At 41.7% G+C, this 72,089-nt stretch overlaps 2 protein-coding genes across 4 annotated transcripts; both read right to left on the bottom strand.

Annotated features, from left to right (window-relative positions):
- Positions 42,642–48,669, bottom strand: LOC102185579 (retinol dehydrogenase 14). Its single transcript, XM_018055607.1, has 2 exons — positions 48,152–48,669; positions 42,642–44,766 (listed from the first exon to the last, which is right to left on the bottom strand). The coding sequence occupies exons 1-2, from the start codon at positions 48,542–48,544 to the stop codon at positions 44,149–44,151; spliced, it is 1,011 nt and encodes a 336-aa protein (XP_017911096.1). The 5' UTR covers positions 48,545–48,669; the 3' UTR covers positions 42,642–44,148.
- On the bottom strand, positions 51,475–66,327 carry LOC102177447 (cytosolic 5'-nucleotidase 1B). 3 transcript variants are annotated; one of them, XM_005686981.2, is made up of 9 exons: positions 66,259–66,327; positions 64,135–64,224; positions 62,864–63,001; positions 60,668–61,147; positions 60,210–60,377; positions 58,997–59,126; positions 57,445–57,567; positions 56,854–57,038; positions 51,475–51,798 (listed from the first exon to the last, which is right to left on the bottom strand). In XM_005686981.2, exons 1-9 carry the CDS (start codon positions 66,289–66,291, stop codon positions 51,475–51,477), a joined length of 1,671 nt encoding a protein of 556 aa, XP_005687038.2. In that variant the 5' UTR covers positions 66,292–66,327. The 3 variants fall into 3 exon arrangements, with proteins under 3 accessions (XP_005687038.2, XP_013823328.2, XP_013823329.2); XM_013967874.2 differs by having other exon boundaries at positions 60,668–61,149; positions 62,860–63,001; positions 66,259–66,291; XM_013967875.2 differs by having other exon boundaries at positions 60,716–61,147; positions 66,259–66,291.

The raw sequence follows: 72,089 nt of genomic DNA, 5'->3' as shown, positions 1-72,089 counted from the left end.
TTAAGAAGGTCAACTATTAATTATAGTTGTAGCAGGGTTTTTATTAATATAAACCCTCTTTATAGAAGGAGAAGGCAATGGCACCCCACTCCAGTACTCCTGCCTAGAAAATCCCATGGACGGAGGAGCCTGGAAGGCTGCAGTCCATGGGGTCACTGAGGGTCAGACACGACTGAGCAACTTCACTTTCACTTTTCACTTTCATGCATTGGAGAAGGAAATGGCAACCCACTCCAGTGTTCTTGCCTGGAGAATCCCAGGGACGGGGGAGCCTGGTGGGCTGCAGTCTATGGGGTCGCACAGAGTCAGACACGACTGAAGTGACTTAGTAGTAGCAGGGTTTTTATTAATATAAAGCCTCTTTAAAATGAATGTTACCTTCTCCAATTTCTATTGATAATGAAAGTGAAAGTGAAGTTGCTCAGTCATGTCCGACTCTTCGCAACCCTGTGGACTATAGCCTAGCATGCTCCTCCATCCATGGAATTTTCCAGGCAAGAGTACTGGAGTGGGTTGCCATTTCCTTCTGCAGAGGATCTTCCTGACCCAGGGATAGAACCTGGGTATTTTAAAATAATTAATTGTTCTTGTTAAATTATATCCAATGTTTGCTTTGTTTGTGTGTGTGCTTGTTTTTTCTTTTTTTTTTTTTTTGATGTGGCAAAGGGTTTATCAAGGTATATTATTGAAAACTTACAAATTTAGAATTGTTACGTTTTCTTAGCAAGTGAAAAATTTTTCATTATGAAGTGACCCTATTTATATTCTATATATACAGTTTTTATAGTTTGCTTTGTCAAATATGAACATAGACACACCAGCTTCTTCGATCAGTATTTCTTTTCCATCTTTTTTCTTTAAGTCATTTGTATCCTTATGGTTTAGATATGTTTCATAAATACTTTCACCTTGATACTTCAATACTGTCCAATAAGCTTTATTTGTAAAATTAGAATATTAAAAATAGTAGAGCATTTATTCATTCATATCTATTATGTATTTGGATTTATATATTTTATCTATTTTTGACCTTTTTATTTGTCCTTCTGTCTTAATCACTATAGGCAGATATGAGTATTTTTAGAATAATTTTTTTAACTTCTATAAATATACATTCCATTTCTACAATTTTAGTAATTATCAACAACATTAATGCATAAATACTGAACTTATAAAAGTCTAAAATTTATCAACATTTTAACCCTTCTGCACAATTCATGGACCTTAAATCACACTCACTCCAGTATCTCCTTCATAAGTTGTTTATTTATGTTTTGTGAATTCCACAGACATTATTATAATTTTATACAGGCAGTATTTGTTTAAATATTTCCACACATTTCTAGTTTTTCTGTCTTCATTCCATCTTAAAGTCAGATCTTCCACCTGGCATCAGTTTCTTCCCAAAACAACATTTTTTTGTTTTTCAAAATTTCCTTTAAGTGACAGTCACCGGATTTGAAGTCTGTTTTAATTTGTCTGAAAATATCCTTATTTTTCCCTCATTCCAGAGAGGTGTGCTACACACCCAATGCCCAACGAAAATACCATTCTTGGTTCCTAGTGTTGCTGTTCTGAGGTCAGCTGGTTTGCTATTGTTTAAACATAATGCTTTCCCCCTCTAGGTTTTTATTTCTTTGATTGTGGAGTTTGGCAGTTTTTCTATGTGTCAGTGTCTTTCGTCAGCTCTGGAAAGCTCTAAGCTGTTATACCTTCTGATATTTCCTTTCATAAAGTCTACGCATCCTCTCTTTCTGGGAATCTGATTGGAAATAGGTAAGAAGGTTTCACTTAAGCCTCATGTCTCATAACTCCTCCATCACACTTTCTCTTTGTCAGTCTATGTTACATCTGAATATATTCTTCTGACCCCATCTTATAGCTTCCTAAACTTTCCAGCAGTTTCAAGTCTGGAGTTAAACATAAGCACTGAGTTTTAACTTCAAACACTGTCTTTTATTTCCAGAAGTTTTACTTTTTGTTGTTATTTCTGCCATGTCTTAACTTCCTATTCTGTAGATATTTTTTAAGATTTTCTTTTAATTTATTTAAACAAAGTAGAGGTAACTATTTTGACATCCTAGGTCTTTGTGAAACTCTTTCTATTACTTTTTTTTTTTTTTCCTGATTTTTACTTATGGGTCATCATCTCTTTGTTTTTAATTTATTTTTTTAAATTTACGTATAATTGATTTACAGTGTTTTAAGCGTACAGCAAAATACATATGTATGTATATAATCTTTTCCGTTTCTTTTCCGTTGTAGTTTATTATCAGTTATTGGATGTAGTTCCCTGTGCTGTGCAGTGGGTCCTTGTGGTTTCCTGATTATTTTTGACCATGAGCTGCTCTGTTAACTTGGGAAATTATCTGTGGGCCTTCTCTGAGGTTAGGATGAAGATGTATTTCTCCAGAAAGTATTTACATGGGTTTCTACTGCTTTAACCTACATGGTTTGAAGATTTTCTTACCAGAGTAAATGTGAATTTGGATTGCCAGTATGTTTTAGATATCATGTGTGGTTACAACTTCTTGGAGACTTTCCTTCTGCAGTACCAAGGCAGCTTTCTCTACAGCCTCTTCAGGGAAGGAAGGACCCAGGTTTATATGGGGGGTTAGGCAAAGCAGTTTTATCTCTGGTTGGACTCCAGGCTTATGGGCATGAATTGCTTATTAGAGTCCCCTCTTGTAAAGCTTAGGCTATGTTTTCTGTCCTTGGCAAACTTTTAATCTGGTTTTCCCAACACTCTCAGGCAAAAAGCAGCTGTGGGAGTCCCCTCGCCTCTCTTGGTGCCTGTATTTAAATTTTGGCCAGATAATGGACACACATTATCAGTTCTTTAGTTCTGTATTTTTATAATACAAAAGTGTATTTCCTATAGCATTTTAGATATTTGCAGAATGAGAATTATATTTCAATAACCTACACAGTAATCTGAAATTTTATTTCTTGAAATCTTAGATGTGTTGGAGTAATTTCAGCATTGGGCTCTAGTGATACATGAGGGCCTGGGAGGAAAAGATGGTTATTTTACGTGAATTCCATAGTTTCCAACAATTATCACCAGAAAATGATTCATTCTCTTGATTTGCAAGATGATTTTATAGGGCTTTTTTTTTCTGATAATGAAAACAATATGAATTATTTCTGATAAAAATAAAGGAAACAAAATGAGAAAATTGTTACTCCCAGAGAGATACTGTTTCACTTTTACTATTTTGATATTACATATACACATATATGCATGTGCATATATGTAAATTGTATGCTTATATGTAAATTGTATACATATGTGCTTACACATATATGTGTGTGATTATATTTATACTTATAGTATTAGATAACATTAACCATGTTCTCACATCTATATAATGTGTCATGAATATACCATGACTTGTTTAACTTTTTTCCTATTTCTATTTTTCTTAAATTTCTCACTAAAAGAAATCAATATTTGGTATATCAATCTTTACTCCCACTTATTATCATTTCTCCAGAAAAAAATTTAGAAGGGAGATTGTTGACAAATTGCCTTTAGATATCTTGGAGGTTCTCAATATATTCTTGCATGTTAATATTTATTCCAAAGCTAGATGGTAATCTTTTCTAATATGGGAATAAGAATACCTCCATCTCACTTATGAGAGGCTGTAAGAATTAAATGTGACAACCTCATAAAAACTGGACACTTCCTAGATACCAACTACTGCCCCCATAACATTGCTATTACTCCAATTTCTGCTAACATAATTGTGGAACTGCAATCAAATAAGCCCAGAGGGATGAGATTTCCAAAAGTCTAAATAGTCCCTTTTCCTTCCTCACCATTTCCCTCTCCCCTCCACTCATTCATTCCTCACCCTCACTAATCTTTTACAGGACTAGTACAAATTTTTTTTCAATCATGATTTTGCAAATTGTTCTTCCTTTCTGGGGCTCAGAGTCCTATCTTTAGCTTGAAATTAGACAGCATTATTTGATTTGTTTAGGATCATCTTAGGTGAAAAACTGCACAGCAGATTCCAACGAATGGTGAAGTAGTCAGGCCACCTAGCTTCTTAGAGGCAGCCGCACTCTAACCTGCTGCACGCCTCTGGACACATCATTCTGTCGCATCATCTATTCTGTGAGAGGATACTAACACCTGTCCTTGTGGCTCCTTGGGGCTGTTATGAGAAGCAGACTTGATCTGGCTGAGAACATGCTCTGAGTGTACACAGACAAGGTGGGCACATGGAGGCGCCCTCCATGGGAGCCAGAGTCTAAACTTCTGGGAATAAGTTTCTGGGCTGTGTTCCCAGCTGCATTCCCCTTGGTCTGGTGATTGTGAGCAGAGCCCATGAGGTTTGAGATGCTGTGTTAGCACATGAGTACAAGAAGATGAGAGAGAAATGATAATATTTCTTTCTCTGTAGGGGACTTCCAGCATCTCTGAGGAAACAGAATTTCTTTTGATCATAGAAGAGCAGAAAAGGATATTTAACCATGGAGTGTCCACTGATGAGAGGGTTTCTGTGTATCCGAAACCCTCACAGATGACGAGGAGCCACGATTAAAGAAAACAAGCTGAAAGTAAGGCTGTGCTTTGCACAGGTCACTGGCTGCACTGGTTTGGGATCCAGCAGCAGACCTTCGGTCTCCGTGGACTGCACCATGCCTCCAAACTTCTACCATTCCCCCCAACATCTCCACAGAGGTAAAGGAGAAGAAACAAGTCTTAAAGTTATGAAACAAAGTAGATAGGGACTTCCCTGGTGGTCCAGTGGTTCAGACTTTGCCTTCCAACACAGTAGGCTGTGGGTTCTCTTCCTAGTTGGAGAGCAAAGATCCCATATACCTCATGACCAAAAACCCCAAATATAAGACAGAACTAATGTTGTAACGAATTCAATAAAGACTTTAAAAATGGTCTCTATCAAAAAATCTTAAAAGATAATCAGGACCATTGACAAAGTCCAGTGCCTTCAGGACCATGGCAAATAGGAGAACACATATTATTCAATGAAGACTGCCTACCATTCAGCTGCAACCTCTTGCTGCCATAGTGGATGGTGAGAATGTGTGCGCGTGTGTGTTTGTGTATGTGGATGTGATGGAGCTTGGCAGTCGGGATGCATGCTAGGTTGCTTCAGTTGTGTCTGACTCTTTGGGACCCCATGGATTGTAGCCCCCTCCGTTCCTCTGTCCATAGGATTCTCCAGGCAAGAATACTGGAGTGGGTTGCCATTCCCTTCTCCAGGGGATCTTCCCAACCCAGGGATTGAACCCACATCTCCAGCATTGGCAGGCAGGCTCTTTACCACCCGGGATACCTGAGAATCTGGGAAGGGCTTGGACCATCAGTGCATCTACGGCAGTAGGCAAGCAGGAGCAGAAATAGCGACGATGAATAATCTCACACTCAAGTGACTCTGCACTGGATCCCTCCAGGAGATGCCATGGTTTAAGCAGGGGCACTGCAGAGCCACTGAGAGTTAATATCTTCCCCAGGCCTAACCGTGTCTCCCTCTGGGTGTTCAAGGGCAAATCTGTAGAAATAGTAAGTTTCTCAGAGCCAAAGGTATGCCTCTGTTTCAAAGGACCTCCCCAGGCCAATCCTGATGGGGCCAAGCAAAACACTCCCAAGAGTGGGATGCAACTGTGGCTGCCAGTTTGAGTCTTTTTTTAAGGGAAGGGAATCTGTTCCAAATTAGCTCCTAGGACAGTGTTTTACCCTTATTTCAAACAGTCTCTTTTCTTCCTTCTTTGCTCTCTGTTGTCATCCTCTTCTGCTTCTCTGTTATTTTATTTTTGATTGTTTTGTTTTTTAGTAAACAAGAGCCTGATTTCCTTTCTCATGTCTCTCCTAATCCTGAATGCATAATCACAGACTCAGGGGGAGACAGAAGCTGTCACTCTTTGAGGGGCTGGAGTGGGAAGAAAAGATGAAGCTGGAAATGATTTGCTTCGGGTGACTCTAAGTGTCAACATCTCTTGCATATTTTGATGCTTCGGAAACGATAACCAACCTCTTCTTGAATTTACTTTTGGACCTTCCACTTTGAAGAGATAGCTGCTGACAACAGGGTCTGGAATTCTGGGACCTCAGAGAACTCCTCAGACCCTGGACTTTTATCATTTCCTGGAAGAAGGAGAAAGAATCTTTCCCGTGACTTCCCCTACAGAGGTGGCCAAAGATAAACACTAACCCAACGCAACTGCACCCAACTGTGTAGATGGCAGGTCAGAACGTCATCTGAGACTTCACACCCCGACCATGGAGAAAATGACTCTGGTTCGTGCCAAAGGCAGACCCATCTCGCTCTGTGGAAGTAGCACTAGTGAAGCATAAACACACCTCCTTCTCCCAGATGCTCAGGGCTCTGTTTACAGATTAAATCTCAGGATGTATATATTTGATGTTCTTATTCCAGGATATTAATGGCAAAATGAACTTGTCAGGTGATGGCTCCGTCACATTAATGTCTGATGGACGGTTCAGATGTGAAAGGTGCGTGGGGCGTGCTGAGGGCTCTGCGTGTGCTGGTCGGAGGCTGCAAGGCTGGAATGTGATTTTGTTTAGAGTGAACCCAAATGGAGTCGATTTAACCCTGCAGGAGTGGAGTCATCTGAAATACCACAGTCCCAAAAGGCAGGGTCTTGGTAAATAGAATAAAATGTGCAAAATATTTACCTTGTGATTAGCAATCTGCCTAATGCAGTCTGGCAGCATTTTTAGGAAGCTTTGTGGGTTTTAACCATTAATTCTAAATTTATGGCCGGTTCAGAGTCCAACTAGTGATGGGGCTCTGCAGGTTTCTAAAGCCAGTTTAAATCTTCCAGAGGTACCTGGGTCATCTCCTGCCTGGAGAGATCTGAAGAGCGTTCTCTCAGATGACAAGGGACATGCCCAGGCTAATGGGCACTCTCTTGGGTTTATGCCGCATTAGTGAACAGAGGTTCAGGTTCTGGGGGTTGGGTATAGTCTGGTTGGGAGGCGAGTCTAACCCACCAGGAAACAAATGCAGAACCAGATGGACCTGTTAGACCTAATGTCCAGGAATATGGTAGAGGATCTAGCCAGACTTTGAGGGATCCACTAAGATTTGCCAACATGCTTCTCCAACATAGGGTGAATTGGCAGCTGCAAGATATGAATGAGGGGCTTCCCTGAGGGTCCAGTGATGAAGACTTGGTCTTTTAATGCACTGGGGTGGGTTTAATCCCTGGTTGGGAAGCTAAGATCACATATTCCTTGTAGCCAAAAAACAAAAACGAAAGGCCCATAAAACAGAAGCAATATTGCAACAAATTCAATAAAGACTTTAAAAATGTCATCGAAAAGATCTTAAAAAGAAAGAGGTATGAGTTAGAAGTGACCCAAATTGAGAGCAGAGCAAGCGCCATCTTACAGCATGTAAAAGCATTTGGTGTCTCTTCACATTATCTCGAGTTAGTGTGGTGACGGGAGTGACAGGAGAAGGAGGGTGAGAGGTACTGGATTCTCATTTCCCTCCCCACCTGTATCTGCCAGGAAGTGTCCTCTTTTCCCCTCAGCCTCGTCCTGCGTTCTACCCACAGCCCTTCAGAGATGAAGGGAAGCTGCCCGCTAAGAAAAGAATACCAGCCCTGGGGTTGCTATTGCAACCTCTTGCTCCCTGATTCATATTTGTCATTGTCCTTGTCGATTAGTCACTAAGTTGTGTCCAACTCTTTTGAGACCCCATGGACTCTAGCCTACCAGGTTTCTCTGTCCATGGAATTGCCTTAGCTACCTGGTTCACAGTTACCCACCAAGAAACCTCATTTTCTGCTACCTTTGTGAGGTCATGGGGAAACCCTCGTGTCTCACAGAGGACCCCTACAGGTCTAAAAGTCAACCAAGCCGGAGCCCTAAAATTGATGGTAAAGAACAATTCTTATTGAAAGGCTTATTTTAAGTTAAAACAATTATTATAAAAACCAAGTTTAATTTTTCCTGGATCTTGCTTTGTAATAACTAGTTGAAAGCCAACATCAGAGGCAGGTGAACATTTTAGTTATTTCCAGAATATTTAACTAACTACAGAATTGATTTAAAAGGCAGGCACACCTTTTTCTTTTTTTTTCCTGAGAGTAAGTCCCTTTGTCTCATGGACATAAAAGAAAATAACAGAAAAATATTTCAGCTCTTTAAAAACCCAGTAAAAGCCAGTCAGAACAGAGGCACTTGTTTCCCACACTTTTTCAAGGCAATCAATCCAGTGGCCCCATGTGCCAAACTCCCTGTCAGGTACGGAGGACACAGAGGTGACTCAGATGTGGCTGTTGCCCTCTGTAACCACCTTGCTCTTCAAGAGGCTGTGGCTGAGGAGTGCTCTCTGTGGGAATCTCCTTTGTAGGATGAAGGGTCTCCCAAGAAACACGATCTGGCATCTTCCACCCTTGCTCGCTCATGACTCATGTTAAAAACGTCTAGGCTGAAGTGAGTTTGTGAGAAAAAAAAAAAAAGAAGAAGAAGAAAAATGAGAAGTAAATACATTTGACAATAAATTTGAGATCATAAACCTTGGGATTCTTTTTATAATACCACGTACTTCAAAATCAGGCAGTATTTTTCATTCGACATGGATTTAAAGGTAGCTCAAAGAAAACACAGGATTAACTGTAAGTAGTGGGATAGTGAGTGTGAGCCAAGCCTCCAAATAAACACATCAGAGGCTCGGTCTAAAAAAAGGCAGAACACAAATAACCTCCTCTTGATGTGCCTACAGTTTCGTTTAACTGTTCCCAGGTCAAGGACTAATTTGCCTAAAAAAAAAAAAAAAAAAAGGTTAACTCCAGTGCAGCAAGGCAGCGAGTGCTTCAGGAAGCAAGCTTTGTGCATGTGGCTTGTCGACGCTGGGCTACTCGAGGCCCTGCTGGTGGAATGGCTCTCAGACGAGCGTGTCTGAAAAGCCTTTGGTGAAAGTGAATGAACGTCACTGCCGGCAGAAGTTGGAGAGCACGGGCCTTTGCAAACATGGCATTGGCGTATACCCACATCTTGATGTCTCCTTAGCCTACACACATTTGTTTGGAGAGGATGTGGGACCTTGGGCAGCCTACTTCCCTTCCTGGGCTTGGTGTCCTCCCTGTGAAACAAGGAGCTTGAATGAGCCTCCCTTTCAAAGCCCTCTCTCCCCAGGGGCTCCACGGAGGAAGGCTGGCCTCTCACCCCAGGAGCTTCCAACTGAAGGAGAACGGTCAAGTAGCCAAAGTCCTGGGAGCTCAGCTGCAGGGCAGTTTCCACTAGTACTCATCTTTCAGAGCCCTGGGACCAAAGGATGTGCAGAGCATGATAACATTTGCAGGCAGAGACTGAAGGGCTCCCTTCAGGTCACGTGACTTCTCAATTTTTACACTTCATCATCTGCTGTCCCACCTGTCTTCACTCAGTGAGTCTCCGTGTTGTCGTGCATGTTGAAGTTACATGGGGACGCTGTTAAATGTGTAGCTCTTTGAGCCTTCCTTGCTCCCAAGGATTCTCATTCAACAGGTCTAGGCTGTGGCCAGGAAATGGCATGCTTAACAATTACGCCCCTGGATCCGCCTTGTGCTTTGAGCACCACTGTTCTGATTGCTCTGAATTTGGGGTTCACCTTCTGTTCAGGCCAGGACCCCATCTGGCCTTGCAGCATAACAAGGAGCAAAGCAAAAGGAACATGCCAGGTATTCAACCAAAATTCAAGGAGGAACTGAATCAATGTGTAAGGAAAGCACGCATCAGAGGAAACGTCATCATCACCCTGAACTACCAAACAAAGCCATGCAGAGCTTTCCAGGTGATGCTTGAGGAGCCAGCATGAGTGGGAGAGGAGTGCAGGGCAGACTCCAAAGGTGGGTCCCCATCGGGCCACCAGAAACAGTAGGCTGCTGGCAAACGAGGCTGCTTCTTAGGCAAACACTTCTGTCCAGAGGGAGTCCCTAAGCCCTTGCTGTATTTTAAGCTGCGACCCTCAAAATGTCAAAAGTGAGATTAAAGTGTAAATGATTGTCAATTCATTTCTGTCCTCCTGGTCCTGGGCTGAGTGTTACAGGCCTTCTGGGGACGCAGGGCAGCAGGGGAGGGGAAGGGCTGGGGACGGTCTTAAAATGTAACCGAATAGAATGAGCTCCACTCTGTCTTGGGGGGATAAAGCAGTTCACAGGCTGCTACTTTTTGTGACATAGCTTTTATGGGGGGAGAGCCAGAATATTAAGCTCATTGCTTCCAGATGGGAAGGTTGGACAAGACAGAGGAGCCTTGGCTCTGAAAGCCTGGACGCCGGGGTGCGATAGGGATGTGACATATTGAAGTAATCGAGATACAAGATCTGGCTTTAGCCAAGGCTGTCAGATAGATACTTTTTAAAACATTACATTGTTTGTAACAAGGTATTGTGTATCCTCCCAGAAACCCTGCCGCCTGGGTCTCTGGGAAGGCAGTGAGGGGAAAAGTGTGCTTATTTTGCTTGAGTTACTAAAGTTCCTTTTATATATGAGGAATTTGGCATCTCCTGGCTGGGAGCGGCTGAGCCAACAGTCCGATGCACTTGTAATGTAGATCATGCTAGTGACTTGCTAAGTAAGTCCAGGTGCTTGCATAAGAGGCAGGGTCCTAAGCACTCCCTTCTTTGAGCCCTGAAGCAATCATGGCCCAGCGCCTCAAATGAGCCTCAAATCTGTTTAATAAATCATCTGTCTATTTATAGAGTTAATTCCAGGGAGGAATGATTCAGGCTGTCTAGTGGAATCTCTTCCACCAGAGGGCGCCAATGCCCACCTCATTCATTCTGGGCTGCTCTTTTACCAGAAATTTCAGCTCCCATGGAAGCCCATTGTCTGGGTTTTTCTGCTCATGTAACCTCCGGGACCCTGGATTCTTGCATATGGACCAACGCTCGGTGGGGATGGGGAATAAAAATCTAGACTTCTTTGGAGGGTCATGTCCAGTGTCCACAGCAAAGAGTTTTTGTTAAGGGGGCTTCCCTAGTGACTCAGGTGGTAAAGAATCTGCCTGCAATGAGGGAGACCTGTGTTCGATCCCTGGGTTGGGAAGATCCTCTGGAGGAGGGCATGACAGCTCACTCCAGTATTCTTGCCTGGAGAAACCCCCATGGACAGAGTTGCCTGGTGGGCTGCAGGCCATGGGGTTGCAAAGAGTCAGACACAGCTGAGCGACTACCCACACACACACAGGGGCAAGGGAGAGAAGGTCCAGCTGTATTTGGGAATCTCCAGTTTGCAGCGCGCTGCTGGTTTGCTTGTAATTCTGTCAGGGACAGCTCCTTTCCTGGTGAACTTCACACCTGAAAACAGGTTGGGACATCCCTATGGACCCCCTGTATCTGCTTCGCTTTTCAAAGGCTGGTAACTGTTAGGCTCGTATTTTGATTAAAATTTTGTGTTAACGTCTCCCCCTTTTCAATGTAATTCCAGGATATTTAATTTCAACCAATCGTCTGAGGGGAGGAGGGGGGAGGTCCTTGATGGGAAACAGCACACTGGGAAAGCCAGCCAAGAAAGACAGGAGAGCAGTTTGGGGCTGCAGAGATGTGACAACTGAAATCTCTTTTGTTCTCCCAGGCAGGCTCTGAAACCAAAGCCCCGCAAAGACAGGCGATCTACCTCTGAGCTTGGGATCACGATGACTGATTGTCCAGGCCAGTCTTCCTGCCGCCTGGTGGGAAGCTCCTTGAAAGTGTCTTGGCCTCAATCACCTGGTTGGACTCTGGGAAGAGGAACCCCCTACCTTTCGACACTGGCCATGGGAATATGGAGAGAAAAATAGGAGGTCTTCAGAAAAACCAGTCTCTGGAGACTGTGGTGGACAATGGTTTTAATGTCCCAGCCTCGAAATAACTCAAACTTCAGATGACTGAGATGGATAAAGGGACTGTAGTCTAACATTATCTGGGCTTTCCAGGTGGCTTATTGGTGAAGAATCTGCCTGCCAGCACAGGAGATATGGGTTCAAACCGAGGGTGAGGGAGATCCCCTAGAGGAGGAAATGGCAACTCACTCCAGTATTCTTTCCTGAAAAATCCCATAGACGGGAGAGCATAGTGGGCTATAGTCCATGTGGTCTCAAAGAGTAGGACCTCAACCGAGTGACTAAGTGTGCACGCACACATGCACACACACAGGCAAACTTTAGTCCCCCTCACTCTAGCTATAGGGTGGTAGTCACCTGTTCAAAGGTCTGCAGGGTCGAGGCAGGTAATGTAAATATACTCATGAAGGCATTCCTGCCACAGAGCAAGTGCCCGATAAATATATGTTGACTCAATGACTGAACGAAGGTGGGTCTGGTAGGAGTCATTAGGGAAAGGTGTGTGTGTGTGTGTGTGTTAGTTGCTCAGTCATGTCTGACTTTTTGTGACCCATGGACTGTAGCACACCAGGCTTCTCTGTCCATGGAATTCTTCAGGAAAAAATACTGGATTGGGTTGCCATTCCCTTCTCCAGAGGATCTTCCCAACCCAGGGATGGAACCTGGGTCTCCTACATTGCAGGCAGATTCTTTACCATCTGAGCCACCAGTGAATGGTGGGGATCACGTTAAACTGGAAGGCACATGCCCTGTATTTGGGATTTAAATTGCATTTTTTAAACATGATTTTAAACATCTTGTGACCCAAGGGCTATGATTTGTAACTCGACATTCACTTTTATATAGGTAAGTCCTACTTACCCACTTTGGATTAGGTAAACTCAGTCACTTTGGAGATGTTATGTGTGGATAGCATCATGTAGAATTAAGGATCCTAGCAGCTTTCTCTACTGCAGATCTCCATATGGAGGGCGGTCCAATGAGCTTATGATCAATCCCTGTGTCATCTTCCTCCATCACCAGAACCACAAGATTCTGATGGAGCCAAAGGGAAGCAAGGCCTGATTCTAGGCCCAGCTCTCCTCAGTTCACAGGACTGTTTGTGAGGATCCATGAGTTAATATCACGAGAAAGGGCTTTGCAAACTGCAGTGTGCTGAGTGAATATATGTCATCACCAACTCAATGGTTGTGAGTTTGAGTAAACTCTAGGAGTTGGTGATGGACAGGGAGGCCTGGTGTGCTGCAGTCCATGGGGTCGCAGAGTCAGACACGACTGAGCAGCTGAACTGAACTGAACTGAGTGAATATAGAGGATTTACGCTCTCCATTTTGGGGAGAAACTGGAGCAACGGTTCTCACACCAGCTTGTTGCACTGAATTATTGACATGGTTCTCTACATCTGAATAACATGTCTCTATTTATGGAGTCAACCTTTGTATTTTTCCCGGACGCTCTCTCTGATTTGAGTCAATGAGTCCGTAGTTCAGTTTACCTGTTTCCTCCCATCCTTCCACCCTGAGCTCAGCCCCATCCTTAGAGTGGACCTGGGGTGATGAACCACGGGGCTGATACTCCACAAGCTGTTCTCTGTGCCCTGCCTCCTCCAAACCCCTGAAGTGGGCCCCACTGTCAGCCACTCGTTCGCATGTCTTTTGTTTCCGTATCTAACTCAACAACACTTAGTTGCGTGTTTCCTACTTTATATTTTAGGTAAAAGTGCAGCATGATTTCATCCTGGAGGTGAGGGGCACACCTAGTATTGCGCATAAGCAGGTAAAGTGGACAGGGTGGCCGAGGCCAGCTCTTCCTGCCAGAGCCCAGCCCTGCTCCCTGCTCCGGTGAAGGCAGATGCATGGAGTTATGTTTCTAATAAGAGGCATGGATTTGCACTGCCTAGTGATCAAAGTCAACCTCTAAGCCTGGAATTCGAGGCTCTCCAAATCTGGCAATATCTCTCTTGCCTTATCCTCCCCACTTCCTTATAAGCTCCTGGGCTTCAGGCACCGCAAAGCACACCCCTTCCATGAGCATGTCCCACGTTTCTCACATTAAGCTTTTATCCGCACGATTTTTTCTGCCTGAATTTTTTTCCCCTGCAATGTCTGCCTGCTACAATAATGAACATTTTTTGGACAGAAATGTTTATATGCCCCTCCTATTTTCATAAAGAGAGGCAAGTTGCTGAGTTTCACCATCCTCTCCAGGAGAGGAAAGGCTAGAGAAACTTAGTTGCATATTTTCTTACCTTATATTTTAGGTAAATGTGCACCAAGAGGGTTGCACTTCCAGCACTTCTCTCCATTTCTCACCCCTTCTCCTTAGAGAAGAGGAGTGACTGGGACCAGGGCCTCAGCACACTGGGCTTGGCCCCAACCTCCTCCTTGTTTTGTAGAGCTTCTACTTGATGCTTTTGAACTGTGGTGTTGGAGAAGACTCTTGAGAGTCCCTTGGACTGCAAGGAGATCCAACCAGTTCATCGTAAAGGAAATCAGTCCTGAATGTTCATTAGAAGGACTGATGCTGAAGCTGAAGCTCCAATAATTTGGCCACCTGGTGCAAAGACCTGACTCTTTTGAAAAGACCCTGATGCTGGGAAAGACTGAAGGCAAGAGGAGAAGGTGACGACAGAGAATGAGATGGTTGGATGGTATCACCAACTCGATGGACATGAGTTTGAGTAAACTCCGGGAGTTGGTGATGGACAGGGAGGCCTGGCGTGCTGTAGTTCATGGAGTCACAAATAGTTGGACACGACTGAGTGACTGAACTGAACGACTTGCCCACCCCCCCAGGCCAGGGCTCAGAGGCCAGGTCAGCTGGCCCCTTCTCTGTGCTTATTCCCCAACTGGGGCAGGACTGGGCTGAACCAGCAAAGTCCCAGTGGGAGAAAGGTAAATACATGACCCTGCAGACTCAGGCCCGCCCTCAGCAGGCTTCCCAGGCTTTAGGCTGCAAGGTATAATCTCCTTCATTCTGATTTCTACTTTTTCTTGCTTTAATTGGCTCTGAATGGTGGGAGTGGGGTGAGAGAAGACAAGACATTATTTATTCCCTCCAACCTCCACATCCAAATATCGCATCTCTACCGAAGTCTCCTCCAGCTCCCCTTTTCTGATGCGCTCAGGCCTTCTTCCTCTCTGCGTCACTCCTCAGAACTTCACAATTATACTCCATCTGCTCATCTTTTTGTTCAACTCAATCTACTGGCGTTTGAAGAGCTAGGATTCTCCTGATTTTTGATGTGATAAGTCACATTTCAAGTTGCAGTTTCCTCAGAAAAAAACAGTTTTTGGAATCTGTGTGGTATAATGAGAATGAAATTGGACAGAAGGCCTGGATTAAGGTCTTGGTTTGCGGCCTGTAAAATATTGAAAGCCCTTCAGGGGCCAACAGTGGTGCTAGGTGTTTTCTGAGGCATAATCTTGGGAGAGTTGAGCAACTAATCTTTTTTATGACGGTGATAGCTGTAGCTCAAAGACAAAGCCAACAACAGTGCCAGAGGCAACAGTAAGGAAACAAACCATGCTCTGCTGAAGTAATCCGTAGTTGGTAGACCCGGAGCAGAGACCCGAGATCCTTGACCTTGAACGCTCTGCTCCTAGGTCTCATCACATGTTTCCTCTGTGCTTCTTGCAATCCCTTTGTAGCCACAGAATAACCTATAAAAAGTATCTGTAGCAACACAAAGCCATCAATGATAAATGCCAAAATAAATGCTTCAGGCTGCAAATATGCTAAAGACTCCACACAGGACTTATCCCCCATGGCCTTATGTATTCATGGCAGGGTTAACAGAAGGAGCAGGATTGACTGAAGACCTGGAAGGAGAATTCTCAAGAAGGGAGAAAGGATCTGGGATGTGGGGGTGTGCGGGGGGGGGGGGGGGGGAGGGACCTTCTAAGCAGAGGGTCCCACAGTAACGCAGGAGTAGAAGCCAGACAGATTGAGGGAAATTCAGAACACAGTGAATTGACCAGCCTCGCCTGACCCAAGTTGGATATCAGGAAGAGATGTGAAGTAGAGCTAGCTAGGCGAGACAACTGGGACGATCTTTGCATGATGGAACAGTGGCTTTCATCTTGGGATGAACCATGGTATCACCATCTGAAAACACATATCCCCAGTTGCAAAGAGTTGAACATGACTTAGTGACTGAGCACGCACACATGCATCCCCAGTCCCTGGACCTGCAGAATCAGAATCTCCAGGGATGGGCTGGGATTAGTACTATTACTATCTTTTTTATCTTTCACAGATAACTCTGATACTGAGTAAGGCCTGAAAAACACTGAGAGAGGAAGGCCATGATGCAGACACAGAGCCTTGGCTTTAGATTCATGAGTCTGGGATCTGAGTTCTGGTCTTGGCATCAATACTGCTCTGAGTTAGGGCAAACCACTGTTTGGACCTCAATTTTATAATTTTCAAGGTAGGAGTGATCATAGGGGTATCTATCTTGCTCAAAAGGTCATTATGGTGGAAAAGCAGAATGTTGCATTTGAAAGCCTCGGTGCAGCAAAAGCGAGAGGAAAACAGGAGAGCTGACTCTCTGAATTGAGGGGTAAATGGCAACCCACTCCAGTGTTCTTGCCTGGAGAATCCCAGGGACAGGGGTAACCCCAGTGGGCTGCTGTCTATGGGGTCGCACAGAGTTGGACACGACTGAAGCGACTTAGCAGCACAGGGTGCTTGGTGTTTGGAGCTGGCAGGGCACACAGGGAAGAGTAAGTATTGAGGATCAGAGGGTCCTGAGAGGGGTTAATGCAATGATTCAGGTGTGAGTGGATATAGTACAGAGATGGTGAGGCCCTAAGGACATCTGTGTGGCCACAAGCCAAAAGGATTCCAGTTCTCCATGGGTGAAAGGCAAGGCAGTATCCGCATCTAAAAATAAAACCAACTTCTCCCAACATTGGTCTGGGTGCCCCGAAATGACTGGAGGGCAGTGAGATGCAATTCTGGCTTATAAAAGTTGGCTCTTTTAATGCAAACTCACCAGCAGCTTTACTGGGGGGAAATATCCGTATATTGTGTCTTCCAAACTATCGCCATTGAGAAGACTGTCCAGGCAGGAGGCCCTGGGGGTCTCTGATTCTAGGATCTTCCATCAGGTGTGGGGAAAGACAGGGGACCAACCCCCTGGAGGTTTAACAAAAACTGAGCTGCCATTCCACACTTTTGATGCTCCCAACTTGATCCCCAGAGCAGTTCACTCTGACCCTGAAAGAGTTACTATACCTCAGGGTGGGGGTGCCTGCTCCCTTTCCACCTCTCCTGGCAGCTTCAGGACCCATTATCTCATGAACTTTCCCCATATCCCTTGGAGATAAGTATTTCCTTATGGTAATGATTGTTATTCTCATTTTACATCTGAGCACGTGGAGACAGAGAGATGGTCCTGAAAAGAGGGAGACATTTTCTTCCTTTTCTCTGGACTCTGTCAAGTTCAAATCATAAAATGGGAAGCATGGGGAAGATCTCCGAGTGTTTCCAAGCTTGAGGTAGCAGGGAGCAGTGCTAGAAGGAATGCTTATTGTGGATTTTGGTGTGCTGTAAAATTTATGTTCAATTTTTTGGGGGCGGTGGATAGCTCCTTTTTATTTTCCTGTGACCGTAAAGGAAAGTGGGGTTTCAGAAATAATCCCACGGGGCCTGCATTTTGCATGTGAGGAAATCAAGGCCAAAAGAGGGAAACTGTTCTGCAGGCTCTGAGGGGAAGGGCCGAGCCCCCAGCTCCTAGTTGCATTTATGTCTCCCTGCCTCTCAGCCTGAACCATTTCACATGAGCTGTGGGCTGACTCTCCAAGCAAAGTCACGTCCAAGCGTAATGCTGCCTTTTCTCAAGGTCATTGTGAGCGCCTGGCTAGAGGCGGAATTCTCTGCAAAGTTTGAGAAACATATTGGAATTATCAGGGTTTGGAACACTGCCGTCCGTTGCACTGAGCTTTCACCACCTCACAGAGCAAATCCTAGACTTGAACTGCTCAAGGTTTCTCCAGTTTTATTTGCCTCATCAGCAGCCCTGCAATCTTAGGCTGGTCCCCCAGGCTTGGGAGGTATGGGAATCATGCTGGCCTCACAGTCCCCCATGGACTGACCAGACTTGGAAGGATTTTGGAAATCTACCCAGCCTGAGAACAGGCTGGGCCCTGGACCTGGGTGCAGGGAAGGGCACAAATAGGGAAGCTGGGATGACTGCTTTCCAGGTGTCTTCCCAGGTGGAAGACAGGCCATCAACATAGAGCTGTGGGCCTGAGTTATAAAAACCAATATGGCGGTCAGTAGATGGCACCCCTTTCTATGCAAGTGATCTGTTACTGGAAAGTGAAAATCCCTCAGTTGTGTCCCGAAGCTTTGCGACCCCATGGACTATAGAGTCCACAAAATTCTCTAGGCCAGAATACTGGAGTGGATAGCCTATCCCTTCTCCAGTGGATCTTCCCAACCCAGGAATCAAACCGGGGTCTCTTGCAGGTGGATTCTTAACCAGCTGAACTATCAGGGAGACTTCCCATGATTACAAATGTGAATAACCCAAACTGATTTTCATATAGCATTTTCCAGGTGGTGCAGTGGTAAAGAATCTGTCTGCAATGTAGGAGACCCAGGTTCGATCCCTGGATTGGGAAGATCCCCTGGAGAAGGAAATGGCAGCCTGCACCAGTATTCTTGCCTGGAGACTTCCATGGACAGAGGAGCCTCACGGGCTACAGTCCATGGGGTCATAGAGTCAGATATGACTAAGCAACTGGCACACACAGTTTTCTTATAGGCATAAAAGGAGAAAAGTTGCACTTTTGAGACTTACAAATCTCTCAGTACTTAAAAAAAAAAAAAGAAAGAAAAACTAATTTTTTTTTGCTTTTGTATTTACTTTAAAACATTAAATTCATAATAAATATTTTTAGAAAACTAAAGGAAGTTTGTTAACTTCTTTTCTTCAGGTCATCTCTGGTCTTTTCCTAAATCAGGTCTCAATCAGCTGCTTGAGTTATCCTCACAGATATTTGATCATCTTCATAGTATTTTATCACACCTATATCTATTTCAAACATTTCTTCTCAGGAATGTTTGTCAGCCAAAGTGCCATCCTTACCACTTAATGTACATTTGGACAGAGCTGACAAAAGATATAGAAGAAAATACTTACATTATAAGAACACTGAGTAATGAATGAAATGGCAGGAAGGGTGTTCCACCCCACATGCTTGGATAAACAGCAGAATGGACAGGTGAGGAATCTGCATGTGCTGACGAACATAGCATTGACATGGAACAACAGTGAAACAGTGTTTACAAGTAGTTCAGCACTATTGATCGTTACGCTATTCTCAACTTTTATAAATTTTAGAGAGTGGAGTAATTTTGAATTTTTATCTTTTTGTGTACTATCAATTCATTTAACTTTCTACTGTATTGTAAAATATACAAAATAAGGGGGAAGTTTAGAGAAAGGAATAGAGGAAAAAGACTAGAATCAGGATTAAAACTCACAACTTTCACTTCTGGACGATTTTATATGTGATTTACTCAGCCATGTATCTTCTAAAGATTCACCATTCTTACATTCTTAGCACATTTGATATACCCCATTGTCTCTTTAGGGGAAAATCATTTCCAAAAAGTCATCACGTTAGGCACATTTATTTTGTTCAGTTCCCATGACAATCCTGTAATGTCAGTTTCCTTATGGTCAAGTTCCCATTGAGTGCTGTATCATTTCCCTATGTCTCTAGTCTCTCTAGAAACATGGCCCTTTGTATCCTGGCTGTTTTAGGAGTTCTGAACTTCAAAGTTTATCTCCCCAGACTCTTAGCAACTACTCTCTGCCAGGCTTTGCAGACTGTCTTCTTGCCTCCCCCCAAATTGGCAATTGCATCAGATCAAAGCAGAGTCAAAAACTGTGCACACAACTTAGCCCCTTAAGTCTTGGCTTCTATAGTAGTTTTCTACTGCCTTTTATTTTATCTACTTGTCTTATTGTTCTCAGCTAGAACAATGGTTTGCTAGTGCTACTGCATAGAACCAGAAGTGGAAGATAACATATGTTTTTGAGATTTGTATATATAGATGTGGGCCATTCTTTTTAGCAGATGAATATAATTTACATATACAGTACACTGTATTTATTTATATATGGATATTTGAGCGTTTTCCAATTTTCACTGTTGAAAGCAATGCTGCAATGAATATTCTTGGATGTGTTTTCCTGTGTGTATCTTTCAAAATTCCTCCAGAATATACATCTGGGTGTGGAATTGCAGAGCCAGAAAGGATGCTCATTTGTAATTTCATTCCTTAATGCCAACTTTCTTTCCTCAGTAGAAGATCCCCCTTTACGTTTCCCCCAGCGACGCATAACTGTTTCTGTTTCCCACTACTTTCAATAATTGTGAGACCATTTAATTTCCACTCATCAAACAGAAATGGATTTGTATCTTCTTATTTTATTGGTAGGGCTCTCAAATTCATTCCATTTCAGGGTTCTACTTCTGGAAATTCCTGTTCACATTCCTAGTCAGTTTTTCAAATGAGTTTTCTCTTCCTTATAAATCTATTTTTTTTCCTCCAGTTTTATTGACAGGCAATAGACATATAGCATTGTATAAGTTTAAAGTGTACAGCATAGCTATTTGACTTACAATGGCAACCCACTCCAGTACTATTGCCTGAAAAATCCCATGGATGGAGGAGCCTGGTAGTCTGTAGTCCACAGGGTCGCAAAGAGTTGGACACGACTGAGTGACTTCACTCACATCATGAAAGGGTTGCCATGATAACTTTAGTGAACATCTACCAACTTATATAAATATGCAACTCAAGAAATAGAACAAAATACTTTTCCTTGTGATGACAGCTCTTAGGATTTACTGTCTTAACAACTTTCGTACATAACATACAGCAGTGCTAATGATATTTGTCGTGCTGTATACCGCATCCTTAATCTTTACTTATAACTGACACTCTGTATCTTTTGACTGCATTCATCTACTCCTCCCCCCCAGCATACCCTCTCCCTCTGGTAACCATAAATCTGATCTCTTTTTGAGTTTGTCTGTTCATTTGTTTTTGAAGTCAAAGAGACAACCAAATAACAAAGGCTGACAAGGACTTGGAGAAAAGACAATTCTCATGTTCTGTTGGTGTAAATTAAAACGGGGTTAGTCACGATGTGAAACTGGATGAGAGTTCCTCAAAAAAATATAAATAGAACTACCATATAATCTCTCTCACAATCCCTCTCCTTGATTTTTATCCAGTGAAACTTAAAATACTAATTAGAAAGGATATATGCCCTCCTATGGGTTTCCCTGGTGACTCAGTGATAAAGAATCTGCCTGCAATGCAAGAGAACCAGGTTCGATCTCTGTGTCAGGAAGATCCCCTGGAGAAGGGAGTGGCTACCCACTCCAGTAATTCTTGCCTGGAGAATCTCATGAACAGAGGAGCGTGGTGGGCTACTGTCCACACGGTCGCAGAGTCGGGCATGACTGAGTGACTAAGCACACACAAACCACATGCTCTCCTATATTCATTGCAGCATTATTTACAATAGCCAAGATATGGAAGTAATCTAAGTGCCCATCAAATGATGAATAGATAAGGAAGTGATATACTTGCAAATATATATATATATATATACATATTGACTTCCCTGGTGGCTCAGTCGGTAAAGCGTCTGTCTACAATGCAGGAGACCTGGGTTCGATCCCTGGGTTGGGAAGTTCCCTGGAGAAGGAAAAGGCAACCCACTCCAGTACTCTTGCCTAGAAAATCCCATGGACAGAGGAGCCTAGTGTCCATGGGGTCGCAAAGAGTCGGACACGACTGAGCGATTTCACTTTCACTTTCATATATACATATACACATACATATATGTATATACACAATGAAATATTACTCAGCCACAAAAATAATGAAATCTTAACATTTGCAACATCATGAAAGGATCTAGAGGGTATTATGCTAAGTGAAGTATGACAGACAGAGAAAGACAAAACTGTATGATTTTACTCATATGTGAAATCTAGAAAACAAAACAAATAAAGATACATAAGCAGAAACAGAGTCATAGATACAAAGAACAAATAGGTGTTAACAGTGGGGAGGAAAGAAACAGAAAGAGGTACAAACTTCCAGCTGCAAAATAAATGAGTCATGGGTTGAAATGTGGGGGGAATAGAGTCATTAATATCCTCGTATGGTGACAGAGCATAACTAGACTTATGCTGGTGATCATTTTGAAACGTATAGATTTATCAAATCACTATGCTTTGTAGCATGAATGTATTTTTTATACAACCTGGGTACCAATTAATCCTCAGCTTGCTATATATGTGGCAAATTAATCTGAAAGCATCTTTAAGTTCCTTCTACATGAAGTGCTTTGAGACTTTGCTTTGCCAACAAAGGTCTGTACAGTAAAAGCTATGGCTTTTCCAGTAGTCATGTAAGATGTGAAAATTGGACCATAAAGAACGCTGAGTGCTGAAGAATTGATGCTTTTGAACTGTTGTGTTGGAGAAGACTCTTGAGAGTCCCTTGGACTGCAAGGAGATCAAAGCAGTCAATCATAAAGGAAATCAACCCTGAATATTTACTGGTAGGACTGATGCTCAAGCTGAAGCTTCAGTACTTTGGCCACCTGATGCAAAGAGCTGACTCACTGGAAAAGACCCCGCTACTGGGAAAGATTTAAGGCAGGAGGAGGAGGGGAGGACAGAGGATGAGATAGTTGGATGGCATCATGCCATCATCAACTCGATGGACATGAGTTTGAGCAAGATCTGGGAGATGGTGAAGGACAGGGAAGCCTGCCATGCTGCGGTCCATGGGGTCACAAAGAGGCAGACACAACTGAGCAACTGAACAACAACATGAAATTCTAGGGACATGGGGGTGAATAAGACAGACTGTGTTTCCTTTTCATGGGTCATATGTTCTGGAAGGGGGATCAGATTATCAACAAAATTAATCAATATTTATCTATTAAGATAATAAAATAATTTTCAATCAGAAGAAATATTATAAAAATACAACCTGAAAATGAGATGGAGAGTGATGGTGTGGAAAGTTTACTTCAGAATGGACAGGTCACAGAAAGCCTCAGACTAAGGCAGGCTGAAATGAAAGCACTCTGTAAAGCTGAGGGGAGAATGCTCACCCATAGGGGTAAAAAGTAATCCCAGGCCCTGAGACAGCCTCAACTGGGCATTTAGTGTTTTCTTTGCTATGCACCCATCCTCCAAAGGCTGTCACCCTCTGCTCCAACAGGGCCACAAATATTGCTCATCTGAGTTCAGATTGCAGCAAGCTCAGTTCAATTCAGTCACTTGGTCATGTCTGGCTCTTTGCAACTCCATGGACTGCAGCACGCCAGGCTTCCCTGTCCATCACCAACTCCTGGAGCTTGCTCAAACTCATGTCCATCGAGTTGGTGATGCCATCCAACTATCTCATCCTCTGTTGTCTCCTTCTCCTCCTGCCTTTGATCTTTCCCAGCATCAGGGTCTTTTCCAGTGAGTCAGTTCTTTGGATGAGGTGGTCAAAGTATTGGAGCTTCAGCTTCAGCATCAGTCCTTCCAATGAATATTCAGGACTGATTTCCTTTAGGATGGACTGGTTGGATCTCCTTGCTGTCCAAGGGACTCTCAAGAGTCTTCTCCAACACCACAGTTCAAAAGCAGCAATTCTTTGGTGCTCAGTTTTCTTTATAGTCCAACTCTCACATCCATACACAACTACTGGAAAAGCTGTAACTTTGACTAGACAGACCGTTGTCAGCAAAGTAATGTCTCTGCTTTTTAACATGCTGTCTAGGTTGGTCATAGCAAACTAGAAGTTCAGAATGCTCTCTGTTACAGTAAGATGAGTTTGGCTCAAGCCCCCTGGCAGTGATAATAACTGAAGAAGAAGGAAGTTTATCTTTCCTGAAGCACAGGTTGTGACATCTGGACACCATCCTGACCAGCACACCGAGCATCCTGGCTTCAGATTGCCCAGGTTCATATCTTCCTTCCATCACCTTAGTTGAGACCTTAAAGGGGGTTCTCTAAACACTGTGCTTCACTTTCCCCTCATACGGAATGAGGGTCATTAATGTTAGACAGGCCTCTCAGATGTCCCCTGTGATCTTCGTCTCCTGGGATCCATGTCCTTGTATAATTCCTTCTGAAGAATGAAGGCTGGATCTAGTGACTCACTTCTAATGATAACGATAAAGTAATAGGTTTCCTGTTCTGAGATTAGGGTTTTTTGTTTTGCTTTAAAGATTAGACTTCCACTGAATTAAACTGTGATGTAAATTCTTGACTGATTCATATCCTGAAAAATCAGGATGGCTAAGTTGCATTAGAAGGACTGATAACAAGCGACACACTGAAATGTTATATAAATCAAAAATTTTGCATTATCCAGAGCTGAGTATAACTATTTTTCCCAGTATCCAATAGAATATAAGCCATCGTTATAGAAACAATTTATATATTTTTGTAGATTCCACATATAAGCTGTAGCATATGATATATATTTTTTGCTGGTTTACTTCATTCAGTATGACAGTCCTTAGGTCCATCCATTTTGCTGCAGATAGGTTTATTTCAGTCTTTCTTATGGCTGAGTAAGATTCCATTGCATATCTGTACCACGTCTTCCTTATTCATTCTTCTGTCAATGGACATTTAGGTTGCTCCCATGCCCTGGATATTATAAAGAGTGCTGCACTGAACACTGAAGTGTATGTGTCTTTTCAAATTGTGGTTTTCTCTGGATATGTGACCAGGAATGGGATTGTAGGCCATATGGTACCACTATTTTTAGTTTTCTAAGGAACCTCCTTACTGTTCTCCACAATGGCTGTACCAATTTACAATCCCACCAAAAAAGTGGGAGAGTCCCTTTTTCTCTACACCCTCTCCAGAATCTATTATGTGTGGACTTTTTGATGATGTCCATCTGACCAGTGGGCAGTGATACCTCATTGTAGTTTTGAGCCACATTTCTCTAATAATTAGTGAGGTTGAGGATCTTTTCATGTGCCTTTTGGCCATCGGTATGAGAAATTAGGTTTTCAAGGGCTGTGACTTCCATTTTGCTGACTCTCTCACTCTCTCTTGCTTCCTCTCTTTAGAAGCCAGATGCATGTCAAAGGGCCTAGAGGACAAGGAGTTAAGGATGCCTTCCAGCCAGGAGTCACTGAGGGATGGAATCTTACTAACACCCCCTGAGCAAGCCTGCACTGAGCCCTGCTCAACTGAATGACATGATGTGCCCATGCCTGAGAACTGGTGCTGCCCTGTGAGAAACTTTGAGCTGCAGGACCCAGCTAAGCTGGGCCTTGATTTTTAACCCCCAGACACTGAGATAATAAACATATATTATTTTAAGGCATGAAGATTTGGGGTAATTTGTTACACAGCAACAGATAACATGTAACAAATGGCCTTATCGGGTGGTACCTGTGAGGATGACATTATTTAACACAAGCAAAGGGCTTAAAGCTCAACATTCAGAAAATGAAGATCATGGCATCTGGTCCCATCACTTCATGGGAAATAGATGGGGAAACAGTGGAAACAGTGTCAGACTTTATTTTTGGGGGGCTCCAAAATCACTGCAGATGGTGACTGCAGCCATGAAATTAAAAGATGCTTACTCCTTGGAAGAAAAGTTATGATCAACCTAGATAGCATATTCAAAAGCAGAGACATTACTTTGCCGACTAAGGTCCATCTAGTCAAGGCTATGGTTTTTCCAGTGGTCATGTATGGATGTGAGAGTTGGACTGTGAAGAAGGCTGAGCGCTGAAGAGTTGATGGTTTTGAACTGTGGTGTTGGAGAAGACTCCTGAGAGTCCCTTGGACTGCAAGGAGATCCAACCAATCCATTCTGAAGGACATCAGCTCTGGGATTTCTTTGGAAGGAATGATGCTAAAGCTGAAAATCCGGTACTTTGGCCACCTCGTGTGAAGAGTTGACTCACTGGAGAAGACTCTGATGCTGGGAGGAATTAGGGGCAGGAGGAGAAGGGGACGACAGAGGATGAGATGGCTGGATGGCATCACTGACTCAATGGACGTGAATCTGAGTGAACTCCAGGAGCTGGTGATGGACAGGGAGGTCTGGCGTGCTGTGATTCATGGGGTCTCAAAGAGTCGGACACGACTGAGTGACTGAACTGAACTGAACTGAACTGAACTGAACTGAACTGAAAGTGCTGTGAACACAGCATAATACTTGATAAAGACTCCTTAAATGTTGGGAGTGTAAGTCCTACTTATTGTCAAGGTTAAGCAACTTCTGCAATATGCAATATTAAGGCTGACAAAGAGTCTTGTCTCACATAAATCCCCCGTAAGCCCATTGGACCACAGTTCAGACCCAAGGAACAGCCTTGCAGTTATAATCTCAAGGCTCACATTTTTTTTTCAAACTTTAGACTCTTTATTTTATATCTGGGTATAACTGATTAACAATGTTGAGATAGTTTCAGTTGATCAGTGAAGGAACTCAGCCATACATATACATGTATCCATTCCCCTCCAAAACCCCCTCCCATCCAGAATGGCACATAACATTGAGTAGAGTTCCGTGTGCTATATAGTAGGTCTTGTTGGTTATCCATTTTGAATACAGCAGGGTGTACATCTTATAACAGGTCAACTCTCCAGCCAACTCAGTTCTGACTTTCTCCAGGAAGGCTTTAGACACAAACCCCACTCACAAAGCCCTCGCCTTCCTCTGGAAAACTTCCCTCATTATTTTCAGTGTCCAACATACAGTATGGTCTGGAGCTGTATTCTGTCTTCTCTTGGCCCTTTCTCCACCCCCAGATCAACTTGCAGCCCATTGAAGCCAAGTTGTGGAACATTACAGAAACAGATCACATGTGTGTGATCTTGGACAAGCCACACAACCTCTCTGTGCCCATTTCTTCATTTGTAAAGTGAGGACAGAAATACAAGCCTCAGAGGTTAAGACCTTCACAACTTTAGCAGAATGCCTGACCTAAAATTCACTGAAACATCTCAGCCATTTCCATTATTTTCATGCCTTTGTATTTCCCTCCAATCCTGTGCAGCACGAGGTACTTGAAGGGGATTCCACTTATGCTGGTTTTTTTCCTATCACCATTTTAGTATGCAACTGATTTCTTAATGTTACTGCACTGATGTCCTTGCTTAGTGGGATTCAAGCTTCAGTAGAGTGGAGTCTTTGCTTGTATTCTTCATGACTTGTTTCCAAGGACCTAGCACAGTGCTTAACATACAGTAAGAGTTCAGGAAGTGATGATTGAATTGACGAATGAATGATGATGCTTGCAAGGCACTTAACCTCTTTGAGTTGGCTTTCTCTGAATAGGAATAATACCACTACTGCAAAGAGCAGCTGCTGCTTCCAAATCCTTGCTGTTTCTTCTATTGCACTGGCCAAAAACTTAGTTCAGGTTTTCTGTTCATCAGTGGTCCCCGATCTTTATAGCACCAGAAACCAACCTCATGGAAGACAATTTTTCCAGGGACCAGGGTCAGGGGGCATGGTTTCAGGATGATTCAAGCACGTGACATTATTTGGGCACTTTCTTTCTAATATAATGCTGCGGCTGATCTGACAGGAGGCACCTGCCTGCAGCCCAGAGGTTGGAGACCTCTACAAGATGATATGGAAAAACCTGACCCATCTTTTTGGCCAACCCAGTATCTTTAATAGTACAGCTCACCCTTCCTGTGTGGAAGCTGTTCCATGTGGTTCTGCTGATACTGACCAGAGGTGTGGTACCGTCACCAAACTGGCCTGGCCAATAGAGAAATACCACTTCTCTGGCTATGGGGATGCACGGATGAGTATATGCTCTAAGCAGTTTCAATCCGTAAGATTAGATCAGTGTGTTTTGCCTGAGGGGTAGCTAGGAAGGGCCAGGGATGTCTGGGTGAGCAGCCTCAAGAAGGAGTGGGCCTCATGCTCTTTTGTTCATAAGGATTGGCTGAGAATCAGCTGAGACAAATGAGATTTCAGGAGTGGACTGCTGAACTGGTTTGGACAGATGGATGGAAGAGCCAGAAAGAAGCAATTCTCTGTCTGAGATGTCATCCTTCGATTTTTGTTTGTCAAACTCCTGCTCATCCTTCAAAATCTCATTTGAGGATGTTTTCCCTCCTCTAACTCGCCTAGACTGAACTGATCATGAAGGAAAAATGGAGCGAGTGAGGGAATGAAAGACATTGTCTTGCCCTAGGTCAAGCCAGACATCTCACTTGTCCACAATGGCCATGTCTTTTTTTCTCCTCTGCTGGGTCTAGGAGAACTGCCTGAGCTGACCTAAGTCTACCAGAGGTTACTGGAGTTCCTTCAGTCACATTTCAGGGAAGACGGTGTACCAAGGGTATGCCTGTATTAAAGGGGGTATTAAAATAATTAGATTATTTATGCACTATTAATTATTGCAATTTCTTAGGGTTTTCCTCTTGCTCCCTTCCCACATTTAATAAATCTCCCAGAGCTGTCAATTCTTCCAATGTAGCTGTCCCTCAATGAGGTCTTGCTTGGACTGGAAAACCAACTTTCCAAATGGCTTGCTTGCCACCACTGTCCCCGCTTTAATGTGAAAGTATTCACTGAAACACTGGCCTTAAGATTGCAATCTATCAGGAATTCAGGGCTAATCTTGCCATTCATCTTCTACAACCTCTGAAGAAATCTCACTAAAAGAGTAGGTCACTGCTACCCTGCTCTTCACACCCTTCTTGGCTGGCATGTCATCCATCCATCTGTCCCATATGTTCTATTCTCTCCACTCTTCCGCCATACCAGGATCACATCACTGAGCCTTAACCTGTGCTCTTCCCATTGCAGAACCTATAGCACTCCCTTCTCCTCCAAGGAACTCAAGGCCAACTCAAGCCACATGCTTGGTTGAAGCCTTCCCACACATCACCACGAGTTGTCCTTTGAGCTGTTCATCATAGACTCATCATGTAGTATTATGGCCGTTTGTATGCATGTATTATCTTCATCTGCTAGACTGGGACTAACATGATGGTCTTATTAATCAGGGTATCCCCAGCTCCTAATACAGTAACCAGAATATAAGTGAAAGTGAAAGTCACTGTGTCATATCCAACTCTTTGTGACCCCATGGACTGTAGCCCACCAGGCTCTCCTGTTCAAGTAATTCTCCAGGCAAGAATACTAGAGTGGGTTGCCATTCCCTTCTTCAGGGAATCTTCCTGACCCAGGGATTGAACCCTGGTGTTCTGCATTGTAGGCAGATTCTTAACCATCTGAGCCACCAAGGAATCCCAACTAGAATATAATAGATATGCAAAAAAAGTTAGTAGAGTTTCTATGGATGCCAAATATGTCCCAGGTATAAGGCACAATATGGATCTGACCTAGATCCAGACACGACTCATGGTTGTGTCTGAAAGTCTTGAATAGAGGTGGGGGTGGGAAAGGATTCCTGTAGACTGTGATCTGGAGCTCATCATATGGGTAGTGACTTTAGGAATGGAGTGCAAAACAATTTTTTGCCCACAGGGTAAAAACAAGGGGGAGAATTCCCAGTAGAAGTAAGTGGCCCAATTTGAGGAAAATTAGAAGCAGCCAAAAAAGCTTCAAGAATATTGAGTGGCTGAAATTAGTGGAGAAGTAAGACTCATTTGCTGAAAGTCTTCATGCTGAAGTGATGGTCCTTGGCTTGCAACACCGGTCACCTGCTTTCATGAACTTCCAGACGGCAGAAGAAAAGGCGAGAGCCCACATATGGGATGACTTAAATTGGTGCAAGGGAATGCATGTGTCACTCGGATCGGGGGGTGGTACGTGCTGCCTTATTAGGTCCAGGCTGAGGCCACGGTACAGTCATAAATCAAGAAGCGGGTGTTTAAAAAACAGTGGAAGTGCTAAGGAAACGTGAAGTGGCTGACCTGTGGGGCTGGGCTGTTACTCCCGACAAGAATTTCGATGACTAATGATGTGGATACAGAAGTACTTAACTTTCTTATAACCGCACGTGTAATTTATTTAATTCCGGGGGTATCATGTGGTTCTGGAAACTCTTTAAGATGTTGGTGATCTGTTGAAAAAGGTTTCCCATTATTTAGAAGAGGCTGGAAATGTATGCTTCCAAAATCCGCCCCCTGCCCCCCGCCACCCCCCTGGTAACTGGGATTCAAGGGCAGAAAGGTGGGATTGACGAGAGGCCACCCACCTTTCCAGTTTAATGTATAGTTTGTGAAGTTTTACTAGTAGATGATCATTTACCTGGGTCTATGAGAGCTTTAAAAAGATAAAAATAACTGGGAAGGAGGTAGAGCTGACTTCAGATTTAGTGCAGTGATCCCCAACCTTTTGGGTACCAGGGACCAGTTTCATGGAAGACAGTTTTTCCTCAGACCAGGGGCAGGGGGATGGTTTCAGGATGTTTCAAGTGCATTACATTTATTGTGCACTTTATTTCTAATCTAATGCTGCCCCTGATCTGACAGGAGGTACTGTCTGAGGCCCAGAGGTTGGGACCCCTGATTTAGTAGATCAGGTTCACAGAGATCCATGACAATCTGCTGAGAGAAAGGCCTAGATGCTTAGGGGCTTTGAAGGATGATGAACCATAGAAGCCTGAGACGTTCCCCTGCCTGCCTGCCTGCCTGTTGTCCTGCGTTCATATAAAATACTCTTCTTAGATGTACATGAAAGACATATTTAAATTGAACAAGCATTATAAATTTATAGATGTATAATAAGAAAAGGCTGGTCTCAGCTAATTATCAACTACCACATAATCCTTAAATGGACCTTACTGGTTTGGTGCAGTCTTAGAAATAATATTTTTAGTATGTTGTTTGTTTAAAATAGTTTCTTTTTCTTTTCTTTTTTACTTTATAGCTGAACATAGGTAATGAGCTTAAACCAAGTGACTGATACTGTTTATTTGTTTATTGTATGTCTTTTCTACAAGCAGGCCAGTTTTATAAATCTTCTCAAATAATTAATATCATTGATCCTTTTTATTATATGTTTGCTTTCTATTTCGTTAAAATTTGCTGTTATAGATTCCTTATTTGTTTTTTTTTTTTTTTACTTTCTTTGAATTAATGTTTCCCATACTCTTTTTAACTTCTGAAGTGAATGTGTAGCTGATTGATTTCCAGTTATTCTCTATTTCTAACATGTTCATCCAAGGATATTATTTTATTATCATTTTCTAACAATATTTTAAAATTTCTATTTTGATTTCTTATTTGATCTATCATTAACCTAGAAGTATATTTCTTGATTTCTAAGCATATGAGTTCCCCAATTATGTTTAGTTACTGACATTATTTCTCTAGTGTGTCAGGTTCAATCTGCAGCCAGATTTACACTCGGAGCTTTTAATTTCAGTTATAACATCCCTGGTGGCTCAGACGGTAAAGAATCTGCCTGCAGTTGAGGAGACGGGTTTGATCCATGAGTCTGGAAGATCCTCTGGAGAAGGGAATAACTACCCACTCCAGTATTCTTGCCTGAAAAATTCCATGGATAGAGGAACCTGGTGCGTTACAGTCCATGGAGTCACAGAGTTGGACACAACTGACGGACTAACACTTCCACTTTTCACATAGTAACTTTCATTTCCAGAAGGCAAAGTTCCATATCAATCTAGAAAATATTGCTTCTATATTTTTGTGTTTCCTGCTGAAATTTTCAAACCCATCTTTATTTCTTTAAGAGGCAGTAAGTATAGTGGTTTTTACCATCTAAGTCTGATAATTCCCATATCTATTCCCATAACTTGGGGTCAGTGCTGCTGACTCCAGTTCATGGTATCTGCACTTACAAGCTTAGTGCTAATCATTGTCCTTATAAAAATTATTTATGGAGGTTGTCCAAGCCCTTTCATGAAGGTACTTTCTTCTAAAGAGGATTTGAAGTTCTATTTTCTTGCTGGTCATCTAAGGCATTTTGTGTGTGTGTGTGTGTATGTTGTATTTACTAGTCCCTAAGTCCATGAGGTCGCTAAGAGTTAGACACGACTGAGCGACTTCACTTTCACTTTTCACTTTCATGCATTGGAGAAGGAAATGGCAACCCATTCCAGTGTTCTTGCCTGGAGACTCCCACGGATGGGGGAGCCTGGTGGGCTGCCGTCTATGGGGTTGCACAGAGTCGGACACGACTGAAGCGACTTACCAGCAACTTAGGATGCATGCATAACAACTTTAGACCAAACCAATGATTTGAGCTTTTTTTTGTATTGTCCTGGTGAAATCAGTTTTAACTCATTCATGGGGGCCAGGCATTTGTTTAAAGCCTTGAAGGGTAGGTTTTCTCTTGTTTGATATGTTCCTGCTTCTTCTCAGTGTTAAGACAACTCCCCTGTTCCATCAGACAGTTGGAAGTATAATATAAGGTAAACTCTCGCTCACACTTACTTCGAGTGTGTAGTAGATCATAATCTCAGATTACTGTGAATTTGTGTGTATGACCATCAATCCCAGATTTTGTTCAGGGTTTCACATCTATCCATCTTCAGGTTCTTGGTTTCTAGGTAGTCAAAAAACCTTCACACTCATTATTTCTTCCAGGGAGACAAACGTTCTTTGTGTCAAAGTAATTTTGCCTTCTTGCTTAACTTATAAGATTCTTACCTTCAGGTTTGATGATGTGGATCACTGATAGTCTTTATTGAATTTTTTTACAGTATTGCTTCTAATTTGTGTTTTGTTCTTTTGGCCATGAGGCAGGTGGGATCTTCGCTCCCTGACCAGGGATTGAACCTATGCCTCCTGCATTGGAAGGCAAAGTCTCAACCACTGGACCATCAAAGAAGTCCCAAGTCTGCACAATTTTGATCAAGAATTTCCACTAATTTGTCAGCATTTTGATGCTTTTAAGAAAATTTATTTTTTTTCCTATTTTCATCAGGATTGTTAGATGTCCTTAAATAAGAATTGGTCCAAATAGCCTAGCCTGCTGTTTCTGGGAGCCAATATTTGCTTTTATTTGGAAAAAGAAGCATATAAAAGATCTTTTCTCCATCACTTGTTATTTTATTTAGAAAATTTTACAGAAAATAATATTGTTGTATTAATGGTTACATACTGGAAAAACTATCCTAAGTATTGGGAATCTTTAATTAGTGGCTTTTTACGAATAGGATATGAATAATCTCTCTGAATTCTCAACAGATGTTGGAGAGTGAAAACTGTTGTATTTCAAAAGAAATGGATGCATTTACATAAAGTACAGTAATATGGTTCTTTTGATCATTGTATTATGATTTAAGTCAGACATCGTCATTGTTTGTGCAATTTCTCCAAACCCATGAAAGATGATATATTTCCCTCTGGCAGAAAACCAACACTCTGGATTGGACACTGGGTTATTTAACCATCTCAATAAATAATTTACACTTGAGGATATTATGCAGAAACCTTTTCAATTAACTGGTGTTGACAGGGAAACTAAATATAGTAGTCAATGAAAATTTTTTCAACACATTCTTGACCTAACAGGCAGAAAAAATCTTATTTAAAAAATTATCTACTCTAGAAAACCAAGGCACTAAATGGAAAAATTGTGAATAATAATGGTTATAAATATGAGTATTAAATATCCACAGTTTTATTTTAGAGAACAATTTTAAGTTTAAATGTGTACTTTATTTTAGTTCACTAAAAGAAGTGTCCACTGGAATAGTGGAAGGAAGCTCTAAAATCTGAAAAGTTTTGGTTCAAATTCTGAACCCATCAGGCTTCAGGCAACTCACTAGGCTTAGGAATAGAAATACCTTCCAGTGTTGTTACAAGGATCAAGGATAATATATGTAAAATATCTCATATAAATAGCAGTTTTTATTATTCTAGAAAAGAACTGTCTCTTAATTTTCCTATGCATTGATGATGCAAATCTTAGGGATTTGCAAAAACATGACATTATTTTAAAAAGAAAATAGGCTCTTTTTTTTTGTTTTTGTTTAGTCATATCTGACTCTTTTCAGTCCCATGGACTGTAGCCCACCAGGCTCCTCTGTCCATGGGATTTCCCAGGCAAGAATACCGGAGTAGCTTGTCATTTCCTTCTCCAGGGGATCTTCCCAACCCAGGAATCAAACCCATGTCTCCTGCTTGGCAGGCAGATTCTTTACTGCTGAGCCATCAGGGAAGCACTTTTTTTTTTTTTTTTAATACAGATGCACTTATTTGAAAATTAATTACAGGGCAGAGTAAATACCTACTGGTTATGGCAAAATTAATTGTGTTGGCTTTGGAAAATCATATCTAATCAACTGAAGGCAGGCTGCTTACTAGAATACACAGGACTCTGAAGAAAAAAACTGGACAGCAGTACGATATAGAAGCGTAAACTATAGAAGCTTCCAGAGGAATTTGTGGCAATTCTTTTTAGCCTATGAGCCTTCTTTGTTGACATTCTAGCTCCCCTCCTATTAATTTCAAATTACTACTGACTACAGTTGTCATAAAGGTGACACACTTACTAGAGTTTTCATGCTTGTCATGAGTTTTTCATAAGATTATATAGGAAAATCCAGCATTACTTTCACAACTCAGAAAGGCCTTCTTTTCCTTGTGAAGGTTGAAGTCACTCTCTAAGGAAAACAAAGACACCATCTTCCAAACCAGTTAAGTCAGCTCCATCTACCCTGGCTATCAGCAGGGTAGTAGACCGCTTAGTTTTAGGTCATTAATTAATGAATTAAATAATCATCCTAATATCTTGTGAGTAATACATATATTACAGCTCTGTACCAGATGTTAACAGGAAATAAGAATGTTCAAACATGTCCCTACTTTCTGCTTCTTAAAAACTGACATCTAGACTTCAAATCTTCTCTCACCTTTATTTCTCTGATTTGATTTGCAACAGATAAATAGAAATATTTAGTCCTAGGGTAGCCCAAGTTTCAGTTACGAATGTCTTTTCAATCTGTTCACACTACCCCAAACACTTATGTAGGATTATCCATTACAAGTCTTTCTACAATCTTAATCAAATTGCCTGCTAAAGGAAGCCTGATATTTATTACATTTTTTCTTAAATGGAAAACAGCTGTGATAAATTAATTCACTCACCAGAAATCTCATATTAGAAATGATTCTCAGATATTTTCTTAACTGCCAGTCTTTCCAACTATGAATAATATATTCCTCCACCCCTGTGTCTTTGAGCATGGCTAATTCACTTGGCCCCTTTTCTACCTCTCTGTGAGGTATACTAGAGGCAAAATGTCTCCTGAGCCAGACTAACAATATTTAGATGATAAACAGATATTTAAAAGAAGAAGAAAAGAATCACTCAGAAGGCAGCATAGTCAGCCACAACAGAATGCAGGATTACAAGGTCCACCTTAAGATCCAGATCCATCCAGAGCATCAGCTCCCCTCCCCTACTTACGCAGGTATCACTGCTAATGTCATGAAACATGCCACCTCAGAATTAACTTCCTCTCTTCTGGTTCTATAATAACAAATCAAGATTCTGATTTCATTCCCCAAGTGAATTTCTTTATTTGAGTATAAAATGCTACCCAAAGGAAAGAGAATTCCCTCTCCTTTTGTGGGTTTTTTGTTATCAATGGATATTTGGACAAATTCAAATATCTGAAGCTGCTAAGCTAAGACCCAAACATTGTATACTGATATTCCCAAAGACTTGCCATGTTGGCTGCCTCTCATCATCAGCCCCCTCTCTTTCAAGCTGTAATATTAAATTTCTTCGTGTTTTCACTTGCTCATTTGCAACATGATTTTTATTTACAAATTTATGTTTCTTCCCTCTAGTCAGTAACTTCAGTGGTCTGTTTTCTCTATAGAAAACAAAATCTATCCCAGATATTTTAAGGAGGAAGAGATAGATTATAGTACACTAGGTGCCTAGAGACTAATGGGAAGGGCTGGAAAAGTGGGATAGGTTATAGTCCCAGGAATGACTCCAGAAACACAACAGAACTGACCTGCAAGGGGGATTCTGGAGGGTGCCCATGGAAATACTGAGTTGCAACTGGCAGCACCACAGCTAATAGTTGGGATTAAGAATCTGGGATCAGGAGCCCATCACAACTGCAGTCCCCTCTCAATAACCATTAAGAAGTGAATGGACAGAATTATGAAGTCTCTCCCAATTGCCTCTTGCTATCAAAAAATAAAATAAAATTTAGAAAAACAACTAAAACCCCCTACCAAACTAGACAAAAAGAAATTACTCTGTACCCACAGCCTTTCTTGCCAGCAGAAAATAGCCAAAAACACCAGGAAGAAATATTTCTTTTAAATTATCTCTTCAAAATGTCACTCTAGGGGTATCTTCTTGCTGGAAACAGATTTTCATCCAGAACATAGATAATGTATGTTTTCTTGCTTCCAGTGTTACAACTCTCCAATCTATGCAAGCTAAGAAGCATGCTCCAGATGTGGGTGGCAAAGTAAACTGAATTGCAATTGGCCACATCCAGAATACTTTTGGTTCTATTCATCTTATGTTTCTATGAATTTAATATGTTATATTGGAGTTAACCTATCTTTCACATAACCTACTGCTTGCAGGTGATCACTTGATGCGTGTATATGCATTTGTGGGTAAGATTGAAGTCATCCACTGGAGTTCAGTTCAGTTCAATCGCTCAATCGTGCCTGACTGTTTGCGACCCCATGAACCTCAGCACGCCAGGCCTCCCTGTCCATCACCAACTCCTGGAGTCCACCCAAACCCATGTCCATCAAGTTGATGCCATCCAACCACCTCATCCTCTGTCGTCCCCTTCTCCTCCTGCCCCCAATCTTTCCAAGCCTCAGGGTCTTTTCCAGTGAGTCAGCTCTTTGCATCAGGTGGCCAAGTATTGGAGTTTTAGCCTCAACATCAGTCCTTTCAATGAACACCCACTGCTGATCTCCTTTAGGATGGACTGGTTGGATTTCCTTGCAGTCCAAGGGACTCTCAAGAGTCTTCTCCAACACCACAGTTTAAAAGCATCAATTCTTCAGCACTCAGCTTTCTTTATAGTCCAACTCTCACATCCATACATGACCAATGAAAAACCATAGGCTTGACTACACGGACCTTTGTTGGAAAAATAATGTCTCTGCTTTTTAATATGCTGTCTAGGTTAGTCATAACTTTCCTTCCAAGGAGTAAGCGTCTTTTAATTTCATGCTGCAATCACCATCTGCAGTGATTTTGGAGCCCCCCAAAATAAAGTTTGACACTGTTTCCACTGTTTCCCCATCTATTTGTCATGAAGTGATGGGACCAGATGCCATGATCTTCATTTCCTGAATGTTGAGCTTCAAGCCAACTTTTTCATTCTTCTCTTTCACTTGCATCAAGAGGCTGCTTAGTTCTTCTCCACTTTCTGCTATAAGTGTGGTGTCATCTGCTTATCTGAGGTTATCAATATTTCTCCTGGCAATCTTGATTCCAGCTTGTGCTTCCTCCAGGCCAGTGTTTCTCATGATGTACTCTGTATATAAGTTAAATAAGCAGGGTGACAATATACAGCCTTGACGTAGTCCTTTTCCTATTTGGAACCAGTCTGTTGTTCCATGTCCAGTTCTAACTGTTGCTTCCTGACCTGCATTCAGGTTTCTCAAGAGGCAGGTCAGGTGGTCTGGTATGCCCCTCTCTTGAAGAATTTTCCACTGTTTGTTTTGATCCACACAGTCAAAGGCTTTGGCATAGTCAATAAAGCAGAAATAGATGTTAGGAGTTAGTTGCAAGTTATACTTAGTATGATGTCCTATGTGAGATCCTATATAGTTTCATTCCAATGGAGGCTATAACTAATGATTAACTATGTAACGTGTGTATCATTAAATGTCCCCATAGCACACATAAAGAGGAAAAGTAGATAAATTCTCATCGGAAAGAATACTCTCATTTGATTTTTTGCAACATTTACTTTAATGAGATGTTGTTGTTGTTCAGTTGCCAAGTCATGTCCAAGTCTTTGTGACCCCATGGACTGTGGCATGCCAGGCTTCTGTGTCCCTCACTATCTCCCGGAGTTTGCCCAAGTTCATGTCCGTTGAATTAGTGATGCCATCCAACCATCTCATCCTCTGTTGCCCTCTTCTCCTTCTGCCTTCAATCTTTCCCTTCAATATAATGAGATACAGATCCCAACTCTGCTGTTCCTTTCCTTTCTACTTTGCCATAATTTTCTAATTTAAGTATATTTGCTTTTTTATAGCTTCCATTATTTTTCAAAATATAGTTATCTTCTTTTCCAGTTCACAGGAAATTATAGAGCAAAAAACGTGTGCTCAGAGAAAAATGGCAAATACACAGTGACTTTTGCAACACCCTCAGCTTCATTTATCTATAGGATGGCTCGTGATAGCTTTGTGTGAGCTTTTGAAAGTTCAGCCAAGCCAGCTGCAGTGATCAGCACGGAGACAATAGCTCCCACACACGGGGCTACATGGATTAAAGAACCCGATCCATCAGTAAATCTGCCAGATGGCAGTGGAAGAAAGCTTGTAACTCTCTCACTTTCATTTCAACAGCAGCAAACAATGTTCCATGTTTAAAATAAACTCTTCCAGATGAGCTAAAGATAAACTCTGAGGTGGGTGGACTTGAGCTTGCTAAGCTGCAGCTCCAAAGTGTTTGATTACATTAACACAAAATCCCTGGGTAGAACCTGTTTCTGTCAACAGAATGCTTAGACTTGAACACCTACTACACAAAGCCATTTCCTGTGCTTTCATGGGTTGGTGGCAGAAACTCACTTGGCTTTTTTCACTGAACTAATGATGATTGTGTGTGTGTGTGTATATATATATGTGTGTGTGTATGTGTGTGTATACACGTATATCCCTGTTGAACATTTCCTCAAAGCATGTATACAACTCCTGCTGCTGCTGCTGCTGCTAAGTCGCTTCAGTCGTGTCCGACTCTGTGCAACCCCATAGACGGCAGCCCACCAGCTCCGCCGTCCCTGGGATTCTCCAGGCAAGAACACTGGGGTGGGTTGCCATTTCCTTTTCCAATGCATGAAAGTGAAAAGTGAAAGTGAAGTCGCTCAGTCGTGTCCGACTCTTCGAAACCCCATGGACTGCAGCCCACCAGGCTCCTCCGTCCACGGGATTTTCCAGGCAAAAGTACTGGAGTGGGGTGCCATTGCCTTCTCCTAGATATACCTAAAATGGCAACACTGTGTGTAGGTCTGCACAGATAAAAATGTTTAGAATATATTTACAACTGAAACTTCTATTTACTCACTCATTTCTGCTCCCTTAGTAGCAAAAAAGATGCCATTAGGATTTAGTCTTTCTGCTAATGACTGGATAACTATTCAATCTATGGGCTATACAAAAAACAAAAACAGGAAGAAAAACAAAAGTACAAGTATTTTCTTAAGTTAGAATTTACAAAGGAAGCTTGAAAACAGATTTTAAGACCTGCAACTTAAGACAGATCAAGCTGTGATGCATCATGTGCGACATGGCAACTTCTGAAGATACAATGACATAGTGAAAAATAATTCTATTAAAAGTGTTCAAGAATTTATTGGTTTAATGCAATCTGTAGGAGCTTTAAATGAGAGAGAGAAGCAAACAGTTGATGATGAAAATACGTATTCAGTTCAATTGCTCAGTCATGTCCGACTCTTTGCGATCCCATGAACGGCAGCACGCCAGGCCTCCCTGTACATCACCAACTCCTGGAGTCCACCCAAACCCATGTCTATTGAGTCGGTGATGCCATCCAATCATCTCATCCTCTGTCATCTCCTGCCCTCAATCTTTCCCAGCATCAGGGTCTTTTCAAATGAGTCAACTCTTCGCATCAGGTGGCCAAAGTATTGTAGTTTCAGTTTCAAAATCAGTCCTACCAATAAACACACAGGACTGAGGCTACAAAAAATATTTAGGACCAAATATATTAAATAAATATATTGGGACATTAAAAAATAAAAAATATTCCCAAATTTAGATTAGAAGGCTTTGGGAAAATATGATACAGATACATTCATAACCAGTTCCTCCAAACTGAAATTTTTCTTATATGTCAGTGATAGCTCTATTTTATACAACAGAAGCCTTCTTATTTGAACTTGGTGGGTCACATGAAAAGTCAATTAAAGAAGGAAATTGTAAAAATGGATAATATGCACTGCAACATTATTATTTGAAGTAAAAACATTTAACATATTCGTTAATTTCCCAACTTCTGATATAAAGCTAAGGGTTTGTCTTCACTATATTTCTGAGTATGAGCTCACTTAGAATTCTATCTTCTAATATTCACATAAATAGGGTAGTCTATGATTTCCAGCTTTTGTGTCTCTAGAATGGAGTGAAAGTTTAAAGCCACTTGCAAAGACTGAATATGGACAACTTTTAGATTTTTGTAATATTTATTTTTTAAGTATTTGACATTTGTTTTGAGACTTTATCTGACAATAAGTTTCTATTGATTCACCTTCATTTAGCTTTTACAAAGCATTCAGCTTTGTTTTCATAAAATTTCATTATCTCTTTGTATTTATATTTCATCAGTTTGCTTTATGATTAATAACTTCTTGTGTGATTAATAAGAGGAATAGTTAACATACACGTGTAGGTTTGGTTTGGTTTCCTTTGCTGCCTCCTAGGTACCCCGAACCTTAGAATAATGCCTGACACATTCTAGGTATTCAATAAATATTTATTAAACAAGTGAATGAATGGTACAGAACTTACTCTTCCTAAATGTATCACAGAACAGGTGGGGGCAGAAGTTCCAGTGATATGCTAGAGGGAGGCTGCCAACCTAGTGCATCCCCAGCTGTGGGCATCAGTCACCGTGTTCTACAAAAAGAACAGAGAACTGGTTACTATAGCCAGTCTGTTAGAGATGATCGCTGGCTAAGAGTGCTTCTTCTGTACTTTGATTAAACATCTAGCGTAGCAAAAACTCTCTCTTTGTATAACACTGAGCGCTCCCTCTAACTTTCCTTTAGGAATATTCTCTATTCCTCCATGTTAACCTGTAACTAACTTAACTCCCTGCTGTCCAGAGAAGGTCTGGGAAACATGTGAAGCTCCTTCTGTGGGGCCAAGCTCCTGAAGAGTGACTAGGAACATGTCTTCACTGCAGTGTTCCTTAGCACATTTGGAATCAATTAAATATTTAAATACAGGTTCTCTCAGATCTCAGGCCAGGCCCAGCAGGTTTGTGAGAGAGGGAGCTGAAAGCAGATAACTGCTATTCTTCACTCCAGAATCTGGAGCTGCAGAGAGATTTGAAAAATACACTCTCTCCACTTCCTGGGTCTGAAAGCAAACAGTCAAATGAGATGAGAATGATTAAGAGAAACAACATGAGCCTTATTAAGAAAACGGGAGTAACAGTGTACTTGGGAGCTGCTGCCTTACACCGTGTCTTAAAAACAAATAGAATATATTTGGCTGCTGCATAAGTACAACAGTATGGCCTGAGTGATCCAAGAATGTTTTTATATTTTTTAAGGATTGTCAAAAAAACAATATGTAGCAGAAAAATAATATATACCTGTGGCTTAATAACCTTAAGTATTTACAATCTAGCCTTTTATAAAAATTGTTTTAAATTATGTTTTAAATTTATTTATGTTGACTGTGCTTAGTCTTTGTTGCAGCTTGGTCTTCTCTAGTTGCTGTGTGTGGGCTGAGCTGCGGTATGTGGGCTCTTAATTCCCCAAACGAGGATCAAACCCAGGACCCCTGCATTAGGAGTGCGGAATCTTATCCATTGGACCACCAGGGATGTACCCAATCTAGCATTTAAAAAAAAAGTTTGCTGAATCTTGATTTAGACTTTTTTTTTCTCCCATTATGTGTACTCAACTAATTACTATTAATAGTATGGGGACAACAGAGGATGAAATGGTTGGATGGTATCACCGACTTGATGGACATGAGTTTGAACAAGCTTCAGGAGTTGGTGAACAGGGAAGCCTGGAGAGCTGCAGTCCACGGGGTCGCAAAGAGTCAGACCCAACTGAGCGACTGAACTGAACTGATTAACAGCACAGTGATAAGGCACGTTGGGATGAGTAAATGAACACGTGGCAGGCATTTTGTTAAACTCTTTACTCTGTTGGTTTCTTCACTGAACAATCCTCCAAAATAGGCATTCATGTCTCAATGACAGAGCCAAGAAAACAAAAGCTCAGAGAGGTTACGTAACTTGGCAAGGTCACAGAGTTGTTCATTAAACCCAGTGTGGTGGTATATTTAAGTAGTGGGGTCATTGTCCTAACTAAATACTACTTAGAATCCCACTATATAAAATAGTTACTCTGAGCAAAGTTGAGGCAGAAGACCCAGAAGTCTCACCATTTCAGAATAACCTGTTTGAAATAGACATCAACATTTCAAAAGATTAAGTCAATAACCAATGGGTTTCCAAATCAATTATTCCATTGTATGGCATGTTACATGCTTATCTCAACAATAGTTTGCTAAGGGTAAGAGTATCATAGTAACAAAACTGCCTTTTTCTTTTTTTCTTGTCCAGTGAAATAGAAGTAAGTCAACAGAAAGGGGAAAGGAAAGCAAAAGGTTTAAATACTCTTCAAAATCTAACTACTTCTACTATAGTGATTAGGGTTCGAGTCCACTGAACACCATGTGGGAAGGACATCTTCCAAATGGCAGCTTATTTGACCTAAGAGTTGGTGTTTCCAGACAAGTTTCTAGTTTTCCATGATAAGTTAATATATCCAATTTTATTATAGTGCCACAAATAAGAACTCTGAAAGGCTCAACTCTTACAAAAAAGTCCAAATCCCCTGAAAAGCATCAGGTATCAAAATACAGCCAGAAAAGACGGTATTAAATGAAAAAAAAAAAAAGAAGTTTCCTTTTTAATGAAGTCAAGGTGTAGGACAGATTTATTAGCTTCCATTTTTCCAGGTTGCATTCTGATGTATTTCCTGCCTGTATTTCTAAATTCAGCAGGTCTTCTTTAGGATTATTTTTTTTAAATACATTTCAAAGAACATGATGCAGCTATAATGACTACACCTGCACAGACACACCTGTGATGATACAAAACACTCAGTGCTTCTCATATTCACAACCCAGTACCCTAAGAGGAAACAGACCTTTTATACCATCTGCCAAGATGCTGCCTTTCTTAAAAAGAACTGATACCGGTAACCAGATATTACAGTCAGGACTGCTTCTGGTCAAAATGGTCATTAAATTCTGTGTAGTTCAGTCTATTCTTTACTGTCATAATTCACTTTTCCAATATTATGAGTTGGTTAAAAGATAGTTAAAATTATTTTTGATGCCTATAATATTCCTAATTTTAATACTTATTTATTCATACATAATTCATTATTCAATATGTACTGTGTATCAGGTACAATACTTGGTTCTTGAGGAAATTAATCTAGTAAGAACATATTTCCTTGGATAATTCCTATCCCAACTGCCTAATTGGAGTTATGAGCAAATAATTAGTGTGCTAAATTGCTTGTTAAATTTCAAGTACTCAATAAGCTCACGTGTCTAGAGTCTGTCATATTGGACAGTGCAGACAGAATTATTTCTGTCACTCAGAAAATCCTACTGGACAGCACTGAGTGAAGAGTACAAGGTAAGCCTGCGGCCAGTTCAGGGAGAGTCTCCAAAGTATATTAAAAAGTTTAACTGGAAATTGCTTCTAAACGACTAAATTCCACAAATTTCTTTGAGAACTCCATTCTCAAAGCATTGCTATAATCTGGTTTACCCATGCAGCTTCTATATTTGAATAATACTTCAAATTTTAGAAATAATACTTCAAATTTTAATATTTTAGAAATATTACTTCTTAAAGCAGTGTGAAAATGTGTAGGAAGAAAATACACTGGGCATACCATTGGTAGAGGCTAATGATACGATAAAGGACTAAATTCAGTGAAGCTTCTAAAGAAACATACAATTAAGAATCTGTATCAATAAATTTATTCCAAGTAAGAATTGTGCATTCACACCAGGCATATTTCGCCACAAAAGCCAGTATCATCATTAAGATATTTAGCACTAAATATACCATAAAACTCACAGGTATGTGAAAAACTTCTCAAAGTATCTATTTCAAGTCATTAAATTCTTTAATATTTGTAATCCATGCATAAACATATCACTGATAATTATTGATATGCTTATTATACATATTTAAAACATCTTTTGGGAAATTTTATGCTCTCCAAATAATAACCTCTTAGTAACTTAAAAATACCTCTATGAACCTCTTAGCAGTACTATTGTAAAACCAAAATTGTATTTTCAAGCAGCAAGGATCCAAGACACACCATTCCTGATTAAAGAGAGGGCTGACATCTGGTTTTCCAAATAGCTCTCATCCATTCCTTGTCCCTATTTTAATATGCCAACCATTACTTCACTGATATCCCAAAGTTTTCTCGCCACAGACTCATCCATAGCTTTGGGCAACAGTTCTTCCTCTTTACAGTCCCCAAAGTACTTGCCTGAAACACCTTCCACCTCAGGTGAAGAGGCCAAATACACTGCAGTCTGGGCCCCCTCTTCTGGAGTTTTGAAGAAAGCCCATGACACTAAATTGAAAAGTGGTCTGACTAACAGTGGGATGTGTATGTGCCTCCCGAGGTTAGTCCGCACTATGCCAGGGTGTAACACATTCACAGTGACGCTGGTGCCTTCCAAGCGGCGGGCGAGTTCTCTGGTAAAAAGAATGTTCGCCAGTTTGCTCCGACTGTAACAGAAACTTTTATTATAGCTCTGTTCACTGTTCAAGTCTTCAAAGTTGATGTCTCCGTATTTGTAAAGTTTAGAGGAAACGACCACAATTCTGCTGGGAGCTGAACTTTTGAGGAGTCCCAGGAGAAGGTTGGTGAGTAGGAAGTGTCCCAGATGGTTCACGCCAAACTGCATCTCAAATCCATCTTCAGTCTTCATATAAGGGCACTGGAAGACTCCAGCGTTATTGATCAAAACATCCAGTCTAGGCTCTTCCTTCAAATGGCAAAAAGAGAATGGCAGAATTAGGAAGACAGGCCTTCAATGTGCCTAAAACGAAATTTTAAAAAAACAATTCCCACTAACTACTAAAATTCTAAAAAATGCCTCTATGAATTTTTAACAACCGAGAGAAAAAAAGACGATGACAACTTGAACATGTACGAGGCGCCTGACCTGTGCTTTTCACGTTATCATCATCTACTCTTAACAACTCTATAAGCAAACTGAAGCACTAAAGTTAGGTGATCTATCCAGTATCACAGGGCTCCTCAGTGGCAAACAAAAATCTGAAGGTGAGATTGACACCAATGGCCCTATTCTTAATTGGTAAGCTAGACTGATTTTCTAATTGAGATTTTTAAACCAAAGCAAGACAACCAATGTGAGCTCGAAAGTGGACCTACAGCAGAAGACAGGTCAGCACTGTTCACTCCCAGGGGTAAGTGAGGATTGCTTTACTCTGGTTTTCTAAAAGTAAAAGGCACCATGCAGATAGAGCACCTTCAAGTTGTTTCCTTACAACTGGGCCAAGCAGTAGAGAGCATCAGGGATACAAATTAAGACTGGAGAGAACGTCATGAATAAATCAAAGAAACATTAAGACAAAAATTATATTTATACAAGTATACAAATATCAGAAACACCACCATTAATCAGATATACCAAGTCTCACAAAAACAGCAAAGGAGACTAACAGGAGGTAGGCCCCAAAAGCACCTTTGACCTCTATTACGATTTTAGAATTCACAGTTCTTTTTTCCTATATGAAAGGCTTTCAAGCTTCAAAGGGCCCCCAGCTTCGGAGATCTATACAGTTAAAGTTCTATAGTTTGATCATATCCTTTTGCATCCCTCCAGATTAAAGTCCTAAAATTTAGACTGTCCTAAAAGGGAAATCTTTTAATTCCTTACTTAATGTAAGGTGGCTTTCCCTCATCCTTTCCTGGTTCCTCTGTCTCTTTTGATAGGCAGAGGGGGAAAAAAAAAGAAACATACAACGTGTTCCAGGTGTAAAGACACAGCGATGACCCACAATTATATAAATCTGAGGTCAAATTTCAAATATTACTGGTCCTTTTGCCAAACATAAGTGAAAAAAAAAATGTGTTAAATTTCACAACTGTTATCAGAGCCTACCTGTCAGAGGATTAACTATTTCTCATTCTGTCTGTCTCAGCACCTTTTGCTTTTCCAATAGTCAACTTCAAAAAGAAGGCAAAAGTTCACCCGTGGGGGAAAGAAAGGAGTGTTCTTTTCAGTAATCCTTTGGAAGAGTTTCCTATATTAATCATTTCTGAGCCATCATTCTTTGCTGGGCTTGTGTATTTTAAGACTTTATCATTTACTGTTTTTTAAGTTCTAGAAGATAAATGAGATAAATACCAAGAATACCAACTTGTGGGAAATTTACACTTCCTTTTTTTGAATTCTGATTACAGTCACTGAACTACTGAACTTCAGAGCCAGAAAGGAACTTAATACATACTTAGCAGGAAGGACAACAACTTTGTTATCTGTTTATCTCCTTAACTTTTAATTGGTTCTGTCAAGTGCCTTTACTTTTCAAAGTAATAAAAAACCACAGTATCAAGGAATAAGTATACACTGCTGCCCCATCTACACCTTTAATGAATAGGAAGGTCCACTTTTGATCCTTCCAACATCTCTTATAAACTATTACTTCTTATTTTCTAAACCTGTTTTACTTGATAATGAAATACTAGTCCTAAAAACAAAATGAAACAAACCTCTTTAGATCTGTAACAGCTTCCCAACTGTGCATTAAGGAACTCTAAGAGTCACAAGGAACTCTCAGGATGATCCGGAGTGTTTTAAATTTCAAGGCAAACAAAACAACATATTGCTCAACATCTCAAAAACTAGTCTCCAAGTGGCACACAGCTTCAACATTTTATATTGAATATATTCAACATAATATATTCTATATTTCTTCTGATGAAGTCCTATCTTTGCAAAGGTGAGTGTTTAGCAGTTGTTGTAAGAAATCCAAGTATGATGTTAAAAATCAGCAGAGAACAGAAATGAGGGTGGTAAAGTCCAATCTGATTCCAACAAGCTGGTACAGTGAACAGATGCACATTTCCCAATAGTATACTGATGGTTATGATAATTATGGTTATTAAAAAATGAAATATCTTTTATTTCAGCTATGTGTATCTTTTTTTTCAAACAGCTATTGTTATAGAAATAATTAATAGGTTGTTTGGACCTAGTTACTTAATGAATAAACTAGGTATTTGTTTTGACCCAAGGGCATCATGAAAAAATTAGAACTGTATGGAGCTTCTGTTTTAGACCCAGGAGACTTCTTTTCATATGGGCTCTTTTTTTTTTATGCCAGCTAATTCTAGACATCACTCTTCTGAAGACCTCTGGCAAGTCACCTCTGCAGGAAACCCTTCTATCACAAATTCAGCAGAGGACATCCATTTCAGTGTATTATTTACTATCTAAATAAAGAAATCCTCTACCTCACTGGCACACAGCAGAAGTACAGGGGTTAAAAGCAAGGGCTTTAGAGAGATCCTGGGCCAATTACTTAGCCTACCTATGCCTTAGTAGCCTTAGGATGCAAAATGGGGATAGTAATGCCGACTTCACAGGGTTACAGTGAGGACCAGATGACAACAGCAGCCAAAGTCACTTTAATTTCATTAAAAATTAGAAGCATATATATATATATATCTGAAATGCTTAGAACAGCTCCTGGCACACAGGCATTTTCAATAAATACTAGGTATGATATTTTTATTTCGGTCCCTATTTAGAGCACATGACCACTGGCATTCCAAGCTCCAGTCTATTTGAAAATTAGGCCAGAGTCCCCGCTAAGGATACTACTCAAGAATTCACTGGTGGCAGAGAGCAACTTCCTACTGCAGCAGGGAAAAATTAAAAAAAAAAAAAAAAAAAAAAGACTTGCTTCAAGGTCCCTGGCGAGCAACCTCCCCTATCTGCTCTCAGGCTCTTTGAGAGATGGCTTAGTGCAGAAGAGTCACTTGGGACACAGGAAAAAAAACAATCAGAGAACTGGCGTGTCTCCTCCTGGGCTGTCCTCATATGGCAAGAGGAAACGTTCAGAAATTCGCTTATTTTCCTCTTGGGTCCACTTTTTCCCCCCAACATTTTTGGAAGACAAAAGACTGCCCTACCAATTTTTCCAGCTTTCAATTCCCCAGCTGCCTCCATCACTCGATCATTTCTACTCCTGGCCTCGGTCATTCCCAAGGTCACACCCCCTCGACTGTGGGCGGTCCTTTCCTCGTTCAACCCATGGCCCTCCAGGGCCCGCCCTGTCCGCCGAGACCCCCCACAATGGCCGGTCGCGGATCTCTAGCAGGTGCCCCGAGCCCCACACCTGGAGCATCTCCTGACAGAAGGAGCGCACGGAGCTCAGCGAGGAAAGGTCCAACTCCTTGACGACGAGCTCGCCGGCACCGCCGGAGGTGGGCCCCGAGTCGGGGCCTCCCGTCGGCCAGACCTCGCGGCGGAGCTGACCCGCCGCCTCCTCGGCGCGCTTGCGGTCCCGGCAGCCCATGATCACTCGAGCCCCTAGGCGCAACAGCTCGGCCGCTGTGGCGCGGCCCAGGCCGCTGTTCGCCCCCGTGATCAGCACGGTCTTCCCGCGCATGAGGCCGGAGTCCCCGCCTTGGTGCAGCCGCTGGACGCTGGACCCCACAAACCGCCGGGCAGCTAGCCACAGGATCCCACCTAGTGCAGCCAGTAACGCTGCCGCGGTACCCACTGCCATAGCCGCCCGGGCCGAGGGCCCACCGGCCCTTGCGCGGGACTTCCGGGGTCGCGGCTTGCCGGGTCCAAAGCCGGCCACCTGTACGCACAGGACACTGGGCACGCGGCTCGTCGTCTCCTGAAGGCAGCGTGGGGCATGCTGGGACTTGTAGTCTCCTTTCCGAGGACACCTGATTAGCTAAGAGTGTCCGGCGTTTGTGGTGCCTCGGTGGAATGGGCTCCCATCGCTAGAGGAGGGTGACCGCAGGTCCTTAGATTTTCACGCTCCTGAGGTCACTGCCCACGGAAATCCCAGAGTGGTGGTGGCCTTGCCTGTGGGAATGCCTAATGACTACTTTGAACTTACGAATCTCTTTATAGGCTGCTTTACAAATCCCGCAATTCAGAGCTAGTTTACTGTGTTTTCCGTTTAGATCACCTGGGACTTGTTAACCCTCAGTTCAGTTTACCTTCATTCTCTGAAGGATGGTCCCTGTGGAACTGAAGTCTGAGGAAACGCTCCTCCCCACACATCCCCCACCCCCATAGCTGATGCTAAGAACTTAAGCAGCATAAATCAGAATAGATCTGCGGTTTTCATCGGAATCACCCGCAGGACAAGTAAAAACAGGAATTTCAGGGTCCAGGCACTAGCGTTTCGAATTCATTAGAAGCCAAGATGGAACCTGAGACTTTGCATTTCTAACAGGTTCCCAGGTGATTCTGATGCGGCTGATCTGGCGACCACGATCTGGGAACGGAAGACTATTGTAGCATTGATCACTGTATAAAAAGTCATCCTCAGATGGTCTAATGGGACACTGTGAGAGATACACTGTGGAAAGCTTGGACTTACTGTACATATAGACTTACAAACAGGCTCATCCACAAGTGTCTTCTTTCCTGTTTGCAGAGGATATTAAATGTAACAAGGAAGTGAAAGTGTTTTTTACATTGTAAAATGCTTCAGAAATGAGGGAGGTGGGGGTGGCTATTGCCACAGAGATACATCTTTAAGCTGCAAACTTCAAACTTTAGGCCAAGTTACTCTTAAGCTGGAATACATTTATCTACTCACGCATCTAGTGTGTGCCAGGCCCAGTGCCCTGTGAGAGTCACAAGGAAATAGGGTACTATTTCTGCCCTCAGGATGCCTACTGTCTGGTACAGAGACCTCCCTGCTTGCTTCCATTCTAAAATCTTCAGGACAAAAGAAGAGACACACAACTTTTATAATTTGAACTACACTCCACAGATGATTTTGATAATCCTTCCTCCACTTCCTTATATTTGGGAAGGATATAAAATGCAACCAAAGGCATTATATTAATACAAAGAGCAAATGGGTAGGATGCCAGAAGGTAGTTTCTTATGAGTGCTGAGAATGGAGCTCAGAGATGGGACGAGCACCGGGAAAAACAGTCTTGAAAGGGAAGCCTTTATTCCACCCTACCTGTAACTTGAAGCTGCCTCTCCAACTCACTGAGCCAGGAGCACATGTTTCCTCTCTCTCTTCCTTTCTCTCCTTCCACATCTTCCCGTCCTTCAAAGCCCACCTTCATTTCCTGACAACTTCCAGCCCATATAGATCTCTGCTTCAACCTCATGCGTGATCCTCAGTTGGCACTGAAGACTTAACCCTCTGGTGTTGGGTATTTGAACTTATACATTTGATTTCTTCTAAGGGATTGTTAAATAGGATGGGATGGGATAATATCTGAGTCTGTCTTGTGGCCGTATTATTGGGGAATGCATAGAAAAGAGTAGGTACTCAGAAAGCATAATGACTGATATTATTTTAGACTGGCTTACATCCAGTTAGGAAGCAGATCAAAAAGTCTGTGTCAGCAGCGGTCTGGTTTACTAGAACTAGGGATGGAATATGTGGGTGGGGTAGAGAAGAAATGGAGTAGAAGGAGCAAGAGAGGGTATGAGGAAGAGAAATAGCATATAGCTTTTGAAGTGAGATCTGAATTTGAATCTTAGTCCTACCATTTATTACCTGCACATCGCTGGTCAAACTATTTAATCCTTTTGAGTGTTAGGTTCTTCATTGATTTAAAAAAAAAAAAGGAAGGTAATAATGTCATGAAGTTTGCTTTGATGAAAAATAAAGTAACCATTGAAAATAACTAGCTCATTTTTTCTAACATTGTAGTAGATTATGATTACTAACCAATCAATGCTTCTTCTTCTTTTTTTTTTTTTTTTTTTTGTAAACGAAAATCACAATAGAATGACAACAATGAACCTAGGAAACTACACTTACTGTCACATTTTGAAGTGGTAGCCAAGACTTCTTTCCTCATACAAACATTGGACCTACCTGCCAGAACCAAAGCCAGAGACTTCAGATATGAAGCCGTGTAGTCCAGAGGCAATGAACCCACCGAATAAGCTTCAAAGATTCTAGGATGCTCTGTCTGGAACTTATCTTGGATGAAAGTAACTTGTATGAATAACTAGCTTATTTATTTCTGAATGAGCAATATCAAAATTGGTATACTCAGGCAGGTAGAGTGGTATTTTCATTTTTGCATTGACAGAAAGGCAGGGACCACAGACTAAAACCATTTGTGAAGACCCACTCTTCTATAACAATGATGGGTAATGATTCTAGCTACCAACATCCAAAAATGAGAAATGCTATGTAAAACTAAGTAGGCTTCTGACATAGCCCTTTTGCAAGTTCTAAACTTACTCTAGAGTCATCACTATGACTTATACACAGAGGTAGTTGCAATGTTATCAATAGCATTGACAGCTTGAACAGAAGTAGCTTAAAGGTAACTTGAGAATTCAAAATGTTTTTAAAAACTCAAGAGAAAACCTTTCCAAATGAACAAAGTTGTGAGGTCTAGTCTACTGAAATACCTAATTACCCTAGGGATCCACGGGTGTTTCCATAATACCAGATTCGATGCTTTATTTCTCCTCCCCAGCCCTGATTGTTCACTTTTGACTAATTCCATAAGGTACATGAGCTGTGGTGGTGCCATATTTCTGCGCCCCTTCAATGTGGAACATGTGATCATCAAAGAAGAGATGGGGCCTTATCTTTGCCAAAATGGGACCTTTGGGGGCTCCAGCAAGGAAAAGAGCTTCGTCTATCTCTAGACCCCAGCGGCGAAGGGTTTTCAGCACGCGGGCGCCTGAACTCGCTGCACTCCTGGCTGTAACCAGGTAGGTCCGGATAGGGCAACATAACCGTTCGTCTTTGGCATAAAACTTCTTTTGCAGTCTGCCTAAATCTTCCATAAAGCCTTTCAAGGGACCCTGCAAAAGGAACATATGTCACAGCTGTCATCCAGGGAGCAAAAGGAAGTGAATGCTAAAAAAGCAGATATTTATAAGAAACTTGTAATACTGCATGAAGCATGCAGTATAGACCAGTAATACAATGCTGAAACTCCTTCGTTTATTGTGATTATATTTCCTTGTATGGAACCATCCTTGCATTCTTAGAGTACAAAATAGGATGGCCATACAATTTATCATTTGAACACACGTATTTTAAGAGTGAAAGAAGCTTCTGTAAAAAGTTGAACCAGGGCAACAGACATAAACTATCCATGGGAAAATGGGGTTACTCTAAAGTTTAGCTTAGAACTGAACCAAAAGCACTACTTTTAAAATTTATTTATTTTTGTAGAATTGTACATTTTAATATTTATATAAAGTGTACTTTTCTGTCTTGTTCAATTTCTTCAGGGTTTGAATCCAATCTTGTCTATATTTACTGTACTTTGTATATACCCTACTTCACACTTACTTTTATCTTCAACCTTTCTGAACACTTACTTTTAGCTGTACCTCTGGCACAGGACAGAGAATTGGATTTTACTGTGTGATACAATCATAAAGTCTTAATTTTAAAAACAAAACTTGAGTTTATAGTATAGGTGAAATTAAAATGTATGACAGTATCACAAAACATGGGAGGGAGGAATTAAGCGCATACTATTGTAAGTTTCTTCCATTATACATGATGTGGCATAATATTATTTGAAAGTAGACTGTTATTAATTAAGGTTGTATATTATATATCTGATGCTAACTACTATAAAATCTAACATGGGTAATAAATCATTAATGGTTATATAATTTTAGGAATCCCAAAACATACAATATATACAACAAGTGCTAAGTCACTTCAGTCGTGTCTGACTCTTTGTGACCCCATGGACCATAGCCCTCCAGGCTACCCTGTCCGTGGGATTCTCCAGGCAAGAATACTGGCATGGGTTGCCATTTCCTCCTCCAGGGGATTGTCCCAACCCAGGGATTGAACCTGTGTCTCTTATATATCCTGCATTGGCAGGCAGATTCTTTACCACTGGTGTCACCTGGGAAGCCCCCATGTATGATAAGTTAAAAAGCAAAAATAATAAAAGAAAAAACAAATTAAAGTTACTAAAGATGAAACAAATCAAAAAAATAGGAAGATGGTAGATTTTAATCCGAGGCTTCCCTGGTGGCTCAGATGGTAAAGAATTTGCCTACAGTGCAAGAGACCCAGGTTTGATCCCTGAATCAGGAAGAGCCTCTGAAGAAGGAAATGGCAACCCACTCCAGTATTCTTGCTTGGGAAATCTCATGAACAGAGAGATGGGCAGGCTACAGTCCATGGGGTCTCAAAGAGTTGGACACCACTGAGTGACTTAACAACAGCAACAAATACGTTTCTGCTAATTGAAGGACACTGAATAATATTTAAAGAATTAAAAACAAGCACAGACTGAGAGAAAATATGTGCAAAGAAATATATGATAAAGGACTTGTACCCAGAATATATAAAGAACTCTCAGATCTCAATAATAAAATGAAAAACAACCCAATTCACATGAGCAAGAGATCTGAACAGAAATTTTTGCCAAAGAATACATATAATGGCAAATAAGCACTTAATAAAATGTTCAATATCATTTGTCATTCAGTTCAGTTCAGTTCAGTCGCTCAGTCGTGTCCGAGTCTTTGCGACCCCATGAATCACAGCATGCCAGTCCTTGCTGTCCATCACCAACTCCCGGAGTTCACTCAGACTCACGTCCATCAAGTCAGTGATGCCATCCAGCCATCTCATCCTCTGTTGCCCACTTCTCCTCCTGCCCCCAATCCCTCCCAGCATCAGAGTCTTTTCCAATGAGTCAACTCTTCGCATGAGGTGGCCAAAGTACTGGAGTTTCAGCTTTAGCATCATTCCTTCCAAAGAACACCCAGGGCTGATCTCCTTCAGAATGGCCTGGTTGGATCTCCTTGCAGTCCAAGGGATTCTCAAGAGTCTTCTAGAACACCACAGTTCAAAAGCATCAACTCTTCAGTGCTCAGCTTTCTTCACAGTCCAACTCTCACATGCATACATGACCACTGGAAAAACTATAGCCTTGACTAGACGATCCTTTGTTGGCAAAGTAATGTCTCTGCTTTTCAACATGCTGTCTAGGTTGGTCATAACTTTTCTTCCAAGGAGTTAGTGTCTTTTAACTTCATGGCTGCAGTCACCATCAGCAGTGATTTTGGAGCCCCCCAAATATAAAGTCTGACACTGTTTCCACTGTTTCCCCATCTATTTCCCATGAAGTGATGGGACCAGATGCCACGGTCTTCGTTTTTTGAATGTTCAGCTTTAAGCCAACTTTTTCACTCTCCACTTTCCGATCAAGTGTAGTATCATTTGTCATTAGAATAATGCAAATTAAAATCACAAATTAATAATCACTATTATGTAACCACCGAACAGCTTAAAACAAATAGATGAAAAACAACTGACATCACCAAATACTGGCAAGGATGCAGAGAAAAAGATCTCTCATGGAAATGCAAAGTGGTATGACCACTTTGGAAAATAGTTTCCTTAAAGTTAAACATAGATTTATCCTGTGACCTATAAATCTTACTCCAAGGCATTTACCTATGAGAAATGAGATTTTATGTTACACAGAATCCTGTGTGAAAATGCTTAAAGTAGCTTTATTTATAAATGTCCCAAACTGGAAATGACCTAAATATTCTCCAGTAGGTAAACTGCTAAAAACATATGGTCCATCCATAGAACAGGCTGCCTCTGCTGCTGCTAAGTCACTTTAGTCGTGTCTCACTCTGTGAGACCCCATAAACAGCAGCCCACTGAGCTCCCCAGTCCCTGGGATTCTCCAGGCAAGGAAACTGGAGTGGGTTGCCATTTCCTTCCCCAATGCAGGAAAGTGAAAAGTGAAAGCAAAGTCGCACAGTCATGTCCGATTCTTAGTGACACCATGAACTACAGCCTACCAGGCTTCTCCGTCCCTGGGATTTTCCAGGCAAGAGTACTGGAGTGGGTTGCCATTGCCTTCTCCGTAGAACAGGCTAGTACTCAGCCCAAAAAGGAATGTGCTACTGATACACGAATGACATAAATTAATCTTAAATGCACCATTTGAAGTAAAATAAGTCAAATTCAAAAGACTGCATCCTTTGGGGCTCCATTTATATGATACCTGAAGAGGCAAAACATTAGGGACAGAAATCAGATTAGTGGTTGACAGATCCTAAAGAGAGGGAGTACAATGACTTACAAAGAAACACAAGTGAATTTTGTTAGTATTTTGAGTTTGATCATGGTTTCGTGTCTGTACACGCTATGTTTGCCAAAACTCTCAGAACCATGCACTAAAAATGATGAACTATACTATATATGACGTACACCTCAACAACTCTGATTAAAACACACATAGACACATACACACCCATGTGCGCATGCACACACACACACACACACACACATACACGGAGATCACTATTCTAGAATGGCGAAATGAGACAGATATCAAATCGGGAGACAATGAGAGTGGATAAATTAATCCTGTCCAGCTGTCCCATTTGCTGGTGACTTTCAGATCTCCTCCATTTGAGACAATTGGACATTGTTATGACCAAACCACAAGCCCCACGGCCAACATCATTGAAAGTCATGGCTAGGACTCATACCTCATAACTTCTTTCCCATCAGTGGAAACATCTGGCAAAGTCTGGTCTTCATAGAAGAGCTACCCTTTCTATGTGAAAAGTAGCATATTTTTCCACCGTCAGAAGGACCATATTATGGAAACAAGTATGCTTAATAAAATTAATTGGGTGTTTCTCCAATAACTAGTGTTGAGCTTCACAATTGTTTAATGGGAAAAATGATTTAAAATATGGAAAAAAGGAACTGATAAGTACAGAATCCAAAAGAAAGTTTGATTATTTCCCTGAGATGAAAAAAATGGTGTTTTAAGATTATCTTGAAATAATTATTTTCAGAATTTTTAAATGCTATCTTTTAGAGATCTTGTACATTTTAATAATATTTAAAGGCTAATATAAAATTGGCTCTAAATTTCAGCAAAGCAGGCATATCAATTATAACAAAGGGTATTCCTCTTATTAGTAAACTTTGTTAACACTGAACAACTTCTTGACATGAGCTCAAGACTTCTAAACAAGCTATTTAGGAAGAGACTATGAAGTTAAACACACACATGAACACATAGAATTTAAATATCACTTGAGCTGTAATGTGTGGTAAATTAGTAAGACATTCAGCTTTCAACTAGTCTCTTCATAGTTTTATAAATGTAAGAAAACTAACAATATTTAAGTACATCTTAAGTTCAAGAAGAGCTGAGAAAAAAATGCCAATTAAAAAAAGGTCTTGGTGAGATTCACAGCTTAAACCTGAATGATCTATTGTTTCCTATTCAGTTTGGAGAAAATTTTGATATTCAGATCTCCTTTGGTTCCAAAATTGTAGGTTTTATTTTGGACCACAACTTTAACACTTCAATTCATGGATTGATTTCCGCAAATCTAACATTTTAATTTCAGTTTGATTCATTGTTCATAGTTTGCACTTGTTTGAGGCTCATTATTTGACTGGATTCAAACTATCAGTTTTGCAGATTTTTCCCAATCATGTTATGCCTTCATGGAGTTTGAGGTCATGGATGAGAGGTTCAACAAGTTTACCGACTGGCTGGAAATGATCTTACTATTTTGAGAACTTATTATGTAGAATTGGCTAATTGGTAAGCTGTATTACCTCTCTTTACTTATAATTTGGAGGAGATGAACTCTTTATCATGAGAAGAGGATAGAAATATTTCCAAAAGGATAAAAGAACACTAAAATTAAAAAAAACTTCGCAGCAGATACTTTAAAATGAGGAGTTCATGAAAGAAAGAGAGAAAGCTACAAAGGATAAGAAGTGAAAAGTGCCTTAAAAAATTTATAAATCATCACAGTGAAGAAATAATTATATCTATATGTTGGAAAATAAGTAGATCAAAATTAAGTAGCTTTCACTGAACCTACCTGACCAAGAGGCTTATTGTCTGCTACGGCTTCGTGTTGGAAGCATTTGTCCGGCCCATGATCCTTGGTACCATGTTCAGGCTCCTCACAAAAGAGGACGGCGTCCCCATCAAAGACCACACGGAGCTGTGTGTCACAGTAAGCCACGTCCTTGGCGCTGTCATACATTGTTGCAGAGGCGATCCCTGGCAGACCATTGAAATTAATAAATAGTCTTCTTAGGACCATGAGTTTTAGTATCTACTATTTAAAACAAAACAAAGAACAGTGCTCCCAGACCTTGAATTTCCTCTCTGGCTATTACCTGACAACTCAACTCCTCTTCACAACCACACATCTCAAACGAGCTGTCTTTGAGCTGCCTCTGTTGCTATAAGGGATGGGAGAGTGTAAAATCGGTATAGGACAATCACTGAAGATGTCCGCCTCAAGGAAGGTCAAAGCTCTAAAAGACAACCTTAAGGGCTGCCACTTGTGGAAACATCTTAGCAGAAAATCCAATGACAATGATGTAAACAACACAATCATTGAAGCCCAGTGAAACACTAGTGAGACTTCTTTATTAATGAGAAAGAAAAAAACAAGGAATACCTTCTTGTATTGCTTCTAGTACTTTTTCAGAATCCGCAGAAACATACAAGTTGGTAAGATATGCCTTCAAATAGCCAATGGGGCTTTTTCCTCCAGTTAGACAGAAGCGGTCAATTAGTAATCCTATTATCAGGCAAGAAAGACTTTGTTATGGCAGAGACTAACGACAGCATGCTTACTGGAAATGCAAATGAAAGCTGCCTTCAGAATAACTGAGTGCTAAAGAAATTTTAGAATTACGTTCAGAGTACCAATATTGAAAAATGTCTCAGCTATTTTATATAATAGTAGGTATGTCTGGTGCATGATTATTTATGAAGTATATCCAGATAGGCCATGCCAGTTTACTGTCAAAACAGCTGTTATGGCAGGCATTATTATCCTCATTATAGAAAAGGAGACTGAGACATAAATACTTGTTTAAGCCCACTAGAGAACATTGACTCTTGTCTAGGCTAGAACAGTGCACCTTCACTTCAGCTATAGCATCCTCACTTGATGAGAGGGCCAATTGAGATGTGGCTCTATTTTTAAATACCATTTCTGTATTTTCTTAGCAACAATACAATGCAATAGCCAGTAGTGATAGGATTTAAACTATTTCCCTAAAACTGAAGAACAAAAGGTCTGAAATTGTCTCCCTTGACTTGAAATTTTAAATGAGGTCATTATCAGACTAAAAATTAATAGACCTTTAAATGCCTTCTGAATCAACAACAGTTTCTAAAAAAACACTAGATGCTGGTGAGAAGTCTGTAAAATAGGCATTTACATACACTATGGATGAAAGTATGAATTAGTACAGACTGTCTAGAAAGTAATTTTATATTTAGTGATAAAAGTATTTTTAAATTAAACATTTATTTTTAATTGAAGGATAACCGCTTTACCAAATTTAAATCTTATTTTTGCTTGGACATATCCGTAAGACTAGATATGTCACTTAGCAAATAGGCTAAAGGTCTCCACATAAGTCAGGTAAATTCATAAGAGGAAAAATGGGGACCTCCCTTGAAACTCTCTAACACACTGATGGAGATGTCACGAAGAGAATAGTGTCAAACAAATTTTCCCCGTAAAGGAATAAAGACAGTTTTGCTGGCATAGGTATGAATTTGATGTATGGGGCAAGCAGCTGGGGAGAGTCAGATGTTAAGAGTGGAAAGGAAAGGTAAAAACCTTAAAACCTTTAACATGCATCTGTGGTGAGCAAGAAGTCTGATCACACAGAGAAAGCCCTAGGTTGACGGCTCCTTGAAGTCAAGTTCAGAAGTGAAAAACATAAAACAGAGAAATATATTGCAGGACCTGGGATTAAGACTTTGAAATTCACACTTGACAAGTTAAGTCCAGAGCTTTGGGCCCGACTGGGCTGAAGTTAAAAATGAACATGGCCTCTCTTGTTCTGACATAGGCAAATAAACATTCTCACGCAGAAGGGGGTGTCAGTATCAAAGAGGCTGCATTAGTTAGGCCACGGCGAGCAAAATAACATGGCTTCTCTCTTCCAGAGCAGCAAGCTGTTTCTCCACACAGTATTTATTTTACTTACCGTAGTGATTGACGCTGTTTATAAGCCGCACTCCCACTTGGGCATGGTTATTAGTCATCAGTACAATATCAAATAAGTCCTGTTCGTCAGGATACAGCTCACGGAGTCTACAGTTGACATGCTGCAGTGCCTGCAGGTTACAAACACGAACGTGTGTGAGGAGGGCCAGGCAAGGTGGGCATCGGGGGTCTGGAGGGAACGGATGCCTTAGGTGTCCAATTCAAGCTCCGAAGGCTCTTCTCTGAGAGACTGTGGTTCCTTTAAGGCAGGGTTATGCCATTCATTTCAGTATTTTCAGCCTCTCCTACAAAGGACCTCAGCGAATGTTTATTGAAAGATGGGTGATGTTTTGGTTTGCTAGAATTATTTCTGTGAGGTAGACATAGGATCAGGCTAACCCTTTTAGGGTTTGTCTATTTTTGTTTTTGATTTATAAAACCTGCCTTTTTTGGTCATCTGATGATTATTTTTTATTGTGAAACATACAGGCTGCTTCAAGAGTTCTCATGCTATCCTTGCACAGGGGCCATGTTAATGGTCATTCCAATGTTAGCACAAGTGCCGCCAAAGTGAGCATTTTGTCTATTCTTTAAATGTGAGTCTTTAGAATAGGATTGTGGTTTCCTGCAGTGATTCCACTATGCTCCATAACTACTTTCTACTTACAACTAGTGGAGGTGTCATTTGTTTCTGCCTGGTTATGATGTTATTGTATCATATTTGCATAAGCTGTATAGGGGATCAGAGCTAGAAGTGCTATACATTTCAGTGTAAATTCCAAGATTACTTTCTCTATTAAAATCATGCCCCTATGTGCCAAGAGCATCTTGACTTTTTTAACATGCTGGGTTTGGGCAGGAGAAGCTAATGTGAATTTCAGCTTATTTGAATGGGGTGTTTCATTTCTACTACTTGGAATTGTAAACTCATTATTGCTTCTGGTTATTGCTCCTTCTGTGGAGGGAATGATCGTTTCTGTTACAAATCTCAGGATTTGGACTCAGAGTTCCAAATCCCGGGCTGCAGTCCCTCCCTTAACAGTGCTGAAGTTTCTTTGAAAATAAAAAGTGCCCTAGGGTCAACTTGCAAGTGGCAAGAATGACAAGGGTGGACTAGGAGTGATAGGGAAAACTGGATGAGATCCTGAGGGTTGGCATGGGTCCTTGCCTGCCCTCTAGAGTCCTGGAGGGCCAGAGACAGCTTTGCCGAGTACCTTGACAAAGCGGAAGGCCGGCCCTGGGGTCAAGACGACATTCTCGTTGGTAAGCTGATACTCCATGTATTTCTCCAGACCCTCTTCATCATAGATTTTCCTGCTGTCCATCATGTTGAAGAGTGCCCCGGATGACACAGCAACGGTGATGGCATGCTTCGGTTTGGGCTGCAGAGAGGGGCGCCAACAGGAGGACAGTCACACAGATACAAAGGGGTCAGGAATAGGGCTCATGCCAGGGTAGGGTGGGAAGCAAATGGGTGGTCCTGGCTTGGAGGACTGGGATGCTGGAGACAGCCAAGAATGGGATCCTGGAGTCTCCAGTGCAGAGGGGGAGGTTTAGGGAGGAGAAGCAGTGGCCTTCGCGAGCTTCCCTGCACCACCGAGAGGAGCCAGGCCTCAGGGCTGGGCTGCGTGGGGGTAAACCCGGGTGCCCAGGGGAGGCGGGCCCTGCTCACCGGCCTGGGGCGCGAGCAGTTGGGTGTCTTCTCGTACAGTGTTCTCACAGACGCCCAGTAGGCCTCGTCCTCGTCCTCCTCTTCCTCTCGTTTTCTGGCCAGGTCGGACACACAGTCGTGGTCCATCTGAGAGGGGTAGAGCATCCTGCGCTGAGTATAGGATTTCCATTCGGAGGGAGGCGTGCGCGAGTATTCCCGCTGGTGCGTGTCCCTGGAGTCGCGCGAGTCCCGGGACTCTCTCTTATCCCGGCTCTCGCGCATCTCCCGCCCAGTGCTGTGAGACCAGGTGTCAGGATTCTCAGTCTTGGTGGTGCGCCGGGACGTGGTCTGCAGCTGGGCCTCCGGGGACATGGAAGACCGTGAGTCGAGCGGCATGTTTTGCGTGGGTGGCGAGGGCTGTGCCGACAGCTGCTTCGGCGACTCCTCTCGATGGCTAGGAGAGGTGGATGAAGTCCGGGAGGTCGTGGAGCTACTGGGGAGCTGGAACAAGAAAGTGGGCCTCTGGGTTCCATGTTTGCTTAGGGTCCCTGTACTCCTCTCTGCCCAGCTGGCGTCAAGGAGCTGTCCCTTCTTTCTGTTCCATTCCTAGCTCTTACGTGGATCCTGGTTCATCTCGGCGCCTTTTAAATAGGGCTTAGGAGAAAGAAATGGCAACCCACTCCAGTGTTCTTGCCTGGAGAATCCCAGGGACGGGGGAGATTGGTGGGTTGTCCTCTATGGGGTCGCACAGAGTCGGACACGACTGAAGCGACTTAGCAGCAGCAGCAGCAGCAGCAGCAGTAGTAGTAATTTAGTTGCTAAGTCATGTCCGATTCTTACTACCCTATGGACTGTAGCCTGCCAGGCTCCTCTAGGGATTCTCCAGGTAAGAATACTGGAGTGGGCTGCCATTTCCTTCTCCAGGGGATCTTCCTGACCCAGGAATCAAACCCGGGTCTCCTGCATTGCAGGCAGATTCTTTACCAACTGAGCTATGAGGGAAGCCCTTAAATAGGGCTTAAGGGGCTCCAAATATTAGACATTTCTGTTATGTGAACACAAGGACAGCTCTCATTTTCCCCAGCTGCCCGGTCAGCACCTCTCACTTTCTTTGTTCATTTCCTTTTGTGATAGACAGGGTGGAGGTCCTTTTCCTTGCTCCTACATCGTTGTCACACACTTTGCAATGTCCTGTCACTTTGTTCACATACACCTGCTTAGTCAGAGACCTCCAGGTAGGACAGAGGGCTTGAGTAAGGGAACTTGCATGGCCCTGTCTCCACCTGCCACCTCCAGTTAACTCAGCAAGTGGCTGGACCAGAAATCCCCACCACTGAAGACACTATAAAGCATCTCAGGGCATGTGTCTCCACCTTTGCCCTCTGTGGTTAAAGCAGTGAATGCTGGGAAGGTCGGCAGGCTAGAGAATCAAGTGACTCCCCTTCAGAGTTTCTTGTGCCAGGGAAGTTCAACTGGAGAGAATTATCTTCCTAAACTGGAAGCAATCTTTCTAGAGAAAGGACTCTTTCACTAAGGTGTACGAGAGATTATTAAGCATCCATATATCATTCCAGCTTTTGTGACTGTTTCACAAGTTTCCAAAGGCATGAGTGAGTGAAGTCACCCAGTCGTGTCCGACTCTTTGTGATCCCATAGACAGTAGCCTACCAGGCTCCTCCGTCAATGGGATTTTCTTGGTTAAATTATTGAGCCAGTCCTCACAGAGACAGACAGATTGTTTCTCCCAGTGCCTGGGACCGGGTCACCCTCTGCATTCAAAAACTTAATCTCACGACAGACTTTTTCTTTTGTGTGACTAGGCCTAGTTAAGGGCTCACAGCGTCACACAACCTAGTATTCTTCAACAGTTTATCTCCTTTGTTGACCTTTTCACCCCCTTCTGAGTCTTGAGTACTCAATGAATAGTTTTTAAATGTGTGAAGTAAGGAAGGAGAAACCATGGAGTTTAATCATTCAGGGAGCCGTTTAGAGACTTAGAGACTCTAGGTTTTGATCTAGTTCTGTGGGCATTACTAGTGAGAAATCTTCAGTTTCCTTACGCTGGGGATTAGTGGGGGTGGGAGTTTGTGACACTAATTAGCTGAAAGATATAAGATACACAGAACAGGGCCTGGCACATAGGAAGTATCAATGCACATTATTGTTATTATTACTATTATTCTGCAATGTGCTCTTCCCTTTCGTGCCCATCTCTACCTTAAGACTGGTGTTCTTGCTTCTGGACTCCTCTGCTGATGGAGGTCTGGTGGATGGGCTCCGTGACGTTCGAGACCACTGATTTCGCACTACGTACCCTCGAGAGTCTGACTTCGGCAAAGTTAATTCTTGTGATCCCTTTTGAGGAGAGAAGAGACCCAGAAGTGTAATACCCCACCTCCCCACCCCCTGTCTTTCCACACATGTGCTGATGAAATAGCCATGTCAAGCTAAATATGGCAGTGCTCAGTGAGAAGGTCCCTGCCCTCTATAACCTGTAATTCAGCCTTATCCCTTGTGTATTTTTCTAGCTCTGATTGAATCCTAACTTCTGTGAGGATCCATGAAGTGGGAATCTACCTGGAAGGGCATCCAAAACCAAGAAGCAAATCTGATATCTCATGTTTTTTCACCTGTGACTCTAAGAGTCTTAAGCGAAGCTTAGTAGAGTTGAGCATTCTTCCTTCCTGTTCCCCACTTCTTTCCTTAAGGATAAGCCTCTTAGCAGATGCTGAAAAGACATCTCCAGCATTTTTGACCAGACTGCAAAGATGAAAGCAGCTGATACCTGGTCAAGGTTGCAGCAGGGCTCCAGGCAGCTGCAGGGGAAGGAATAGCGCCCTCTAACACTCCCTTTGGGAGGAACAGGATGGAGGAGACCGTGGAGAGTCAAGTGGACATTTCTATTCCCGTATCCTTCCCCTCACCCAGGTTGCCTGTGGCTCCCCTCCAAAATCAATAGTTTGATCTCTGCTCACCCTGATCATCGTGATCTGCCGGCCCTGCTCCCACAACAGGCACATGTGAATATAAATACGTATTGTGCGGCAGGGGCTAAGAAGTACTTTTCCCTCAGCTGCACAAAGGCAGCGTCTACACGATGGGTGACCCCTCATGGAGCAACATCTCAGCGAGTGATTCGGTATGACTGCACGCCTCATCTGAAAGATGGTGCAGAAAATGGTCAATGTGATGGCCAGACTCCCCTGCCCTCCCTGATTTGAACGTAGACCAGTCTCTTCCCTTAGGCTGAGCAGAGGTTTCTATACCACTTGTTTTGCATGAACACTGGGATGTGGGCTGGATTGGGAGGCAGGGACCAGCTAGTTTCTCTTAGGTTTTTCTTGACCTCTCCACAAGGGCATTAAGTATCCCTTAATGCACATCTTGATAGCTCGGTCTTTTCTCCCCAGACTCCACTGCCCCCTAATATTTTTTGTTATGCTGTCTACTCTTTAATTCTCTCACCATCTCTAAAGAGGTCAGCTCACCTGAGTGGTCAGACGAACTGATTTCTCAGAATCCTTTCTAGATTTGTCTCCTTCTAGGCTGTCTTTTGAGTACCTCGATCCAGTCTCATTCTTAATATGGAAACAAAGAATGTTTATTAATTTTTTACCTCAGGGACATTAGAAACCTTGGGTATGGGGAATGAAAGGATAAATAAGAATTAGAATTTGTCTCTTTGCCATTATCAAAAAATATAAATTTTAGATATTTTTCCCCTGTTCTAACAAGCATGAGTAAAAAGAATACATATCAGAGAACTATACGAACAAATTTTTAATATAGAAATTTGTTGATGTATAGATTTGAGGTGGTGGTAGTTTAGGTGCTAAGTTGTGTCTGACTCTTGTGACGCCATGGACTATAGCCCACCAGGCTTCTCTGTCCATGGGATTTCCCAGGCAAGAAATACTGGAGTGAGTTGCCATTTCCTTCTCCAGGGCATCTTCCTGACCCAAGATTGAACCTGGGGCTCCTGCTTTACGGGTGTTCTCCTGCATTTCAGATGGATTCTTTACCGACTGAGCCCCCAAGAAAGCCCAGTAGATTTTGAGACATGAAGCGTTTATCATTTGAGAAATGATAGTGGGGGAAATGCTTTGGGTGAATTTCCCAGAGGTCAGTACCACTTGGAATTAAATGTGGAGTTGCTCACACAGAACAGTTTTTTCTCCATTACTCAGAAGTTTGCTGCTTATGGAACTTTTTCATTTGCCATGTAGAATTGAAACTTCTCTTTTTTTTTTCCCCATAAACCAATTTTCTGTAGATCTGAGCCTCATCAATAATATATTTTTAAAATCAAAGACCTTAATCCTGTAGAAATCAATCAACAGGCATGTATTCCATCCATATCATCTAACTATTCATAGCATCAAGAGTGAAAAGAGGTTTCTTATGAATAAACTAATAGGGAAGGCCATGCAGGGAAACACAAGAAGATAACTCATTTCATGGACATCTATTCAATTTTTTTTTTTCATTTTCAATGGAAGAAAATACTATTTTACTAGACCAGTATTTCTATTGCTTCCTGCCAATTCAGTAACTATAATGCAGTCAAGATTAATATTATTTATCTGTTTAAGGAGCTCAACTTCCAGCATAAATTGAGGTGTTCAAGGGCAGTCTGTTAGTCTCTTTATGCTCTGCATCTTGCACTCATGAAAATTTCAGGTTGAGTGATTGAGTCTGTGTCTGAAGAGAATGGCATAGCTGTGCAGTCCTAGAACTAATCCTAAAATCTTTTTGTCACTGTGCCCCCAAACACACACACACCACCACCACCACCACCATCATAAAATCCTGCCACTTCTAACTCCAAAAGATATTTTAATCCAGTCGCTCTTCTCCATTTCTTTTACCATTGCCTTGTTCTAGGCCTTTAGATCATTATGAACATGTAATCTTAAAATACAGCTCTTAACCAGATTTCATGGCCTCAAATCCTCTCAACTTCTAGGTCTATCTACTCGATTTATTCATGATACTTATAAAATATAAATCTACTGATGCTTTATTTTCAAGTGCACTCTTCATTCGCTTAGAGAGACAAGAGACTCATGCTGTATCCTGTCTACCTCTAACTTGTATACCCTCCACTCTACATTTTATCTCTATTTTATTTATGCCAAGTGACTTGTATTTGTCTGTATACCACCCTTATTTTCTTAAAACCGCCTTTTCCCCTCGGTGTTCTTCAAAGCTACGCTCAGCATGGCCTGGGAGAAGTTCCCAGTGTTAAGCATTCCTCCCTGTGGCCTGTGTCTTTTGTACATACTTTACTGAGCACCAAATTGTACTTTTTGTTTATGTATGCTCTTTCCTACTAGGCTGTGCATTCTTCAAAGATAGCAACTGTGTTTCACCTCTTACCACTAGCATATGAGCATCTGCTTAATGAATGCTGATTATTGGATGGACTTATACCACATGCTTTCATCTCCTTTTCCTCCACTCTCCATGTTCTTTACTTCTCCTTTTGTCTCTATGTGTGGTCATCCTCTGAAATTTGATTGCTGCAAAGCATTGCCCCAGAGCAAATGATGGGCTGACATCTATGTTTCCTCAGTTCTTTGGCAAGATTCTAGGATATTCAATTCACTGACCTTCTTTTTCTGTTTCAGAGATGTCTGACTCATTTCTCTAACTACTGATATTCTTTTGTTGTTATGTAGGTTTTCTTCTCCCCAGCTCCATTTCCTGTTGTTTCTGTTGCTCAGTTTAGGTTGGCATTTAGAATGTCAAATTTATGACATCACATGTGATTCCATAGTAACCAGCTGACTCTGTGAATATGTGACTTTTTTTAAAAAAGAGATAGTATTTATTTGAGTGCATCCATTCATAACCATTGTCTGGGTTTTTATGAATCAACGTCTAACCAATGTTCAAATGTTTAATATGTAGCATCATCAGCGTTACTGTTTCCTTCTTTTTAAGCCTAGTATTTCTAAGTTACTCATCTTATCAATCCCATTTGTGGCTGTACATTTTCTGGTACTTCCAAAATGAATGGCAGGCTCATTTGTGGGCCTGATCATTTCTTATTATTTATCCTGACAGACTTTGGAGAACTTTCTGAAAATCTGGAGGCTATTTTTAATAGCTGAGACCTGTTCTGCGCTTGAGTGTAGCTTCAGTGTTTGGTGTATCTTTCACAATGGCAAGGCCATGTCCATTCATTAAGTTAAAGTACTTAATGTGGATAGACATAGTGTGGCAGAATGACATTTGCACTGTTTTGCCTGGTGTTTGCCCCATCCTGAAACATCTAAACATACATCTGTCCCTCTTGTGTACACAAAGAGAAAAATACGTAAAATCCAGTCCCTGACTCTGGTGTATAAGGTCCAATAATGTTCTTCACTTATGGTTCTGATTTTAGGTCAGAGACATGTGCCATGCCAATCTGATATTGACAAGCCATCATGAACTGAGACAGGAGAAGTTTTGACAGCTTTAATCAAAGTTCTCCAGAGATCTTCTAGATAGTTGGTTATGTACCCTCCAGGTTAGACTGCCTGGTTTTGCATCCTTAAATTCCATCCCCTTCCATCTGCCATATCTCACTGTGATCTCTGACAAGTTGTTTAATTGTCCCAAATCTCAATATCCTCATTTAGAAAATGAAGATAATGATGGTATCAGCACCAAACGGCAGTTGTGATAGTTGAAATATTATAAAGTTTTGAAGACAGTGGCATTTATGAGTTAGCAGTGGACACTGTCCATGTCACAAAACGGATAGCTTGGGGCATTTGGGCCTCATATTAGTCAACATAGCTGCACCTTTCCTGAGACAACAGAATGGCTTATGGAAGGAAAGAAAACTTTGATTTTCCTGTTGTCTCCATCTGCCACTTGAATTGGTTTGCTGTGTCCATTTTCTCCTGGTGTGTAACAAATCACCATTTATTTATCAGCTTAAACAAGTCTGTTATTATCTCATAGTTCCTCAAACTAGAAGTCTAAGTGGGCTTAACTGAGTTCACTGCTCAGGATCACCTAAGGCTGAAACCAAGGTGTATGCCAGGATGGGTTGGAAGCTCTGGGGAAGAATCTGCTTCCAAGTCTGTTCATGTTCAAGGAATCCAGTTTCCTACAACTGTAGGACTGAAGTCCAAGTTGCTGGGTGTTGGCCAGGGTTTACTCTCAGCTCCCAGATGCCATTCTCAGGTCCTTGCCCCAAACTCTCCTTCTCATTAATGGGGAACCTCCCTCATGTTGAATTCCTCTCTTGTCTTGAAACTCTCTGCCTTTCTCTTCTGTTAAGAGACAGAGACAATGCTTTGTTCTTAAAGAAATCAAATGATTAGATTATGCCTACTTGGAAAAAATCTCCTGTTAATGCAACCAAGTCAGCTGATGAGTAAGCTAAATGATAGCTTACAAAATCTCTTTGTAGAACATATTATGGAGGTGATGTCCCACTGCATACAGGGGGAAGGAATCATTTAAGGATAAGGGTCTTTTGTGGGGCCATCATCTTAAACTGTGTCCACCACACTCACTTAACTTACTTTACCTTAGTAACCTGTCAAATCAGGAGCTAAAAGAGTAAAACCCAGGCTTGCAAATTATTGACCACCATCTTCTACCTCAAGGAATATAGGCTAACTAGGACTTCTTTAGGCACTTGATTTAAATACCTTTTCTATTTTTTCAAAGTATGGGCTGGGAAAGTTAAAAAATGGAGAGGTGTCTGAGCTTATTCTGAAGTCTCTTGGATTCAAGTGTTTGGATATTTTTGGAGGAGTGATGAACATATCCCTTTAGCCTTCTGATAGTCTGTGACTGTTGAAGCAGTCATGGAACAGACCTGGGAGCACCTTGACACCTATTGAGTGTTTGTTGTTGTTTAGCTGCTCAGTCATGTCCTACCCTTTGCAACCCCATAGACTGTAGCCCACCAGCCCCCTATATCCATAGGGTTTCCCAAGTAAGAAAGAATACCGTGGGTTGTGATTTCCTGCACCAGGGAATCTTCTCAACCCAAGGACTGAACCTGCATCTCCTGCATTGGGAGATGGCTTATTTACCACTGAACCACTGCTGCTGCTGCTGCTAAGTTGCTTCAGTCGTGTCCGACTCTGTGCGACCCCATAGATGGCAGCCCACTAGGCTCCCCCATCCCTGGGATTCTCCAAGCAAAAACACTGGAGTGGGTTGCCATTTCCTTCTCCAATGCATAAAAGTGAAAAGTGAAAGTGAAGTTGCTCAGTCGTATCGACTCTTCGCGACCCCATGGACCGCAGTCCACCAGGCTCCTCTATCCATGGGATTCTCCAGGGAAGAGTACTGAAGTGGGTTGCCATAGGGAAGTCCAGTGATTTTTTTTTTTCCCTAAAAATAAACTCAGCAGTGGCGACAGGACTGGAAAAGGTTAGATTTCATTCCAGTCCCAAAGAAAGGCAATGCCAAAGAATGCTGAAACTACCACACAATTGCACTCATCTCACACATGCTAGTAAAGTAATACTCAAAATTCTCCAAGCCAGGCTTTAGCAGTACGTGAACCATGAACTTCCAGATGTTCAAGCTGGTTTTAGCAAAGGCAGAGGAACCAAAGATCAAATTGCCAACATCCGCTGGATCATTGAAAAAGCAAGAGAGTTCCAGAAAAACATCTATTTCTGCTTTACTGACTATACCAAAGCCTTTGACTGTGTGGATCACAACAAACTGTGGAAAATTATGAAAGAAATGGGCATACCAGACCACGTGACCTGCCTCTTGAGAAACCTGTATGCAGGTCAGGAAGCAACAGTTAGAACTGGGCATGGAACAACAGACTGGTTCCAAATAGGAAAAGGATTACATCAGGGCTGTATATTGTCACCCTGCTTATTTAACTTTTATGCAGAGTACATCATGAGAAACACTGGGCTAGAAGGAACACAAGCTGGAATCAAGATTGCTGGGAGAAATGTCAGCAACTTTAGATATGCAGATAATAACACCCTGATGGCAGAAAGTGAAGAACTGAAGAGCCTCTTGATGAAAGTGAAAGAGGAAAGTGAAAAAGTGGGTTTAACGCTCAACATTCAGGAAAGTGAGAACATGGCATCCAGTCCTGTCACTTCATGGCCAATAGATGGGGAAATAGTGGAAACAGTGGCTGACTTTATTTTTGGGGGGCTCCAAAATCACTGCAGATGGTGATTGCAGCCATGAAATTAAAAGACGCTTACTCCTTGGAAGGAAAGTTATGACCAATCTAGACAGCATATTAAAAAGCAGAGACATTACTTTGTCAACAAAGGTCTGTCTAGTCAAGGCTATGCTTTTTCCAGTGGTCATGTGTGGATGTGAGAGCTGGACTATAAAGAAAGCTGAGCGCCAAAGAATTGATGCTTTTGAACTGTGGTGTTGGAGAAAACTCTTGAGGGTCCCTTGGACTGCAAGCAGATCCAACCAATCCATCCTAAAGGAGATCAGCAGTGGTTGTTCATTGGAAGGACTGAAGTTGAAGGTGAAACTCCATTCCTTTGGCCACCTGATGCGAAGAGCTGACTCATTTGAGAAGACCCTGATGCTGGGAAGGATTGAGGGCTGGAGGAGAAGGGGACAACAGAGGATGAGATGGTTGGATGGCATCACTGACTCAATGGACATGAGTTTGGGTAAACTCCGGGAGTTGGTGATGGACAGGGAGGCCTTGCGTGCTGTGGTTCTTGGGGTCACAAAGAGTTGGATATGACTGAGCAACTGAACTGAACTGAAAAATAAATGTGAAGATAAAGTGATTTATCCTTTTTACTCCTTTCTATAGAAATGAAGTCATCACTCATGATTGACCTTCAAAATATATACCTGAGGTATCAATGTGGGTTTTCAAGTCAAATAAACCTGCATTTAAAAGCTAGCCCTGCTACTAATTGTTTGGTAAACCTCTCAACACCTCAGTAAATCCCCCAACATCTCTGAACCTTGTTTTTCATCTCTATAAGATGGGTATTATGATATATAGTTTGAGACTATCCTAGGGAGAAAATTATGTGTAATGCTTTTAATTTGTTTGGCCCAGAATTCCTGGTTTTGTGGTCAACTAGGTCACACATATTATTTTGCAGTCCCTCTCATCAGGAAGTAGGGATTTCCCACCTCTTGAATCAGGCCTGCCTGTGACTTGTTTTATCTATGGTGGTGCTGGGAAGTAGCATTGTGTGAGTTCTAGGACCTGGGCCCTCAAAAGCTTGCAGTAGCTCATTTTTCCTTCTGAAACGCATAAGGATGGTCTGAAATCTTTATGAATGAAAAAATATGGACCCATGAGAGCTCATGATTTTGATGAGGCAAGTTGTCCAAAGTCACAAAATTGGCAGCGGATAGAATCAAGTTTCTAACTCAGTCATATCTGCATCTGAAACTTAACAATGATTGCTTTTTTTGTTTGTTTCTTTAATCACACTTCCTCATCTGGGAGCTTCTCCAGTGGCCCATTCTTGTATCCCCAGCTTAACAACAGGTCAGTTGGAAACCCTATGCAGTTAATTGAATAGTCTAAATAATTAGATCAGGCAAGCCTTGCAAGTTTCTAAATATGAGCCTTATCCAATGAGACCATGTCTCTACAAGTCACAGAGCATGAATAAGGAGAAACTTCTCATATCAATCCTGCTGATGGTGTATGTGAATAGTATTCTTGCTATGAGCTGATAAGTGGAAATTCCTCATCCAGAATATTGATTGAAGGGCAGCATGAATATACCAGGCCCTGCCCACATGGCAGTTATGTGAGTGTTCTGTTTACATGGGTCAAGTCTGCAAAGTACAAGTTCTGGGACGGTTATCCAGAGAAGAGAGTATGCTGCTCAGCATTCACCAGTGAAGAATAAGTTGTTTTTGAAGTTCATATTTCTTGAGTGTGTCCATCTTGATTATCCATATGAATCAGGAGAAACTGTGAATTTAGGTAGCCAGAGAACTCTGTGGCACAGGCTAATGTGATGTGATTGATGGATTGGGAAAAAATGAAAAAATGTAAAACACTTGTAATTTATTATTATTTTTTTTAGATTTTTTTTTGACGTGGACCATTTTTAAAGTCTTTATTGAATTTGTTACAGTATTGTTTCTGTTTCTGTTTTGGTTTTTTGGCCTCAAGGTATGTGGAATCTTATTTCACTGACCAGGGATTGAACCTGTGACCCCTGCATTGGAAGGCAGAGTCCTAACCATTGGACAACTATGGAAGTCCCTAGAAAATATATATTTTTAAAGTTATCTGGAGGGGAATCATAAAGTTAAAGATGCTCTTTTAGAGTATAAGTCCTTTAAAAAAAGAACTGTTACTTAATTGCTATGTAGATTAGCATTCTGAACTTCAATCTTCCCATCTGTAAAATAGGAATTAAGTGTTTATATGCGTCTCACAATTTTGTCATAAAACTTGAATGAAATCATGCAAGCATGTAGCACAGTTCACAGTGAGTTC

The sequence above is a fragment of the Capra hircus genome, chromosome 11 (assembly GCF_001704415.2).
Source record: "Capra hircus breed San Clemente chromosome 11, ASM170441v1, whole genome shotgun sequence".
Taxonomy (NCBI): Eukaryota; Metazoa; Chordata; class Mammalia; order Artiodactyla; family Bovidae; genus Capra; species Capra hircus.
The sequence above is the reverse complement of the archived record's forward strand: the minus strand, read 5'-3'. Positions and strand labels throughout refer to the sequence as shown.

Excerpts from the sequence above, each read along its gene's own strand:
- LOC102185579 (XM_018055607.1), bottom strand. The coding sequence starts at position 48,544 with ATGGCAGTGGGTACCGCGGCAGCGTTACTGGCTGCACTAGGTGGGATC. Across the intron at positions 44,767-48,151 it reads TCTGTCAGGAGATGCTCCAG|GAAGAGCCTAGACTGGATGT; the intron begins GTGTGGGGCTCG and ends TGCCATTTGAAG.
- LOC102177447 (XM_013967874.2), bottom strand. The coding sequence starts at position 66,291 with ATGAGTCAGACATCTCTGAAACAGAAAAAGAAG. Across the intron at positions 63,002-64,134 it reads CAGTTCGTCTGACCACTCAG|GGATCACAAGAATTAACTTT; the intron begins GTGAGCTGACCT and ends TCTCCTCAAAAG. Across the intron at positions 60,378-60,667 it reads ACTGCTCGCGCCCCAGGCCG|CCCAAACCGAAGCATGCCAT; the intron begins GTGAGCAGGGCC and ends CCCTCTCTGCAG.